The sequence below is a fragment of the Gopherus flavomarginatus genome, chromosome 13 (genome assembly GCF_025201925.1).
Source record: "Gopherus flavomarginatus isolate rGopFla2 chromosome 13, rGopFla2.mat.asm, whole genome shotgun sequence".
NCBI lineage: Eukaryota > Metazoa > Chordata > Testudines > Testudinidae > Gopherus > Gopherus flavomarginatus.
In genome coordinates this window covers 4,261,681-4,327,389 of record NC_066629.1, presented here as the reverse complement: position 1 = coordinate 4,327,389, position 65,709 = coordinate 4,261,681, and the positions used below count along the sequence as shown (strand labels likewise).

Genomic DNA, 65,709 nt, shown 5'->3' with positions numbered 1-65,709 from the left:
AGCAATAAGCAGCTTTCTGCACTTGCTGATATTTCTTCTGCCTAAGACTGTGTTTATTCACTTTCAATATTACCTGTTTTCTGGAACTGGATTTCACACAACCCAATACAATATTCCTAATCAAAATAACTAGCTGAGGGCTAGCCAGTTATACTCCACTCTTCAGGTTTTCAAAAAGGAGGGCCACAGAGGTCACGTAGACGCTACAGTGTATCAGGCAGTTTGATGAACTTTAACATTCAGATTTTCCAGATAAAGGTTGGATGGGTGTGGGTGTCATCCCTCATGGTCACACAAAGATTACAACTCATAATTCCAGACACTCGATATTTTATCTCCACTAGGTTTCCCCAAATATTTACCAAGAGCTATAACACCATACCTCATATGGACTCTTAGTCACTTCAGGAATGCCATTCCAAACATTCTCAGGATTCACTATCTCCTCATGGCCAGCAGAGAGATTCAAATCCTGCACAGATAAGACATTAACCTTAGTCTAGCAGGCATTACTCGTTATACAGAATACATAGAACACAACAGAACACATTAATGGAAAAAAATCCACAACTGGCATATCATATCATGTAAAACACTAAGTAGACAATCCCTGTAAAATGAAAGGGAGAAAAGAGTATATAGTGTTCGGTTTCTGGTTTAGACATTTATTCATCTAAAGTGTATAATCAGATATCTGCAGCTACTTTTCAAAACCATTCAAAAATCAAACTAGGAAACAAAGATTTAATAGAAAGTTCTTGAAAACCTTTACACTGGCACCTCCTGGCATCCACTTACCAAGTGAATTGCCATTAAATCAATCTCCCAATACAAGAGGCAACTGCAACTATGTTTTCTAGAAATCCAGAAGCAGCAAGCAATGCTAACTACAGTAAAACCTCAGTTACGCTGAGAATGGAGGTCGTTTGTGTTTGTAACTCTGAAAAAAGCATTATGGTTCTTTCAAACGTTTACAACTGAACATTGACTTAATACAGCTTTGAAGCTTTTCTATGCAGAGGAAAAATGTTGCTTTCCCTTTATTTTTTTAGTAGTTTGCGTTTAACCCGGTACTGCTCTGTATTTGCTATGGTTTTTTCATTTTGGTCTCTGCTGCAGCCTGATTGTGTATTTCCAGTGCCAAAAGAGGTGTGTGGCTGACTGATCAGTTCCTAACATTGGTGTTCGTAACTCTGAGGTTCTACTGTAGCTGTTTTAATCTCTGTAACTGGAACCCCTCTAGTAATCTGAGTCTGGAGAATATGGGATGTACGTGGAGCAACCAAAGCAATTCTAATATACATGGAATCTTTTCTACACATGGAGGGAGCTTTGAAGTCCTACTTACCTTGGTGTCTTCATCAGATATCTCCAAAATATGAGTCTTATACCACTTCAGACATGACCACACCACACAATTGGAGCCAACAGCAAATCCCTCTAGATTACAGGCATGCTCACTTTGCTCTACAAGATTTGAAATGTCACCAAAATTTGCTGTAATAGTTTTAGACTTGATTAAAAACTGTCAATGTATTTAGCTGCCTGTCTGCCTGCTGCCTTTTCTGTCTCTGTTTGCAGGTAAGAAACTACTCCTATTTGTCAGAGTTAGTAATGGACGAATTTTACAGGAGACATTTGCAGTGCTAACTCATTACTAAAACCCAGGAATTTAAGAGGTTTTAAGGGTGGAACAAATCTAAATCAAGAGTATCTCATGGACCACAAGACTATGTTCACAGTCCTCATTTCCCAATCCCCTCCCTCCACCTAATCTTAAAATATAGACTTAACATTACAATTAATTTCTTTTCCAAAACACACCCCAAGTCAAATAATTATATAGAAAATTAAGCTAAATTTTGCATGTGCAACTGATTTTTTTAAACAAACTGTTACTGTGCTGTACAGTTTGAGTCTATGGCTCTTTATAATAATTAAAGGTACATACCTGCACCATGACCAGCTAAAGTTGCATCCTGCTTTTCTCTTATTTCAATTTCTTCTTCATCTGATGGTTTATGCCTCAAGGACTCCCCAATGACAAGAGTAGTTTTATACTCTCCGAACAATTCATGCAAGTCTGGTTTCATCTGTTCCGCACAACTCTTCTCTTGCAAAGTTAGCCATTTCTTACATTTTTCACCTCTGCTATCAGCTTTTCCTACAGCACACAGCTCTACAGGGCAAGTAGACACCTGCTTTTTTAAGTCAGTTTTAGTGAATGAAAGCTGATCTGCACTATCTACAGAAAGCTCTAAATTAGATGGTTCCAATTCTAACGGGTCCTTCCTTGTTTCATCATCAAGAGAAGCCTGCACTTCTGATGGCACCAGTTCCAATTCCTCTTTTCTTTCCGAACCAAGCAAAGACTGGACATTGTGCATCTCTGGTTTGTGCATCTCTGGTTCCAGCTCCTTCCTGGCTCCATTACTAAGTAAAGTTTTTACTAGGGAAGACTCCACTTTCAATTCAGTTGGTGCAGCTTTCACTTGATGAACTTCAAGCAAGTCCAAGCCCCAATCCACTCTCTTCTTTGTTTCTTCTCCCAAGGAAATCTGTACCTCACATGGTATCAGTTCAAACAGTTCCCCTCTTTCATCACCGCATACAGGCTGTATTTCAAGTGATGACTCCATTTCCAACCAATTCTCTCTATTACTAAATGAAGGTGACACTTCAAGTGATTTCAGGTTCATTAGTTCCCTCATTTCATCATCCAAAAGCTGTACTTGGAGTGATTCCAGTTCTGACATTTTTTCCTTTGTTTCATCAGTCAAGGAAGTCTGCATTTCTAGTGACTCCAGTTCCAGTACCTCTTCTTTTGTTTTGTCACCCAAGGAAGGGTGCCCTTCAAGTGACTCTAGTTCCAGTAAGAGCTTTTTTTACTTCATCAAGTACAGAGTGCATTTGTAACTGCTTCATTTCCAACAGCTTCACATTCTCATCCAGGGAAGGCTGCACCTCAGCTGATGGAAGTTCCAACAGATCTTTTCTTTCTTCACCCAGGAAAGACTGTACTTCAAGTGATAATTCTAACATCTCTGCTTTGAGTTCAAGATCTAAGTCCTTTGTTTCACTACTGGCAAGGAGCTGTGGTTCAGATGTTTTTGGTTCTACATATATCTTTATTGAAAAAAGAGAGTGATAGCAAAACAAAGGAGTCTCTGCTTTATGAAGTATTTCAAAATTGGTCTGATTCTCACTAGCAGTTTTGAGAATCACTTTTTCTTCAATTTCTGCAGTATTTTGACATCCCTTGTCTGTCAGGTGGAATGGTTCCGCACAAAGTAAAGCATCCTGCAGAGCACTATTTTCCTGCTTGGCATCTCCAGTAGAAGCCACAGCTTTTTCAAGGCAAACAGCATCTGTATTATCTGTTCCTGGACCCTCATTCCTTTCACTGAAATCGTTCTGATTGTTTGCCAAAGTCATGTCAGTGCAGGGCCGCCCGGGGGGGGCAAGAGGGGCAATTTGCCCCAGGCCCCAGGCTCTGCAGGGGCGCCCATGAGAGTTTTTCGGGGTCCCTGGAGCGGGGTCCCTCACTTGCTCCAGGGGGCCCGGAAAACTCTTGCGGGGCCGGGCCCCAGAGCTTCTTCCGCTCCCGGTCTTTGCCAGCGGGGGGTCCTTCTGCTCCGAGGGGAAGGACCCCCCGCCAGCGAATTACCGCCGAAGTGGGACCTGCCGCTGAAGTGCAACCCGGTCTTTGGCGGTAATTCAGCAGTGGGGCGCCCTTCCATTCCAGGACCCGCCGCCGAAGTGCCCCGAAGACCTGCGGCAGGGGTCCCCCGCCACTGAATTACCACTGAAGAGCGCGTTGCACTTTGGTGGCCGGACCCGCTTCGGTGGTAATTCGCTGGTGGAGGGCCCCCGCCACGGGTCTTCGGGGCACTTTGGCGGTGGGTCCCGGAACGGATGGGCCCCCCGCCGCCAAACAGGGCCGGCTCTAGAATTTTGCCGCACAGGGGGCGCCCTGTCGCTTGCCGGTCCCACGGCTCCGGTGGACCTCCCGCAGGCATGCTCTGGGTGGCCCTGTGTCAGTGTTATATTTCCAAAAACATTTCATCTCCTCATTGATGTTTTTTTCATTACATTCCACTTTAACAACAGATAAGGGAATTTCAGAAGAGTTATCCTTTTGTATTTCCATTACTGTGACCGCTAGTAAATAGTCTGCAGTCATGTCATAGAACTTGTCTTCTGCTTCATTACTCCATGAACCCTCTGGGGAATTAAATCCAAATAGACAGCATGGAAAAGCTTGCATAGGTATTGTAAGCAACTGATCAGGAATTTGTCTAATCATCTCTCTGCCAACAAGTTCCTCAGATCTATAATCCACATGTCTGACAGTTAGGTTGTTATCTTTTATGCTGCTAACTTTTGCTCTGTAAAATTTTCCATCTTCACTATATTTTGCTATGCAAATATCACCACTTCTAATACTACATGTGAACTCATCCACACTGCTTATTTCAAGTTCTCCAGTTTCCTGGAGTTTTTTTTCTAAGTAGTTTATAATTTCAGGGTCAGCCATCTAACACCAAAAGTATTCTGGGCCCTTTACAACAGTAACATAGGTTTCTACAGTCTGAGCTACCTCCGGAGCCTTCCAGAAGAGTGATTTAGTGTCAGTTATACTAGAAGTTTTATTGTTCTCATCAAAAGGCAGAGGTTCACACTGATTTGACACATCAGCACCACTCTCTCTTCTGCCAAGTGCATCTGTTGACTGAGATTCTTCTCTCATTCCAAAGGTTTCATCAATCAAATCCACTGCTATCATACCTTTCTCGTCATAGAGAACAATTTCCCATCTGTCTTTGAGTTTCTCTACAAATTCACAGTTTAGTTGAACTTCACTTGTTCTTTCTGAAAAATAACTCACTGCTTCCTGTGTCCAATTTGTAAACTGTTTAGACTGAACTCCAGCCAATGAGGAATGAATACTCATCATTGGAACTGATGAATATTTTTCAAGAAGTCTACTTGTTTCACAAATATTAACTATGAAAGTGTTGCCATAATCTATATATTGTACACTTATCTGTTCATCAGATAGTTTCTCTTTTACCACAGCTCGATACCACAAGCCGTCGTCTGAAAAAACGGCACAAATTAAGTCTCCTACTTGTACCTGTTGTTGACCGAGACCCTCTGTTCCTGTTTCATTGTTTAATCCTTCTGAAATATTGTTAAGTTGAGGCTCATCACTTGCTAATTGAATATAAAAATCGGAAGGGTTATTTACATGAGAAATGTATACTGAAGTTTTCAGACCAGGCACTAAGTTCCTTGGAGGCAAGTCACATATGCTTTTAAGTGGAAAAAGTGTACTATTTTCTCCTTGATTTCTAGTTTTAACAGCATCAGGTTTAACAGTATCAGATTTTATCTCTTTCTTTATAAAGGGTAAAGATTTATTTTCACCTACTTCTCTACCTACTAAGGAAGTACTTGCTGATGGAAAAACGTTGTTACTGTTAAATCTTTCCACAGATCCTAGAAACTTGGTTGACAACTCTCTTTTTGCAGCAGGTTGGAAGTGTTTTACATCCTTACATACAAAACTGGTCTTGGTATTGCACTCTTCTCCTTGGATTTCAGATCTCCAAGTTTTAGTCTCGCACCCTCTCATGTATGTTGCTGATGACTTCATGTTTTCATTCCTCTCTTCTTTGGCATTAATGTTTTTAGAGTATAGAGTTTCATTTTCTACATATTTGTTAGACTCTCTATTTCTTGCTAAGCTTAAATCCTCTTTCATTTTTGCATTAATTTGAATATTGCCATCATATAGTTCAACTATCAGCTTTCCATCAGATTCTTTTGCTACCACTATCATCTTTAAAGGCTTATCCAAGACAGTGGTTTCAAACCATGTGGTAGCTTCTTTTGGTACATTAGAGATATCAGATAGTGAACATTTTATGGCTTGCATTGGCAAAAGCAAGATATCATATGCATCATTGGGTATAGGAATCAAGTCTTCTTTCTTTACCACCTGTGTATTCCCAAAATCTACAAAGAAGACTTCTTTATTAGGCTTGGTTTTCAAAACTGCTCCTCTGTACCAGTGATTGTCAGTATACCTTGCAAGATATAGGTTTCCACGGTTTTGTGACATTTTTAAACTGTGCAGTACTTTTCCTAGTCGACCAATGTTATCTGTGAGCTGTTCTAGGACATTTGCACTTCTGGCAAGTTGGCAGTAAAATTTCCATGGATTGTCAACATGTGTTACATAAATCTCTTCTTCGCTTCCAATTTTGATGTCATGTGGAGAATAATAGTAAGAGTGTAGCTGAACGGAGTATGCCAGAGGTTTCTGAGGTGGTACAGGTCTGGCCAACCCTTTCTCTATTAAAAAATGGCACACACTCTGAAAAGGCGTAATTAAATCCACAACATTAAACAGCTCTTTATTGTTTATGGCAGCCAGAGCAAATATTGTACACTTCAGTTCCAAATGATCTGCTCTGCGATCAACAAACTCCTGAAAAGCTAGGATTGCTTTTTCATCCCAAACAAAAGGATCCTGACCATTTGGTTGGATTAAATTGTAAAGGCTGCATCTGAAAGCCTGAGCCTTTAATTTCACAAAGTTTGCATTAATTGAGCGGAGATTCTCTACAGAAACCAGCTCCTTGTTCCCATAGTCAACATATATAACTTCTACCTGTTCTGTAGAACACTCTCCACTAATAATCAAAGCTCTGTACCATTTCTCATCCTCTGAATACTTGGCTAAACACACTCGACTTGCCCAATGATGTGGCTGTGCTGATGTCTTGCAATAATCCTGAATTTCAGCCATTAATGACTTAAGTTCTTGATTATTTCTACTCAACTGACACCAAAAGTAGCCAGGACTTTCAGCATACGATATTACCACCTGAACTGTACTACCAACTTCCAGCTGACCTTCATAAGGAGATCCTGGTTTTATTTCCAAGTTGTATTGTATAAGAGAGGAGGGCAGATTTAGGTTTCCCTTAATTTTTTTTTCATCAGGAACTGAGTCACTTGATAAATGGCAAGTTTCTGCAGTAGGCTGGTCTTTGACTGTCAAAGGCATAGAGGGATTCAGCGCTATATTGTCTCTTACTGTTTTGGTTTCCACTCCACTCTTCCTTGATGTTGAACTCACTAGCTCCCCCTCACCAGCATGTTCTTTGGGATCCTGCCTCAAAGACTGAGCAGATAACTTCTGAAGAGTCTCTGGAATATCAGCCCCTTGGAATTTTGCATAGCCTCTTTGGGACAAAATTTTGCTTATATTTTTCTCCCCTGTTTGAGACTGATCAAGAACTTCAATCACATGCTTGTCACCCTGCGTACCCAACACCCGGATCACCAGCTCTTTGCTCTGCACTGTCCTTTTAAAGTGAGCCACAGCCTCTTTACTCCATGTCTCTCCCAGGGGACAGACATCTGCTAAACAGCACTTCAGAGCAACAGCAGGGAGCTCCCTGAACTGAGGCAGCAACTCCTTCACCTCATCCCAGTTCAAGATCTCCCTGTTGCCTCTATCTACCAGGTGCACTTCCACTCCGAGCCCCAGCACACTGGTGGTAACAGCCGGATAGTAGGCATTCTCCTTCAGCCGCAGCCAGAACTCGGACGGGTCTCTGACGAAGGACACCCGCGCATGGAAGAACACTCCCACCTTCACCCGCACGCCCGGCAGGTGGGCAGCGGCCGGGTCCCTCGGAGCCGCAGTTGCAGGGAGTGTGTCCGGTGGCGGCCCTGGCTCCTTAGGAGGGGCGGCGTCCTCCTCTTCCAGCCGCTCCTGCGCTCCCTGGCTGCCCTGCAGCAGGCTGTGGGCCAGACAGCGGGTCTGCACCCCATAGAGGCAGTTCAGGTTGAGGCCGTTCTCCCCGTACAGGTTCACGTAGTAGAGGTGCTCGAAGGGATTGTAGGCTTCGATGCGGGCGCTCACCACCTTGCCCAGCAGCAGCGCCTTGAGCCTGCTGAGCTGGGAGCGGGACCAGCCGCAGCCCCCGTCCGAGATGCCCTGCAGGGCACAAGGGTAGGTCACTACCGGCATGCAGAAACACTCCACGGGCAGGAGGCAGAGGTTAGCCCCACTGACAAATTCCTTCCTGCCATAGTCCACACAGATCACATGGGCCACCAGGTGACTCTGCTCCTCGGGGAAGAACTCCAGCAACAGCGCGCGGTACCAGCGCCCGTCTATGCCGCGTGCGGCGCAAGGGGAGCCCGGTTTGGGGAGCGGATCCTGCTCCCGCCTGGTCGCCGTCTTGTAGATCTGGTGCAAGGAGTCCGAGAGGCGCTGGATCTCCTGGGAAAGGCTCTGCAGCTGGCAATAGATGCGGTGCGGGTCGGAGATCTGTGTCACCAGCACCGGCACAGTCACCCCCAGCTGCAGCTGTGGGTAGAAGAAATCCAGGGCAGCTGGGCCGGGCTGAGGAGTGGTAACAACAGGATATTGCTCAGCAGAAGTAGGGCCGGGGGACTCCAGCTTGGGCTGGTGGGACATTTCCAGGCAGCGCTTGGCCAGGGCTCAGAAGCATCTGGGAGTGATCTGCTTGGCCAGGCCCAGGTGGTGCATCTGGGCCAGCAGCCAAGGCAGCGAAGCAGCTCGAGCAGGACCAGGCGGTGTGGTATCAGCACTTCTCGGACCAGTCCCGACACCTCCTTGGCGTTTATCTTTCAATCGCTGCCGTGGAAGTCGATGTGTTCCATACCGGCTTACTTTCAGCTCTGCCCTCAAGAAAAAAGGTGTTGGGATTTAGAAACCATGGGAAAGAGCCCAAAACTCAAGAGGATTTTTAATTGACATTTGATAATGACACAGAAAGAGGGAAAAACTGAGATTTGAGATCAGTGTTCAGAAATGAAAGTGAAAGGGTGGAAATCTGAGGGATTTTGGATCCATCTGGCAAATTATAGAGAGGAAAGTGGAAAATCAGAGGGATTTTATATCAGTTGTTGATAAGAGGTAAAATCTGAGTGTTTTCCATGAATATTTGATAAATGAATAAAGAGAAAATGGGCAACATTTGCAAACATTTTATATACGTATTCAAGAATCTGAAAAAAGGTGTAAATCTGAGATTTTTTTCAGTACTTTATAATTAGAGAGATGGGAAAATCTCAGGGCATATTCAATTAGAAATAGACAACTAGAAACAAGTGGGACAAATGTTTAGGGTATTTTATATGAATATATCAAATATCACATATTTGATAATATGAGAGAAAAACAATAAGATCTGAGGGGAGAGAGTCACTTTCCTGCCAGGGCCCAGGGCTCCCTCCATCCCACCAGGGTCTCTCACTCACCAGGGGGCTCCAGCCCGGGGGGCTGGTGCGGGAAGAGACCAGGGCTGCCCAGGGGGCACGTCCCAGCTGGACAAAGCCTCCCCCCTGGATCTGGTGTAGGAATGTGCTACTGGGAGCAGCCTGGGGCTGGACCCTCTCTATGGGGGACACTTGCTCCTCCCTCCCCTTTCTGGCCCTTCCCACGCCCTGTTGCCAGCAGAGAGGGCCCCCCCAGCCCAGAGGTGTCCCTGTCTCAGGGCTCCCCCAGCCTCTGTCCATTAACTCTCTGCCCAGTTCAGAAATCACTTGGGGGAACCATTTCCCACCTACACAAGGACAAATCACTGCAGGTGAAAATGGGGGGAAACACCTCAAACCTGAGATTTGAACTGGCCATTGGCAAAGTGCAGAGAAAATGGGGCACAATCGGGGGGAGGGGAATAGGGAACTTCTCAGGGATTTGAGGGAAGGGGGGGTCACCCTGGGTATTGCTCGTTGCTCTGCAGGGAGAAAGGGGGCAGGATGGGAGAGAAGGGGGGGTCCCCATGGGAGGGGGCAATGGTAAATCCAAGGTGATCTCAGCCCCCCTTTTCTCTCTCTGCTCCTCGGGGGTCACCTGCTCTTCTTCCCCCACCCCCCCGGCCATGTCTGGGCTGCACAGACATTTCCCACCCGCCCCTTTCCCAGCCCCCCTAGCCCGGTCTCACACCCCCAGCAGCCCCCGCCAGGCCTATGCAGGGACCCCAATGGGCCCCTCCCCCCGCACTCCTCGTGGGGCCCCAGGGCAGAGCCTGGCCGAGCCTGGGTGGCGCTGGGCTCCTGCGGGTACAATAGCTCTGAGCCCCCCGTGGGTGCTGCCCTCCCGGCCCCCCAGGGAGCAGATCCCGGCACTGCGAGATGCCGCGTCCCCGGCACTGGGGTAGAGTCACTCCTCGGCCCCGGCCCCTGTGGCTCGCTCCAAGTCCTGGAAGCTGCAGCTCCGCAGCGGGAGCAGGGCCGGGCCAGGCACGGGTTTAATGAAGGGCTCTCCCGCCGCGACTTGCGCATGCCCAGAGCTCCAACGACACAAACCCTTCTCCGGTCCCGGGAGATGCTCCAACGGCCCCGGGCGAGCCAAACAGAGCCACACCAACCAATGCGCCTTCGCAGCCCGGCTCCGCCTCCCTCGCTGACGTCACTTCCGCTCCCGGGAGAGTCAGGAACTACATCTCCCAGCCTGCCCCGGGGCCTCCATGCGAGCCCCTCCGTGGGCGGGAGAACAAAACTGCTGCTGCCGCCTGCGTGTGAGCTGGGAACGGGCTGAGTCGTTGCTGCTCCCCGGGTGGGGGGGTTTCCTCCAGCTGGGCCCCGCTCCCTAGGCAGTCCCGGGATCTGACCCGCCACAGCCCCGGCCCGGAGCCCCCGGGGAGTGAGAGACCCCCGGGGGGAGGGCGGGAAAGTGACTATGCCCCGGGAAGCCTGGGTGAAGCCTCGGAGCAGGCTGTGCCCCAGAAGAGCTGCAGCAGGATCCTCCCTGGCCCGGTAGAATGGGGGGGGGGGTCCCTTTGGGAGGAAGGGGTGTTGGGCAGGGGGGAGAAGGAGGGAGGGAAATGTCAGTGGGATGCTGGGGGGAGTTGAACTGTCTCTGGGCCGCCAGGAAATTCCAAGGGGGGGAAGGGGGAGGGGAGTTAATTGGATCCTTCGGAGGGGTGTGAAAAACACCCCCGTGAGCTCTTCAAGATACAGCGCTGTAAAGCCTCAGTGTAATCAGTGCCGCAGCGCTGGGAGCACGGCTCCCAGTGCTGCAAGCTACACCTGTAGAGGATGTGGTTTACGTGCAGTGCTGGGAGAGCTCTCTCCCAGCGCTGGCTCTCCGACCACACTCACACTTCAAAGCGCTGCCGTGTAGCCATACCCTCAGTCACAAGCCCTGAAGCTAGCAAAGGCCTGTGATGATGCTGAACTGCAGCACGAATCCGACTGGGGGATGCCTCCCACTGGCACATGTTTCAGGCTCCAGTGCCATATGAAGGAGAAACCACAACCCCCCTCAGGGCTTGTCTACATTTACAGCGCTGCAGGATCGCTTCTCCTGTCAGGGCTTGGCTACACTTGCAGGTGTGCAGTGCTGGGAGTTACAGCTGTCTTTGTACAGCTGTGTAGGGAAAGCACTGCAGTGTGGCCACACTGACGGCTTCCAGCGCTGCAGCGTGACCACATTTGCAACGGTGTTGGGAGTGGTGCATTATGGGCAGCTATTCCACAGAGCACCTCATCCCATTTTGGCGCCGTGGGTTGTGGGAAGGGGACGGAAGGGTGCGGGTCATTCTGCTTCCTGTCCCAACGCCCCGTGATGCATCGCTTCACATCCCAGCAGTCCCTGTTTTTCTGTCCACGTTTGGCACCATTGTGACTCTCCTAACGGTTTCTATCAGGGATGGTCTAGACAGTATTTGGTCCTGCCGTGAGGGCAGGGGACTGGACTCGATGACCTCTCGAGGTCCCTTCGAGTCCTAGAGTCTATGAGTCTATGCAGCGTGATTTCTGTGGCAATCATAACCTTAGTCCCAGATTTGGACCTTAGCGTCCAAAATATGGGGGTTAGCATGAAAACCTCCAAACTTAGTTACCAGCTTGGACCTGGTACCTGCTGCCACCACCCAAAAAATTAGAGTGTTTTGGGGCACTCTGGTCCCTCTGAAAAACCTTCCCTGGGACCCCAAGACCCAAATCCCTTGAGTCTCACAACAAAGGGAAATAATCCTTTTTCCCTTCCCCCCTCCAGGTGCTCCTGAAGAGATACACAGACACAAGCTCTGTGAAACTACACAGAGGGACTCCCCCTCTCTGTTTCCAATCCTGGAAACAAATAGTACTTTCCTATTCCCCCAGAGGGAATGCAAAATCAGGCTAGCAATCCAACACACAGATCTCCCCTTGATTTCTTCCTCCCACCAATTCCCTGGTGAGTACAGACTCAATTTCCCTGAAGTAAAGAAAAACTTCAACAGGTCTTAAAAGAAAGCTTTATATAAAAAGAAAGAAAAATACATACAAATGTTCTCTCTGTATTTAGATGATATAATACAGGGTCAATTGCTTAAAAGAATATTGAATAAACAGCCTTATTCAAAAAGAATACAAATCAAAGCACTCCAGCACTTATATTCATGCAAATACCAAAGAAAAGAAACCATATAACTTACTATCTGATCTCTTTGTCCTTACACTTAGAAACAGAAGACTAGAAAGTAGAAACTGCTTCTCCAAAGCTCAGAGAAAACAGGCAGGCAGACAAAAGACTCAGACACTCAATTCCCTCCACCCAGAGTTGAAAAAGTCCGGTTTCCTGATTGGTCCTCTGGTCAGGTGCTTCAGGTGAAGAGACATTAACCCTTAGCTATCTGTTTATGACACGCCCCCCAAATTGCAGACAGTGGGGAAGCTCACTGGCGGCGATTTCCTTCTAGAACTTTAAAATAAACAGATTACTACAACACATGCACCTTTACATATACTACTAAGTATATAACTAACAGACTTCTACATTTTAAGAACACTTTTTAACTACTGAATTCTGGGAAACTCTCACGGGAGAGTGCATCAGCAACTTTATTAGAAGCTCCTGTGATGTGTTGAATTTCAAAATCAAAATCTTGGAGAGCTAAACTCCAACGAAGAAGTTTCTTGTTGTTCCCCTTGGCAGTATGAAGCCACTTTAGTGCAGCATGATCAGTTTGTAGTTGGAACCGCCGTCCCCAAACATATGGGCGTAGCTTTTCCAGGGCGTACACAATGGCATAGCATTCCTTTTCACTGACTGACCAGTAACTTTCCCTCTCAGACAGTTTCTTGCTGAGAAACACGACAGGATGGAAGTTGTGATCTGTTGCTTTCTGCATGAGCACTGCTCCTATACCACGCTCAGATGCATCTGTGGTTACTAGGAATGGCTTGTCAAAGTCCGGGGCCCTGAGCACAGGGTCAGACATGAGCATTGCCTTAAGTTGAGTAAAGGCCTTTTGACACTGATCAGTCCACTTAACGGCATTTGGCTGGGTCTTTTTGGTCAGGTCGGTCAATGGGGCAGCGATTTGGCTGTAGTGTGGTACAAATCGCCTGTAGTATCCGGCCAAGCCTAAGAAGGATTGGACCTGCTTCTTTGACTTTGGGACAGGCCACTTTTGGATAGCATCCACCTTGGCCTGTAGGGGGTTTATGGTTCCTCGACCCACCTGGTGCCCCAGGTAAGTCACTCTGTTTTGTCCTATTTGACACTTTTTGGCCTTAACAGTTAGTCTGGCCTGCCTGATGCGCTCAAAGACCTTTTCCAGGTGTAGTAGGTGTTCGGGCCAGGAGTCTGAAAAAATGGCCACATCATCGAGGTAGGCAACTGCAAATTCTCCCAGTCCAGCTAGTAGACCATCTACCAGCCTCTGGAAGGTGGCGGGTGCATTTCGAAGGCCGAAAGGAAGGACATTGAATTCATACACCCCCGCATGGGTGACGAATGCTGACCTCTCCTTGGCAGGTTCATCTAGCGGTACTTGCCAGTACCCCTTGGTTAAGTCTATTGTAGAGATGAACTGGGCACGTCCCAACTTTTCCAATAGCTCATCAGTACGTGGCATTGGATAGTTGTCCGGACGAGTTACAGCATTTAGCTTACGGTAGTCCACGCAAAAGCATATTTCCCCATCTGGTTTGGGTACCAGAACCACTGGAGATGCCCATGCACTGGTATCATAACCTTAGTCCCACATTTGGACCTTAGTGTCCAAAATATGGGGGTTAGCATGAAAACCTCCAAGCTTAGTTACCAGCTTGGACCTGGTACCTGCTGCCACCACCCAAAAAATTAGAGTGTTTTGGGGCACTCTGGTCCCCCTGAAAAACCTTCCCTGGGACCCCAAGACCCAAATCCCTTGAGTCTCACAACAAAGGGAAATAATCCTTTTTCCCTTCCCCCCTCCAGGTGCTCCTGGAGAGATACACAGACACAAGCTCTGTGAAACTACACAGAGAGACTCCCCCTCTCTGTTCCCAATCCTGGAAACAAAAAGTACTTTCCTATTCCCCCAGAGGGAATGCAAAATCAGGCTAGCAATCCAACACACAGATCTCCCCTTGATTTCTTCCTCCCACCAATTCCCTGGTGAGTACAGACTCAATTTCCCTGAAGTAAAGAAAAACTCCAACAGGTCTTAAAAGAAAGCTTTATATAAAAAGAAAGAAAAATACATACAAATGTTCTCTCTGTATTTAGATGATATAATACAGGGTCAATTGCTTAAAAGAATATTGAATAAACAGCCTTATTCAAAAAGAATACAAATCAAAGCACTCCAGCACTTATATTCATGCAAATACCAAAGAAAAGAAACCATATAACTTACTATCTGATCTCTTTGTCCTTACACTTAGAAACAGAAGACTAGAAAGTAGAAACTACTTCTCCAAAGCTCAGAGAAAGCAGGCAGACAGACAAAAGACTCAGACACTCAATTCCCTTCACCCAAAGTTGAAAAAATCCGGTTTCCTGATTGGTCCTCTGGTCAGGTGCTTCAGGTGAAAGAGACATTAACCCTTAGCTATCTGTTTATGACAGGACTGGACTCGATGACCTCTCGAGGTCCCTTCCAGTCCTAGAGTCTATGAGTCTATGCAGCGTGATTTCTGTGGCAAATGGAGCCCGAACAGCTGAGGAATATGCTGACGAGTCTCGCCAGCACATCATGTTTGGCAGTTGAACTATTCCTTGAACTCCAAAGTGATGAGGAGTCCGATGATGATAGCGAGTCGCCTGACGCATATGACATGACATTGCTTGTGGCATTCACGGAAATGCTCAGCACCATGGAACGCTGCTTTTGGGCTCGGAAAACAAGCACTGAGTGGTGGGATCACATCATCATGGAAGTCTGGGATGATGAGCAGTGGCTGCAGAACTTTCGGATGAGAAAAGCCACTTTCATGGAACTGTGTGAGGAGCTCGCCCCCACCCTGCGGCACAAGGACACGAGATTGAGAGCTGCCCTGCCAGTGGAGAAGCGGGTGGCTATTGCAATCTGGAAGCTGGCAACTCCAGACAGCTACCGATCGGGAAAGTCAACCATTGGGATCGTTTTGATGCAAGTTTGCAGGGCCATTAATCACATCCTGCTAAGAAGAACCGTGACTCTGGGGAACGTGCAGGACATTGTGGATGGCTTTGCACAAATGGGTTTCCCTAATTGTGGAGGGGCGATAGATGGGATGCATATTCCTATTCTGGCACCACCCCACTTAGCATCTGAGTACATTAATCGGAAGGGGTATTTCCCTATGATTCTCCAGGCGCTTGTGGATCACTGTGGGCATTTCATTGACATTAACACAGGCTTGCCTGGAAAGGTGCATCATGCACCCATCTTTCGGAACACTGGCCTGTTCTGGAAGATGCAGGCAGGGACTTTTTTCCCAGACCGGAAGATCACAGTAGGGGATGTTGAAATGCCCACTGTGATCCTTGGAGACCCCGCTTACCCGTTAATGCCTTGGCTCATGAAACTGTATACAGGGAAGCTTGACAGGAGCAAGGACTGGTTCAACTACAGGCTGAGCCGGTGCCGAATGACCGTGGAGTGTGCTTTTGGCTGTTTAAAAGGGTGCTGGTGTATGGGAAGCTAGACCTGGGGGAAAGCAGCATCCCTACGGTTATATCCGCGTGCTGTACCCTCCATAATATTTGTGAAGGGAAGGGTGAAACATTCAGTCAGGCATGGACCTCCGAGGTTCAACGCCTAGAGGCTGAATTTGCACAGCCAGAGAGCAGGGCTACTAGAGAGGCCCAACATAGGGCTTCAAGAATTAGGGATGCCTTGAGGGAGGAATTTGAGGCTGAAAACCAACAGTAATGTTTGGTGCCTTGCACGGGAGTGAAGTGCAGTGGTTACAATGTTAGTAGGAATCTGTTTTTCCTAAGCTGATTTGTAGTGCCTGTTTCTTTCCTGGGCTAAGGTATCTTTGACTTTCTGCAATAATAAAGACTGTTTTCAAAGCCAAGAATTCATTTATTGAAAAGAAAATAACTTTATTGTCAGACACACAACATTTTGGGAACCTGAAAGGACAGGGGGGTGTGGTGGGGAACTGTACAGTCACAGGTTTGAATATGTCCTGTCTGGAGTGCTGTGCAATGACTGATGCACTTCAGGATGCTTATACTGCATGGTGATGGGGGTTGAGTGCAGAGGGTAAGGGTCGTAGTTCTCAGGGCTGGTTGCTGAACGTACAGGTGTTGGAGGCATCTGGTGGAGGTAAGAACCTGGATGCTGGGGAGGGGGGTTTGGAGCTGACATTGGGGCACAAGAGAAAGAGCTTTGGGATGGGGGGATCGGCGCGGTAGTGCTCTGCCCGCATGGCTGCGAGTGCCTGGATAAAGTCCACTTGGTGCGCCAGGATGCTTATCAGCTGCTTTGTGCTTTTCTTCCTGGCCGCTGTATTTGTCTGGCGGATCCTGCTTTCCCTTTCCCTCTCCCTCTAGTCCTGCAGTTTTTTATTCTCTCTGGCAAAGTGATCCATAACTGCCTGCAGGAAGTCGTCTTTGCTTTTTAGCAGCTTCTTCCGCAGGTTTTGGAGTCTTTGAGCTGTTGATAACACGGGCAGCTGAGAAATCAAGGTCGCTTGTGGAAAGGCAAAAAAGGCAACAGTTAACAGAGGCAGCATTGTTTATATCTCAGACAGTTATTCCCACACAGTGAAGGAGTTTACAGTCTTCACTTTAGCATAATTTTCCCATACCAAAGAGAGCGCACATAACCCACAGGAGCCCTGAAATGGTGAGTAAGGGGGACTGATTGCTTCAGGGCTGTGCAGGCATTTCTGTGCATTGGGGAAAGCAAACAGCTGCAGGGGGCACCTATACTGAACACTCTCCCAACATTTTCCACAGGAGTTAATCCTGGAAGGTATCTCTCTGCTGTGGGTCACCTGGGAAGAGCGGGAAGGTCTTCTACAACAATACAGATTCTGCCCTGGCCCCTATGCAGCTTGCCTGTGTGAAGCAATGGTCCCTCTACCCCTCATGGCACAGTGGCACGGACGCGTTAGCCTTACTGGGACAAGGACCACAGTGGCTCTCCCTATAAACTTGCGCAAGCGCATTGCCCACGCTCTGGCTGAAACTTTTGAAGAGATTACCGAGGCCGATTACCGCAACGTGATAGACCACATCAATGGGCTATTCCACATCTAGGCATGCACGCATGCAGCCCTAACCCTCCCTCCTCTCCCGAAACACTTCCATCCTGAAAATAAAAGCCGCTTACCAGGAACCTGCTCCTCTGCTTGTCCTTCACCAAGTACTGGTTGCTGCGACTGGCTGCCTTCCTCCTGGCTTGAGAAGACCTGGCTGCATGCCTCCTGGGACTCCGGGGTGTCTCCCCCCACCCCAGTACCCTCACTCTTGGTTTCCTCCTCCACCCTCCTCCTCCGCCTCCCCCCCTCGCTCTGAAGTGTCCATCGTGGTCCTCGGATTGGTGGTGGGGTCACCTCCACGTATCGCGTCCAGCTCCTTGTAAAAATGGCAGGTCATGGGGGCAGCACCAGAGAGGCGGTTTTCCTCGCGGGCTTTGCAATAGGCACTCTGCAGCTCCTTCCCCTTAACCCTGCACTGCACCGCGTCCTGGTCATGGCCCCTTTCCAGCATGGCCCTTGATATCTGCCCATATGTATCGTAATTCCTACGGCTGGAGCGCAGTTGTGACTGCACAGCTTCCTCCCCCCAAACACTGATGAGGTCCAGCAACTCGCCATTGCTCCATGCTGGGGCTCGTTTGGCGCGTGGAGGCATGGTCACCTGGAAAGATTCACTGATTGCACTGCACACTTGGCTGAGCAAACAGGAAGGGGATTTTTAAAATTCCTGGGGAATTTAAAGAGCGGGTCACCTGAGGCCAGGGCAGTAGAGTTTGAACTGATGAGCAGATTGGCTGAGCAGGCATTCTGGGATACCTCTGAATACCTCTGGAGGCCAATACAGTGCTTTTGGTGGCCACACTGGTGGAGCAGCGCTGCATCACCAGTGCTGCAGTCGTTATTCCCCCGGCAGAAGTGGAGTACATGCAGCGCTGTAGCCAGGGAGATACAGCGCTGTATGTGTCTTGCAAGTGTGGACGGTGAACAAGTTGCAGCGCTGTAAAGCCACCACCATCGCTGCAACTCTCCAGTGTAACCCTTCTGCCCCTCTGAGTTGGCAGCAACAAGGGCAGGTTCATTTTCCAGGGGTTCCATTTCAATAACACAATACATAACCGGCTCAAGCACCCACCCAGTGACCTGGGACACTTACATACCACACCCCCCAGGGCGCCTCTAGGAGGCAATACTTCCCCTCTCACAAGCACGGAGTCTGAGTGTAGCAAAATCCTTTTAATAAAGGAAGGAAACAATGTAGCATCCCATTGGAGAAACACCACAAAAAGGATAATAACACAAACCATAAGCAAAAACCCACCTCCAAGTACTTTTGGCAATGTCCTTTCCCCCTTAGGGTCTTAAGCCCAATCACCCCAAAGTCCAACAACCCGAAAGTCTCTGGTCAGTGCCACCTCAGAATTCAAAAGTTTATCTGCAGAATTTTACCCCCACAGCCTGAGTGGAAATGGCGGGGGGGGGGGGGAAGTCCACACAAGGTGTTAAGGGGCACCTTACATGGGCCAGGGCCAACTGCTCTGCCTCTCCATGGAGTTCTGCTGCAGCCTTCACCACGACCAGCTCCACTACACCAGCTGTGCCGCTCCTCCAGCTGTCCCTGCAAACCACTTCACTCAGCTCACTGTTCCAAGGGCTGCTCCAACATGCTGCAAACTGCTCCGCTCTGCCAGCCGCTTAATTATAGGTCTTCAGGCTTCCCCACTAGTTAACACAGCACTCAGTGATTTCAGCTCTTAATAGAGAAGCCCTGGTGCTGGTGCACCATTGGCCCAACATGAATTCAACTCAACAGTCTCTAGATGGACTCCTAATGGAATCAAAATTAGCTCTACTCTTCTACAGTGGAGAGAGGAGGCTGTGCAATTAGTGTTCCAGGCCCTCAGAAGGGGTCCATACCATCTATCGCACACACCAATCCTCAACCTTTCTCAAGTCACTGGGTTTTGGAACCCATGTCCCTTGTCTAGCAAGTGTCACTTAATTTATATTGAGACTTCTCTGTCATAAAGCAGTCTCATAGTTCCTCATTCACATAATCAGGTGGCAACACTTTATTTATCCTTCTCCAATAGCAAAGAAATTGAGGATCCCAGAGCTGTCAAAATAACCATGCCAGGCTGCCTTGGGCTATGCTGGGTGTGCCCATGCAAATATCTGAGATTTCACACTTCCTGAAATTCTTTCCACACTTCCCATAATTCACCACCAGATGTCAGGGTAGAGCTCATCCTGACTTTGCTTACACCAGTGTAGCCAAGGCCTCAGTGCAGTTTAGCCACCTCCCGGAGAGGCCGTAGGTATGGGAGGAGCACTCCTGTCAACACAGGGCTGTCTGCACTGGGGGTTAGGTCAATGTAACAATGTTGCTCAGGGTGTGGAAAATCTACACCCCTGACTGGCGCAGTTACACTGACATAAGTTGGTAGCATAGACCAAGCCTTAGTATCTTCTTAATACTCTTTTACAGCGTTATTCATTATTGCTGTTGAGTATCTCAGTCCCCTTTGCTGCGATATTGGTTTATATGATCTCACAGTCCCAACGTGCACTCATGAAAACTAAGGCCCCATTTCAGCAAACTACTTAAGTGTACACCTAACTATAAAAAGCGACAAAGTGTCCTGTGGCACCTTATAGACTAACAGACGTATTGGAGCATAAGCTTCCATGAGTGAATCACATGCATCTGACGAAGTGAGTATTCACCCACAAAAGCTCATGCGCCAATACGTCTGTTAGTCTATAAGGTGCCACAGGACTCTTTGTCACTTTTTACAGATCCAGACTAAGGGCTTGTCTACATCACAAAGTTGCAGCGCTGGTGAGGGGGTTACAGCGCTGCAACTTAGGAGGTGTACACATCTGCAGGGCATCACCAGCGCTGCAACTCCCTGTTTGCAGCGCTGGCCGTACTCCCGTTTTGTCTCGGGTGTAGAGGATCCAGCGCTGGTGATCCAGCGCTGGTAATCAAGTGTAGACACTTACCAGCGCTTTTCTTGACCTCCGTGGAATAAGCAGGTATCAGAGCATACCTGAGGAAGCCTCTGGTAATCAAGCTGGTCTCCTTCCCCGGTTTGCTCTCACGTTCCCTGAACCCCGAGCAAGCAGGTCTCCTTCCCTGCGGTTTGCTGGGTGGTTCCGGGAACGCGATAGCAAACCGCGGCGAAGCTGGTCTCCTTTTCCGGTTTGCTCTCGCGTTCCCCGAACCCCCGAGCAAGCAGGTCTCCTTCCCTGCGGTTTGCAGGGGGGTTCGGGGAACGCGAGAGCAAACCGCGGCGAAGCTGGTCTCCTTCCCCGGTTTGCTCTCGCGTTCCCCGAACCCCGAGCAAGCAGGTCTCCTTCCCGGCGGTTTGCAGGGGGGTTCGGGGAACGCGAGAGCAAACCGCGGCGAAGCTGGTCTCCTTCCCCGGTTTGCTCTCGCGTTCCCCGAACCCCGAGCAAGCAGGTCTCCTTCCCTGCGGTTTGCAGGGGGGTTCGGGGAACGCGAGAGCAAACCGCGGTGCAGCTGGTCTCCTTCCCCGGTTTGCTCTCGCGTTCCCCGAACCCCCCTTGAAGTCGCCCAACAGCGCTGCAGTGTGGCCACATCTAACACCACTTGCAGCGCTGGTTGCTGTAAGTGTGGCCACTCTGCAGCGCTGGCCCTATACAGCTGTACTAATACAGCTGTAACAACCAGCGCTGCAAAATTGTAGATGTAGACATACCCTAACACAGCTACCCCTCTGATTCCTAACTATAGCTAAGCCCATTGACTTCAGTGTTGGGCAGATACAAAGTATTTTGCAGAATCAGGGCCTAAAAAGCATACAAAATGTATTAGGAACATAGGAATTGCCAGACTAGATCAGACCTAAAGTCTAGTCCAGTCCAGTACCCTATTTCCAATAGCGGCCTATGCTAGGTATTTCAGAGGAAGGTGTGAGAACCCAGAGTAGGCAGAGGTGGGAAAACCTGCCCCCATACATTAGGTCTCACCCTTGTGTCTTATGATTAGAGATTGGCACAAGCCCTGAAGCATGAGGTTTAATATCCATTCTAAAATTAGTTAGAATAATAATACCTGGCTCTTATAGACTCATAGACTCATAGACTCTAGGATTGGAAGGGACCTCGAGAGGTCATCGAGTCCAGTCCCCTGCCCTCATGGCAGGACCAAATACTGTCTAGACCATCCCTAATAGACATTTATCTAACCTACTCTTAAATATCTCCAGAAATTCCACAACTTCCCTAAGCAATCTATTCCAGAGTTTAACTACCCTGACAGTTAGGAACTTTTTCCTAATGTCCAACATAAATCTCCCTTGCTGCAGTTTAAGCCCATTGCTTCTTGTTCTATCATTGGAGGCTAAGGTGAACAAGTTTTCTCCCGCCTCCTGATGACACCCTTTTAGATACCTGAAAACTGCCATCATGTCCCCTCTCAGTCTTCTCTTTTCCAAACTAAACAAATCCAATTCCTTCAGCCTTCCTTCATAGGTCATGTTCTCAAGACCTTTAATCATTCTTGTTGCTCTTCTCTGGACCCTCTCCAATTTCTCCACATCTTTCTTGAAATGCAGTGCCCAGAACTGGACACAATACTCCAGTTGAGGCCTAACCAGTGCAGAGTAAAGCGGAAGAATGACTTCTCGTGTCTTGTTTACAACACACCTGTTAATGCATCCCCGAATCATGTTTGCTTTTTTTGCAACAGTATCACACTGTTGACTCATATTAAGCTTGTGGTCTACTATGACCCCTAGATCTCTTTCTGCCATACTCCTTCCTAGACAGTCTCTTCCCATTCTGTATGTGTGAAACTGATTGTTCCTTCCTAAGTGGAGCACTTTGCATTTATCTTTTTTATATAGATCAATCTGAAAGCACTTCATAATATTTAATTAATTAATCCTCACAACACCCCTGTGACATGGGGAAATATTATTATCCCCATTTTATAGATAGGGAACTGAGAAAGGCTAAGTGAGTTGCCAAGATAGCAACGTATGGACTTTAATCCAGGTCTCCCAAGTCCTAGATTAGTGCCCTAACCACTAATTATTTATAATCAAGCTCACTAAGATTTCAAACCTGCAACTCTTAATTAAACAGCGATCACGCTGGCTTCAAGGAATACTCACCTGCTTAGGGTTGCAACTTTGTGCCCAGAATTTAAAAAAAAAATACATATATTCTATAACTACAACGTTAAAGATAAACTTATCCGTCAAGTCACCTCCATTAGCTTTCCAAGTGCCTGTATGGTCATCTTGCCTTCAGTCCTCATTCTCGCTGTCTTTTCTGCATGTTATGATTATTATCTTTTATATTATTTATACACTCAATGCTCAAAGATGAGCTAACATCATGCGGACAGATTTCAGAAAATAAAAAGAGATGTGGACCCAGGGACTCAAAGGGTTTCTAGTCAAGGGATCAAATCCTGAGAATGCTGGCACATTTGCTTGATTTTATGCACATATGTAGTTCCACTGGATAAATTTAAGCATGTGTGTATATGTTTGCAGTTTCAGGACCTAAAATACAGACAAAGTCAACTAGTGATAGCAACAATTGGGTAGGAATAGAGGGAGAGTTGGACAAAGCTTAAAAATATATCATTCGGATACTTAAGGCTAGCTAGTACATCTCTACCTCAATATAATGCTGTCCTTCGGAGCCAAAAAATCTTACCCTGTTATAGGTGAAACCATGTTATACTGAACTTGCTTTGATCCATTGGAGTGCGCAGGCCACCCACCCCCACCCTCGAGCACTGCTTTACCGCATTATATCCAAATTTGTGTTATATCAGGTGGGGTTATATCAAGGTAGCGGTGTATGTTCACATGTTGATGGTTCGTCTCTATATCATGCATACTATGCCCCCAAACCCGCACTGTCCTGTGAATAATTTGAGAAATGTAAATAGTCCTGCAGGTATCAGGCTGTCTGGAGTGGCTCAGCTCAAGGAAGACTGCCAGAAAACAGGGCAGACACCCCGAACTGGGGGTATGTTCTATAATTAGATTTCACCAAGCCAGTGCTATTCTTACCATGGCATCGCAAACAGTTCTCTTAGATGCTCCAGTCTATCTTGCCACGCAGACAAACTGGACTTAGTTATAAATGATCACTTACACCAAAGATCACATCACATTTAGGTTGCTTCCAGTCCCAAGGGACCAGTGACTTACCCCAGACCAACTGGCACTCTAGCTCTTACACCAAAGACAATGCTGGTAGCCAATTCTATAGTAAACTAACTAAAGGTTTATTAGCTAAGAAAAGGAAGTGAGTGTTATTGAGAAGTTAAAGCAGGTAAAATATATGCACAGGTGAGTCAGTTTGTAATTCCAAATGGTAGCAGCAATGTTAAGGCTACCCAGAATAACTCTGGGGATGTCTCCTCATTCAGTCATTCTGCCCTATTAGAATCCAAACAATCCAGGATGCCAAGTATCAGAGGGGTAGCCGTGTTAATCTATAGCCACAAAAACCAACAAAGAGTACGGTGGCATTTTAAAGACTAACAGATTTATTTGGGCATAAGCTTTCGTGGGTAAAAACCCCATTTCTTCAGATTCATGGAGTAAAAATTACAGATATAGGTATAAATATACTGGCACATGAAGAGAAGGGAGTTACCTTACAAGGGAGAACCAGTGTTGACAAAGCCATTTCAGTCAGGGTGGATGTGATCCACTCCCAATAATTGATGAGGAGGTGTCAATACCAAGAGAGGGAAAACTGCTTTTGTAGTGAGCTAGCCACTCCCAGTCCCTACTGAAGCCCAAATTAATAGTGTCAATTCTGCAAATGAATTGTAGCTCGGCAGTTTCTCTTTGAAATCTGTTTTTGAAGTTTTTTTGTTGAAAGATGGCTACTTTTAAATCTGTTATTGAATGTCCAGGAAGATTGAAGTATACTCCTACTGGCTTTTGTATGTTACCATTCCTGATGTCTGATTTGTGTCCATTTATTCTTTTTACATAGAGACTGTCCGGTTTGGCCAATATACATGGCAGAGGGGCATTGCTGCACATTATGGCATATATCAGACTAGTAATATACGTGCAATATATTTATGCCTGTATCTGTAATTTTCACTCCATGCACCTGAAGTGGGTTTTTTTACTCACGAAAGCTTATGCCCAAATAAATCTGTTAGTATTTAAGGTGACCCTGGACTCCTAGTTGTAATGCAGAGATGAGGGATCTTTCCTTGAATCCATTCTTATAGCTTCTCTCACAGAAAACAAGCTGACAGTGTCACCACCCGTGTGGGCTTTTCCTTTGATGATGGAGAGTGAGGAATTTTGATTGATGATTTTGAGTCTTTGATTGCCGATCATCATTCACAGTGACCACTTGCTTTGAAATTAACATTTTTCTGTAAAAGTTCTTAATTTGCATTTCACAAGACTTTTTTCTCATTTGATGGCTTGTTTGATAGGTTATTTAGTACAGGGTTATACACATTGTAAATGTTTGCTATTACATTATAACAGGATACAGATAAGTGCAAACAATGCAAGTAACATCCCCTTAGTTTTCATGACATTTAAAAAACAAAAACATTCATATACATTTAACAATTAGTTTGATCTATACTAATACGCAAGGGAATTGACCTGGGCTTTGGCATGAGCTGACTCCTGGTCTGCCAGTGTCGTATTGGGTTTTCTGGAACCAGGGGTGGCTCTAGCTTTTTTGCCACCCCAAGCACGGCAGGCAGGTAGGCAGCCTTCGGCAGCTTGTCTGTGGGAGGTCTCTGGTCCTGTAGACTTGGCGGCTTGCCTGTGGGAGGTCCGCCGGTCCTGCAGCTTTGGCGTACCAGCCACTGAATTGTCACCGAATCTGTGGGACCGGCGGACCTTCCGCAGCAAGCCACGTAAGGCTGCCTGACTGCTGCCCTTGCAGGGACCAGCACGGTGCTCCCCGTGGCTTGCCGCCCCAGGCACATGCTTGGAGCGCTGATGCCTGGAGCTGCCACTATCTGGACTACTCCCATATGGAAAGTTAAGCCTGTATGTGTACAATATTGCCAACTTCAATCATTGAAAAACATAAGTCAGGGCTCAAAAAAATCACAGGATTGTATGATTTTTTAAAGAAAATCTCATGCTTTTTAAACCATTCAGAGGTCTTTTTATTTGCCTTCTGATTTCTGAGCCATTAGATTACCCTCACTTCACATTATCAAGATTTTCTCTGCAACCATATGGGCTAGAAACTTATTTGAAAAAAATGAAGAAATCTGAGATTTGCATGCAATTATTTTTATTCAAGCAATGGGGCTTTAGGAAAAGCACCAAATATCAAGCATTGATAACATTGTTCATATATAGGTATACACGCTTACAGAAATTTTGCATAAGGCTTTTCAAAAAAAAATAATTAGAAGTAGTATTTTGAAATACTAAGAGTAACTGGTCTGTGGCTATTGGCATATTTAACCTTTTTGTAGTCCTAGCCCATGTCAGGTGCTTGGGGTTAAAAAGCAAAGATCAGTCTCTTACCAGGGCTCCTCTGGGTTACATCATTATTTCCATTTTTCCCATTTTAACTTGTATTTCTGGGGCAAGTGATCGCTTTCTATAAAGTGTGAAATACTTACTGTGTTGTATAAAGCCCCAGTCTTGCAAGAAGCTTTGCATGAGTAGACCCTCATTTACTTAGATATGGTGCTACATGGGCACCCATGCAGAGGTCCTTGCAGGATCAGTGCCAAGTAATAAATAATAGAAGTAGCTTATCCTCACCCCAAAAGAGAATTACATTCACTCCCCACAATCAGTCCCTATGCCCTTATTGGTATCTAGGCCTGATTCACACATTGATGTCAATCAAGTGTAAATCAATTGAAGTTAATGGGTAAAATCCTGGCCCTATTGAAGTCAATGACAGTGTGCCACTGATTTCAAGGGGCCTGGAATTTCATCCAGTGAATTTACACTGGTGTAAGATCAGAGACAGGACCCTAAGTTCATAGATAGATTGATAAAATGGCCTTGGCATTCAGTCCTAAATGTGCCTGCACTGCATTTCAGTAGTAGGTAAAACGATTCTTATATGGTCCACAAAGCCTTTTGGAATGCAAGGAATTATACACATGGCACTTATTAATTATACGAAGACATAAATTGAAAAACCTGCCTTGGCTGGCTACCTAAGGGAAAATACCTATGTTTACCATAATAGAGTAACTGGCAAAAGAAGCAATTGCTTCTTCTCTGCTGGAAGAACAATCCATTTCTTTCATGTAACAGTAGGAAAACAAAAAGAACAGGTGTACTTGTAGCACCTTAGAGACTAGCAAATTTATTTCAGCATAAGCTTTTGTGGGCTACAGCTCACTTCTTCAGATGCATAGAATAGAACACACAGACAGGAGATATTTATACAAACAGAGAACATGAAAAGGTGGAAGTATGCATACCAAAAGGAAGAGTCTAATCAATAGAGATGAGCTATTGTCAGCAGGAGAAAAAAAACTTTTGAAGTGATAATTGAGATGACCCATAGAAGGTGTGAAGAGAACTTAACATAGGGAAATAATGACGGGTTTCAGAGTAGCAGCCATGTTAGTTTGTATCCGCACAAGTACTCCTGTTCTTTTTTCATAGGGAAATAGATTCAATTAGTGTAATGACCCAACAATTCCCAGTCTCTGTTAAAACCTAAGTTAATTGAATCTAATTAGAATATTAATTTGAGTTCAGCAGTCCCTCTTTGGAGTCTGTTTTTGAAGTTTTTTTGTTGCAAAATTGCCACAATTTTATAGGAAAACAGATGGTTCCTTCATTTTATTATATACCTATGAAGTCAGTGGTTCTCCTGAGGTTCTGTAAATCAAAGCTGAAATGAACGATTTTAGGAATCTTTGGAATTAAATATCAGAGGGGTAGCCGTGTTAGTCTGGATCTGTAAAAGCAGCAAAGAATCCTGTGGCACCTTATAGACTAACAGATGTTTTGGAGCATGAGCTTTCGTGGGTGAATACCCACTTCCTCAGATGCATGTAGTGGAAATTTCCAGGGGCAGGTAAATATATGCTAGCAAGCAAGCTAGAGATAATGAGGTCAGTTCAATCAGGGAGGATGAGGCCCTGTTCTAGCAGTTGAGGTGTGAAAACCAAGAGAGGAGAAACTGGTTCTGTAGTTGGCAAGCCATTCACAGTCTTTGTTCAATCCTGAGCTGATGGTGTCAAATTTGCAGATGAACTGAAGCTCAGCAGTTTCTCTTTGAAGTCTGGTCCTGAAGTATTTCTGCTGCAGGATGGCCACCTTAAGGTCTGCTATAGTGTGGCCAGGGAAGTTGAAGTGCTCTCCTACAGGTTTTTGTATATTGCCATTCCTAATGTCTGATTTGTGTCCATTTATCCTTTTCTGTAGAGACTGTCCAGTTTGGCCGATGTACATAGTAGAGGGCATTGCTGGCAAATGATGGCATATATTACATTGGTGGATGTGCAGGTGAATGAACCGGTGATGATGTGTCTGATCTGGTTAGGTCCTGTGATGGTGTCGCTGGTGTAGATATTTGGGCAGAGTTGGCATCGAGGTTTGTTGCATGGATTGGTTCCTGAGCTAGAGTTATTATGGTGCGATGTGCAGTTACTGGTGAGAATATGTTTCAGGTTGGCAGGTTGTCTATGGGCAAGGACTGGCCTGCCACCCAAGGCCTGTGAAAGTGTGGGATCATTGTCCAGGATGGGTTGTAGATCCTTGATGATGCGTTGGAGGAGTTTTAGCTGGGGGCTATATGTGATGGCCAGTGGAGTTCTGTTGGTTTCTTTCTTGGGTTTGTCTTGCAGTAGGAGGCTTCTGGATACACGTCTGGCTCTGTTGATCTGTTTCCTTATTTCCTCGTGTGGGTATTGTAGTTTTGAGAATGCTTGGTGGAGATTTTGTAGGTGTTGGTCTCTGTCTGAGGGGTTAGAGCACATGCGGTTGTACCTCAGTGCTTGGCTGTAGACAATGGATCGTGTGATGTGTCCGGGATGGAAGCTGGAGGCATGAAGGTAGGCATAGTGGTCGGTAGGTTTTCGATATAGGGTGGTCTTAATGTGACCATCACTTATTTGCACCGTGGTGTCTAGAAAGTGGACCTCCCGTGTAGATTGGTCCAGGCTGAGGTTGATGGTGGGGTGGAAGCTGTTGAAATCGTGGTGGAATTTTTCCAGAGTCTCCTTCCCATGGGTCCAGATGATGAAGATGTCATCAATGTAGCGTAGGTAGAGAAGGGGCATGAGTGGACGAGAGCTGAGGAAGCGTTGTTCCAGGTCGGCCATAAAGATATGGGCATATTGTGGGGCCATGCGGGTGCCCATAGCAGTGCCACTGATCTGGAGATATATATTGTCATCAAATTTGAAATAGTTGTGTGTAAGTATAAAGGCACAGAGCTCAGCAGCCAGTTGTGCTGTGGCATCATCAGGGATAGTGTTCCTGACAGCTTGTATTCCATCTGTGTGTGGGATGTTTGTGTAGAGAGCCTCTACACCCATGGTGGCTAGGATGGTGTTTTCTGGGAGGTGACCAATGCGTTGTAGTTTCCTCAGGAAATCAGTGGTGTCACGGAGATAGCTGGGAGTGCTGGTGGCATAGGGTCTGAGTAGAGAGTCCACATATCCAGACAGTCCTCCAGCTTCCAGCCCGGAAACATCACACGATCCATTGTCTACAGCCAAGCACTGAGGTACAATCGCATCTGCTCTAATCCCTCAGACAGAGACCAACACCTACAAATTCTCCACCAAGCATTCTCAAAACTACAGTACCCGCAGGAGGAAATAAGGAAAGAGATCAACAGAGCCAGACGTGTACCCAGAAGCCTCCTACTGCAAGACAAACCCAAGAAAGAAACCAACAGAACTCCACTAGCCATCACATACAGCCCCCAGCTAAAACCCCTCCAACGCATCATCAAGGATCTACAACCCATCCTGGACAATGATCCCACACTTTCACAGGCCTTGGGTGGCAGGCCAGTCCTTGCCCATAGACAACCTGCCAACCTGAAACATATTCTCACCAGTAACTGCACACCGCACCATAATAACTCTAGTTCAGGAACCAATCCATGCAACAAACCTCGATGCCAACTCTGCCCACATATCTACACCAGCGACACCATCACAGGACCTAACCAGATCAGACACACCATCACCGGTTCATTCACCTGCACATCCACCAATATAATATATGTCATCATAAGCCAGCAATGCCCCTCTGCTATGTACATCGGCCAAACTGGACAGTCTCTACGGAAAAGGATAAATGGACACAAATCAGACATTAGGAATGGCAATATACAAAAACCTGTAGGAGAGCACTTCAACCTCCCTGGCCACACTATAGCAGACCTTAAGGTGGCCATCCTGCAGCAGAAATACTTCAGGACCAGACTTCAAAGAGAAACTGCTGAGCTTCAGTTCATTTGCAAATTTGACACCATCAGCTCAGGATTGAACAAAGACTGTGAATGGCTTGCCAACTACAGAACCAGTTTCTCCTCTCTTGGTTTTCACACCTCAACTGCTAGAACAGGGCCTCATCCTCCCTGATTGAACTGACCTCGTTATCTCTAGCTTGCTTGCTAGCATATATTTACCTGCCCCTGGAAATTTCCACTACATGCATCTGAGGAAGTGGGTCTTCACCCACGAAAACTCATGCTCCAAAACGTCTGTTAGTCTATAAGGTGCCACAGGATTCTTTACTGCTTTTTTTGGAATTAAATGTACCATATACATTTTCTTTAAAAAAAATTAATTAAGGTAGACTTACTGTGGTAGAACTGTTTTTTTTTCCTCCCCATATTTTTCTGGAAAGTGGGATTTCAAAACGCTCAACTCAAATGTTAGAAAACCAGGAAATCCTCCATAAAGGTCTCCTTACCGATCCCTGAGAAGAACATTGGCTTTATAAAAAGAACAGGAGTACTTGTGTGCATCCGATGAAGTGGGCTGTAGCTCACGAAAGCTTATGCTCAAATAAATTTGTTAGGGTATGGCTACACTTGAAATTTCAAAGCGCTGCTGTGGCAGCACTGCGGGAGCACTGCCACGGCAGCGCTTTGAAGTGTGAGTGTGGTCGGAGCACCAGCGCTGAAAGAGACCTCTCCCAGCACTGCACGTAAACCACATCCTCTACGGGTTTAGCTTGCAGCGCTGGGAGCCGTGCTTCCAGCACTGCAGCACTGATTACACTGAAGCTTTACAGCGCTATATCTTGCAGCGCTCAGGGGGGTGTTTTTTCACACCCCTGAGAGCGAAAGTTGCAGCACTGTAAAGTGCCAGTGTAGCCAAGCCCTTAGTCTCTAAGGTGCCACAAGTACTCCTGTTCTTTCTGCAGATATAGACTAACACGGCTGCTACTCTGAAAATTGGCTTTGTCAGAACCTCTACTCACAAGCTTCTAGAAACCAGGAAATGCTCCATTATGTTCTGTTTCTCACTCTCACACCTCTCTCAACTCTGCCTTCATTGGCAGTGCCTTTAGTTTAGGAGAACATTTGCCTAAATTATTAAATTGCAGTAATCCCAAGATCCATTTGTAACATAAGTAAGGATATTTAGAACAAAATTATTTTAGGACCCTTTACTGATATAGCACAAAGTAAGGCACCTTGTAGGATTACTGGGCAGAAAGGATTCTCTTCCTACCCTAGCTGCTCCCTCTGGCTTCTACTCCATCTTTAGGGCTAGAATAACTCCCAAATCACCCATGAGAACCTTAGACTACGGGACAATAGGTTATTATTATTAAAAAAACATTTATATATCACTGCTTATGCTTGGTGCTGTACAAACAGTTATAGAGAGAATTTGCAGTGTAAAAGACTCGTGCTCTCTCCCTCTGCAATGGAACCACATCTGTTCTGCAGCACACAAGGGCCCTCTGCACTGCAGGAAGGAGGCGGATTTACCCCTTAATCATTTTTGGATGATGCTGGTTTTGGCTTAGAGATATTGTTTCATTATGAAAAGGAAACAAACAAACAAACAAACAAAAAAGGTTAAGCCAAAAAATATGTTTACACAATATTCCATTCTCTACCTAACAACTATTAATAATACGTTGCATTTCTACAGATCTTTCTATCAGAGGAACTCAAAGTACATTAAAAATAGGGATATATCTACATAGCAAAAACAAAAAAAAGTGTGTTCTTAAATCAGATTATGTCACCTGGCTTAACTAACTCAGGTTAAAATAGCTTTTAACTCATTGAAACCTACAGGGCTGCCTGTGGTTGAACTCAAGCTACTAACCCAAGTTGCAAAAAGTCCTGTAGCACCTTATAGACTAACAGACGTTTTGGAGCATGAGCCCCACTTCACCCACGAAAGCTCATGCTCCAAAATGTCTGTTAGTCTATAAGGTGCCACAGGACTCTTTGTTGCTTTCACAGATCCAGATTAATACAGCTACCCCTCTGATACTTAACCCAAGTTATAAGCTAAGTTAAGATAACACCTTTTATTTATAGTGTAGACATAGTCTACGTCTCAGAACCCTTCTTGAACTACAGTGAAGTATTATCGCTATTTTACTTATGAGTAAATTGATCGAGACATGGCATTGGATCAGTCCTCCCAGGCAGAAGTTTACCAGCAGAAGCTTTTTCTTCTCAGAGCTCCCACATAGCCACTGATGGATTTCCACCCACAACTACTTCTAGGTCCACAGCACCTCTGAATAGTGATGAGCTGCCAAAATCTTAATAACCAGTTCCCTACTGGGCCTTCAGCAGCACTTTGGCGGCAGGTCCTTCACTCGCTCCAGGTCTTTGGCGGCACTTTGGTGGGAGGTCCTATATATAACACACTATCTATATAGCCTGAGGATATCACATGGGCCGCAGCTCTGTGCTGCGAGCAGCCTGTGGGTTGAGAACCACTGACTTAGCGCAATGGGGTCTTGGTCCATGGCTGGGGTTTCTAGGCAGTAATGTAATACAAATAATAAATGGATGTAGTGAGAGGTGCAAACTACGTGTGTAGACAGGCCCGAAGAGACAGCAGGCCTTCACAGTTTCTTTCTGTTTCCTGCAGCTACTTTGATACTGTTTGGATCACACTTATTTTTTTCCAGTACTCTCACTGTACTCACTCCCCCAGAGAACCTCTGACCCACTCTTTTACAAACATCTCTTTTTATTGCAACAGCCAACTCTGTTTTCTTTTTAACATTACTCTTTATTACTGTCATTTCCTGCCTTTTCCAGCTTTAATATCTAATTTATGGAAAGTCCCCTAGTAACTAACAACACTTTAAAAACCCTCTTGCCCTGTCCTTATTCTCTTGGAATGCTCTGAAAGACCTTTGCATTAGTTCGCATACTAATAAAACTCCATGTCCCCAGCGGAGAACTTAATTTTCCTGTTAATTGTATCCTCTCAGATGTTTCCATTTTAGAGTCTGTAGTGTTAATTAGTGTAGTTTTAAAGGCTGTTCAGATTGACAGCTTTGTTTTTATTAATACAAATCTTGGAGATAGAAATGATTAATCTTCTGGATGTACTGATAAGATCCTGTACTTTTTAGGTCATAAATGAAGATTTTCAGGTTAGTATTTGTGTTTGTGAAGGCTTCTATGAAATAAAAATATTTTTAAAAGCCTCACTGATGTTAGCATTTCCCAAACACTTGGGGCACTAGGTTTGTCCTAGGGTAAGGGAACCCTGGAATGATCCTGTCATTTCCCCTCACTACAACTTTGGATAATATGCAATTTCCCTCCCTGTTCCTAGCCCCGCCCCTAAAGCAGTCAGCTATGGTTGCAGCTCATATATCCAGGGCGGCAATCCAGCCTTCCCTGAAGTTAGTGGGAGTCTTTCCATTGATTTCAGCCTGTGTTTGATCAACTCCCCAGGCAGAAGCTTACCAGCGCAAGCTTCTTCTTCTCTGAGTTCCCACAGAGCCACGAATGGATTAGGCCATCTACTCGTGATAGAGGTACTGAGAAGGAAGAATGTACTAGTAGAGTAGACATTGCACTAGGACTCGGAAGACCTGGATTCAATTTCTGGCTCAGCCACAGATTTCCTGTGAATTTAGGCAAATCATTTAATTCAACCTGTGCCTCAATCCCCTGTCTGTAAAAGGGGATTATACCTCCTTATCTCAGAGGGGTATTGTGAGGATAAAATCTATTAAGGACTGGAAGGTGCTCAGATACTATGGTGAAGAGTGCCATATAAGATAAAGAGTGTAAACACTAAAATAGAGTATGCTGAAGCGTTCTTAGCACTATGTGTAGACCTGGATTTCAGGACACTGTGCTGAAAATACCTGCAGCCTTTCTTCATTAACACCACTTTCATTGAGAAGCTGCAATGGGGCTGGAAAACGGGTACAACATTATCTTGTGTAGACACAGCCTAGAGAAAGGGAAACAAAAACTGAGCTGGAAAAAAAAATACTGCATAGTAAAAGGAAGGGGAAAAGAAGAAAGGAAAGGGGGGAAAGAGAGGAAATGAACTGAAAATAGAAGACAAAACAGGAAATTTTCTAGGGCACAGTGCAAAACCCATTTAAAATGTTTCAGAACAAAATGTGCTCCTAGGTCAAACGCTATGTCCTAGGTTTCATGCTGCAAACATATTTTTACAGCAGAGTTCTGAATTCATATAAAATGAGGTTGGCACCTAGTATGCTGACAGACACTTTTTATTTTATTGGTGCTATCAGACAAAACTCTAGTTATTGGAACATCTTTGCTTACAGCCTGCTGCTGAAATGTGACATTTAGCACCTGCTGCTGACAGAGTTGCCAGCTGTGGAGTGTAGCCAGTTAAATCCAATTTAAGAGAAACCCAAAGTTGCCCAAACATGTTTTGAGCGAGACGGCATCTTTTGCGGATTCAACTGAAATCTAATGCCTGAGGGGAAACGGGTACAAAAAGTTCTCTGTAGCCAACATCTAAGAAAAAGCAATCACTTTGATCTTCCATTGGCAATAAAATCAAGAGCACCTGTGTGATCCCAACTGCACTTTGTGTGGCACTTAAGAGGCTAATAGTGAAGCTAGTGAATGTCCTTAGCCTTCATAGAACTCAGCTAATGTTCTGGAGGGACAGAGTGAAAACAACTTCAATAATTTTGCTGAACAAATGGGTGAGGTCTCATGGAGCATGATCAGGGCGGGTGCAAACAGGGCCAGCTCTAGCCACTTCGCCGCCCCAAGCACGGCGGCATGCCGCAGGGGGAGCTCTGCCACTTGCCGGTCCCGCGGCTCCGGTGGGTCTCCTGCAGAGGTGGCTGCGGAGGGTCCGCTGGTCCCGTGGCTCCGGTGGACCTCCTGCAGGCGTACCTGCGGATGCTCCAACGGAGCCGCGGGACCAGTGGACCCTCCGCAGGGATGTCTGTGGGAGGTCCACCGGAGCCGCCTGCCACCCTCCCGGCAACTGGCAGAGCACCACCTGCGGCATGCCGCCCCCAGCACACACTTGGCGTGCTGGGGCCTGGAGCTGGCCCTGGGTGCAAGGATGTTTCGTGCCATTTGTCCCGATATTTTGTTTCCTGGTCTTCAGCAGCAATTTGGCGGCGAGTCCTTCAGTCGCGGACGGTCTTCGGTGGTATTTTAACAGCGGGTGCTTCTGTCTTTGGAGGCAAGATTTATTACCAGACCCACCAAAATATCATCAAAGACCGTCCACAACTGTAGGGCTCTCCCCCGAATTGCCACCGAACTCCTGGACGGGTGAGTGTAAAAAAAAAAAAAAAAAAAGCCCCCCCGAGGCAGTCCTGATATTTTCCCCTTAACATCTGGTCACCCTACTGGTGGCCGATGGCACAAGGTGTTTTCGGAAGGCTTTGCAATGCTTCAATGGGGGCAAAAGGGTTACACGGGGGTCACTGGTCAATACCCCATGATGCAGTTTTCTCAGTCCCATAATTTTATCTGCATCCTATAATGTTTTGCACCTCTTTTCAAAAGCCCTGCAAACCCCACAGGTCCGCCATCTGTGTGAGAAGCTGCATTATTGTGATGAGCACTGAGCAAGAGTGCCTAATTCTGCAGTATCTGCAGAGCCACCAGAGAGGCCGCAGGGAACATGACGATTCTGTGGAGGCCATCTTGATGTGTGGCATAGAAAGAAACAATTCATGGTTGTTGTTATCATTCACAAAGCAGCTGGAGATGGTGGAGTGCCAGCTTTGGGCCCAAGAAACAAGCACTGACTGGTGGGATCGCATCATTATGCAGATATGGAATGATGAGTAGTGGCTGCAGAAGTTTTGGATGCACAAGGCAATATTCCTGGATGTGTGTGTGGAGTTCACCCCTACCCTTCAGCTCAGTGACACCAAAGTGAGAGCTGCACTGACCAGGACGATGCAGAGGATTCAGGGGGCCTGGGACAAAGCCGGGGAGCTGCAGTGCTTCTACTCACCTGGCGGCAGTCCGTGTCTTCGGCGGCATTTCGGCAGCGGGGGGGCCCTTCAGGGACTCTGTGTCTTCGGCAGCACTGAAGGCTCCCACTCCGCTGAAGACACAGACTGCCTCCGGGCCAAGGCTCACGGGGCATTTTGGTGGCAGGAGGCCCTTCAGTTGTTGGGTTTGGCTCCCTCTTGACAGAAAGACAAAAATACATGGTGGTAACTTCCAGGCATGCCCCTACACACCCCACCCTGGCTTGTGGCACCACAATGAGAGTTAATTCACAGTAAATGATGCACATCTGTGATTCACTCATTTCTTTCTTACATGAGAAATGAAACAGTTAACAATGTGGAAAACCTTAGGAACAGCCAGGCTTGTAGGGAAAATTTAGGTCAATATTTATGTTCTGCTGCTATAATTACGGTTTAAATATGACCTTATACAGTATGTACAGATTTTATTTGGAGCACAGTAGGAATGCTACCTGTGTAAGCCTCACTAAAAAGTAAGTTTTATGGACCTGATTTTCAGCCCAATTCTCCCTTTTGTGCCCTCACTTTTGCAGATGCTTGTAATGGTGGATGGCATTGTGATTCCACAATCAATTGTATGTGCATGATTGTTATTTTGATGCCTAACTGCTAGGGTGAAAATGCACCAGGAAGTTAGGCATCCTAATGATATTAATTGTGCCATATAAAATGAAGACACATTTTTGTCTTCTTAGACGGTAAACTTTATGGAGCAGGGACCATGCATTGGTATGCGGTTGTACAGCATGTAGCACAATAGGGCTCTGATCTTGACTGGGGCCTCTGGACTGTTCTGCGAAACAAATAATATATTAAAAAAATAAGATAAAGTGCTGTTTGACCAAATTGCCCAGCGCTTGTTTCAAGGACAGTATATCACTATTTGAGATGTGATAAATTAGAAGGTGCAATTAATTAATTTGCATACAGGACTTTGAAGTTGCAGAGTGCAAATTGCAAACTGATTTATCATGGGGCAAGTAAGCAGGTAAATTGGTCCACTGGCCTATTGAGATCTTGGCTGACTCTTGCAAGGCACTGAGATGTTGTGTTGATGGGTGCTGTTGTAAGGACAGTTATGTGATTGCAGAGCGAATGTGGTAGTGTGAGAAAAAGATTCAGCAAAATGCAGTGAGTTTATACAGCAGTCTAGTGTACTGTGCAGTATTCAGCATAGGATAGGATGCAGACTAAACATGCAAGTGCAGTCTTGGGTATCATTCAGGGTGCAAAGTGCAGAAATGGTTGCATTACAAAGGGCACCAAAAGTGCAAAAACTAGTACTTTTGCACTGCAGCCAGGACAATGACTGGAGGGTGCCATCATCAGTGTTATTAACTGCATCTGAACCCATTATAAATCAAACCTATGATCAGCTGTAAAATAATCAGTTAGCTCTGATACCAGAGCCAGGCCTCGTGCGAACCCAGTCACCAAACCCACTGCACCCACCAAGTAGGAAAAGCCACTAGGCTCAGTCTGTGCATGCCTAGAGGTAAATTAAGATTCATTAGGACACTAGGCACAAAGAACATTTGGGCCCCCTGCTTCTCCTATCCCCTGAGGCCCTGGCCAGGCCAGAAGCCAGAGCTGCTGCCCAGGGACCCAAGCCACTGTGGGCAGAGCCATGAGCTGTTCTCTGTGGACAATCTGATTTCAGTTTGAGCAGCCTATTTTGGTTGAATTTCAACTTGTTCCCAGGCAATTTAAACTAAACAGAAAAAGCCGCTCTCAGATGTTTTCACTGCAAACAAGTTCTGGCTTTACACAGATGTAGTGAATTCGAGATTGCTATCTCAATATAAAATCCTAGTGGAAACAAAGCTCTGTAGTTTATATCTCAGTGTAGTTAGTTGAGGTCCCCCCTATATCTAACTAGGTTTTAGCCCTACCAGCTACATTAAGGTCAGAACTACCTGTGCCTTCCCCCAACTCAATTTTATATCACAACACTGATCCTGGACTCCAAACACACCATTTTTGCAGTGTACACATAGCCTTTAACTGAAGTCAGAGCAGCCAAACTGGGATTTGCACTGGTTTAACTAAATCAGTTTAAATTCACCCCTTCAGTTAAACCAGGGCCACTTCTACATGCAGACAGCCTCCATGCTCATTAGATCACCTGACATTTGATGCCATCAAAGAACAGCAATTTATTGACAAGGCAACCCATGCTGAGTTAGGGCTACTGTGGGGCCAAGGGTGACAGTGAGGGAAATATTTAAAGAAAACATGAGCTAGAGTAATTGAGTCCAGAGGTTCTGCCACAGGCTGTCTTATGATGATCTAATCTCGCCATCAAAGGCATCTCCTGTTGCCTTCTCCCCTTGCATCACTTTTAACCCAGTGTAACTCCCTGGACTAGCAGCGGAGCTCAGCTGGGGGCTGGACCCCGAAGCCCCGCGGCCGGATCCTGGGGGCTGGGAGACGGAGCACGCGGCGGAAGCCTGGGAGAAGGCACCGGGGGGAGCCCGAGGCCGGAGCCCGGCGCTCCGCGGCAGCCTCCGGTGGGAAGGGTCGGGGCTGGGCCTGGCTGGAGGCGAGGCTGGCACGTGGGCGGGGCCCGGTTGGGGAGCGGCACGTGGTGGGCTGGGCGCAGGCTGGAAGGAGGAGACGCTGCCCCCGGCCTGGCGAACTGTCGTGGCGTTGCGGGGGGTCTGCTCTGTCTGCTGGCCCGGCGCGAGGAGAGACGCTGTGAGCAGAGGGCTGGGGCAGCCCGGTCGTCCGGGCTTCGGGCGCACTGTAGGGCCGGGAGGAGGGTGTGGGAGTGGGAGCCCTTCCCAGGGCTGTAGGGTTGCGGCTGGGGCCCTTGGCTCGGTGCTCCGTGGCTCAGTTTCCCCACAGGCTGCTGGGCAGTGGGGCCCTGGGGGAGGCACAGGGGCATCAACCCCCCCCCAGCTGTAGCACCCTGTGAATCAGGGGCATGGTTCTTCCCATTGTACAGTCCGGGAACTGAGGCCTGTGGGCGAGGCTGGCACTTCCCAGGGGTCTAAGGGAGTTAGGGATGCTTCTCCCATTGAGAATCATTAGGAGGCTTGTACTTCTCGTAGGGCTTATTTGGAAGTTATTTGGGTGCAAGGAGGGGTGCAGATTTAAAGCTTTTTGGCTAATACAGAGTAACCATCTGTGTGGATACCAGAACACAAGTGCCTTTTGTCAATTTCTGGATTAAGGTAAATTGGGAAAAGGCGCTCTTATTCCAGAATAAGAGCCTCCATATGGGGCACTATGGCAGAATGCTTTATTCTGTGGTAGCTGGGGTGACCAGATGTCCCAATTTTATAGGGACAGTCCTGATTTTTGAGTCTTCTTCTTATATAGCAGGGGTTGGCAACCTTTCAGAAGTGGTGTGCCGAATCTTCATTTATTCACTCTAATTTAAGTTTTCACATGCCAGTAACACATCTTAACATTTTTAGAAGGTCTCTTTCTATAAGTCTATAATATATATCTATAACTGAACAATTGTTGTATGTAAAGTAAATAAGGTTTTTTTAAATGTTTAAGAAGCTTCATTTAAAATTAAATTAAAATGCAGTGCCCCCCAGACTGATGGCCATTACCCGGGTAGCATGAGTGCCACTGAAAATAAACTTGCATGCCACCAGTTGCCTACCCCTGCTATATAGACTCCTATTACCCCCCCACCCCCGTCCTGATTTTTCACACTTGCTGTCTGGTCACCGTAATGATAGCTGTCTTGGTCAGTTTTCCCCAGAGATAAACTCTTAGGCCCTTCTGAAAATCCCAGTTTAGGTGATTTGCCTAAAGAGTTACAGAGAGCTGGTTGTAAAGGTGGTAATAGAACACAGAGCTGTCTCCCATTTGTATGCATTGCCCCAGAAACCAGCCTCTTCCCCTCAGTGCTGTTGCCAAATATCAAGAACACTGTTTTAGATTTTAAACTAGTATTGTATCTATTTCCTGCTGATGGAAATGTTGTTTCTGGCTTTGCCACTAACTTCTTGTGTAAACTTGGTCAAGTTGATTTTCCTGTAATTCCATTCCCATCTATAAAATGATGATTTACTTTTATCTCTTGGTACTTCATTCTTTAGCATTTCAGGGCTTCCTGAGCTTCTGATGAAAGATGCTCTAGAACAGAGGTGATCAATTATCTTTTTGTCAAGGTCTAAATTTCTTGGTCAAGGTTTAGACTCTAGATAAAATAAGATTTTGCAGTCCATCCAAAAACATCTGGTGGTCTCGATTTGGCCTGTGGTCCACCTATTGATTACCCCTGCTTTAGAAGTGGAAAGTTTTATAGTTAGTCAACTGAATGATGTCCTTGGGTATGCTCTATTTAGGTTAAATTGAGGTGTTATAATCTATTCAGTGAATATTAAGCCAGGCAGTTTTATTTAGAGTGCTGGATGTTAATGCTTAGCAGGAGGTGTGTTTTGCTTATATCATTCTTGTTGGAGGCGCGTGAAGCGGTAGAAACCATTGGGCTAAGTAGGAGAAACAGCTTTTCAGGAATTGTCAGTAATATAGCTACATCAAATATTTGAATTGTGTATAATATGTTAGCTTCAGTGAACCAGACAACTTGTTCAGTGCTGCTATATTTGTTATTTATAACATCTCACTTTGCTGTGTTAATTTAGTGATATGCTATGTAGTGTATAGAAGCAGGGGTCTGTAATTATCTAATACTTAATTTATTTTTATATTCCAAGTTTCTTAATCCAAGATGCAGTACTTAATCCTCATTAAATCATTGGCAAGGTAGAAGTCTTAAAAATACATGTTTGATTTAAAATCAAACAAGTGTCTGAATAACTTTCAAAGTGAAAAACACACTAACATAACTGGCCATTTATTGCTCCTCAGAACTTTCCAGAACAGTTCACTTTTGATCTGAGTCCAAATACAGAAAACTTTCTCTCCAAGGATTTCTAACAAGTACTTTACTAGCTAGAGTGCTAGCTCTAGCCATAACTGTAACTTCTCTGTCATAACATAATTTATTTAAAAAATAAGGTCCTTGAAATTTGTAAATTTTCTGCTTCTGTGGAAACTTTGTCACTATCTGTGATCCTTTTTGATAATAAAATTCAACTGCCACACTAAGGCAGGTCGGCTTTAGACCTATTCCACCAATTCCCCCGAATCGGGCCCCACGCCTAAAAGGACCCTGCGCCCAGTGAGAATCCCTTCCCTGGCTAGAGGTGCCTTTTTAATTTTTACTCACCTGACGGCACTCCGGGTCTTTGGTGGCACTTCGACAGCAAGTACTTCACTTGCTCTGGGTCTTCAGCGGCACTTTGGTGGCGGGTCCTTCAGTGCCGCTGAAGACCTGGGGTGAGTGAAGGACCCACTGCCAAAGTGCTGCCGAAGACTCGAAATACCTCCCGGTGAGTACAAGCCCCATATGTTTTGTTTGCTTGTTTTTTTTAGTCATCCCTGCTGGGGCCCTGTCAAAACTGTTCGAATTGGGCCCCACACTTCCTAAAGCCGGCCCTGCACTAAGGGGCTAGGTTTGTGAGGTGATAAGGAGAGAATTTTTATTCCTACATTTCATCATGAGTTAATTGGCTATTTCTCAGACTAGTTCAACTCAGCTTTGCATAACTGCAACCCTTTTTGAAACTTAAGCAGGGCTGCCCGAGGGGGGGTAAGTGGGGTGATTTGCCCTGGGCTCCACAGGGCCCCCCACGAACATGGCTGAGGCTCCCTCCCCAGCCCTGTCTCCTCCCCTCCCCACTCCCGGAGCTTCAGCCCATCCAGCAGCATCCTGAACAGCTGCAGCGTGGCTCCAGCAGGGCCCCTGAGCCCCCCCTGCTCAGAGCTGCATGGTGAGGGGGCACGGCTGTGAGCTCCAGGCTGAGCGAAGGAAGCTGAGCTCAGTGTGGATCAACCAGCCCCGCCCCCTGACCACGCAGCTCTGAGCAGGGCAGAGCTCAGGCCCCACCTGAGTCACGCTGCCGCTGTCAAGCGAAACTCCTGGTGTACTGAGGGTCTGAGTGAGAGGGGAACCAGGGGTAAGGGACCAGGGCCAGGGGAGCTGGCTAAGGGGCAGGGAGTCCCGGGAACAGGGAGGAGACAGAGGTTGTGGGGGGCGGTCAGGGAACAGGAGGGTTGGATCGTGGGCATTCCAGGGGTCTGTCAGGACATAGCGAGGGGGTGATAGGGGTTGAGGCAGTCAGGGGACAGGGAGCAGGGGTGGGGTCCTGGGGTGGTAGTGAGGGTCTCTGGGGGACGGTGAAGGGGCAAGGAGCAGGATGGGTCTGGGATTCTGAGGGAGGCAGGCAGACGAGGGGCAGGAAGTGAGTGGGGGTCGGATGGGGGCAGGGCTAGGCTGTTTGGGAGGCACAGCCTTCCCTACCCTAAAGGTCATTCAGCAGTTTGAGGCTTGCAGAAGAGTCAAGCTGTTAGAGCTACCATCCCTTTCACTTCTCAAATGCCAAATCATAGTCTATGTTTAATTTCAGTGCCATAGGGAGATTCATGTCAGGGGAGGCTGGCTTCATTTAAAATTAGCCACTAGGGGAGGGATCACATGGGAAGAGCAGTATCCTACACCATCTACCTCCTTCCCAACCCTACCAAGAGAGACCCCACCCCCCATCCCCTACATTTCCTGAAGTTCCAGAGGGGTTAATTCAGTGGTTCTCAAACTTTTGTACTGGTGACCCCTTTCACATAGCAAACCTGTGAATGTGACCCCCCCCTTATAAATTAAAAACACTTTCTTAAATATTTAACACTATTATAAATACTGGAGGCAAAGCAGGGTTTGAAGTGGAGCCTGACAGCTCGCGGCCCCCAGTAATAACCTCGTGACCCCCTGAGGGGTCCCGACCCCCAGTTTGAGAACCTCTGGGGTAATTTAATTTTAACACCCTATGTCCATTCACATGCCTGTGCTATTTTGAGCATTTCAGTTTTCACAGCATAGGCTCATCCCAGATTTGGAACAAGCTCAAATGCTCAGTTCGTGGAGTATGTACATAAGCTATACTAAAGACAAACCCACAGTAACCATCTCTAGTTTGTGAGGGACCCCGTGGAGCCAGTCTCTAGGAAACAGATAAATGCATGGAGGTTAAGTCCATTAATGGCTATTAGCCAGGATGGGTAAAGAATGATGTCCCTAGCCTCTGTTTGTCAGAGGGTGGAGGTGGATGGCAGGAGAGAGATCACTTGATCATTGCCTGTTAGGTTTACTCCCTCTGAGCACTTGGCATTGGCCATTGTCGGTAGACAGGATACTGGGCTGGATGGACCTTTGGTTTGACCCAATATGGCAGTTCTTATATTCTAACCTAAATGAACCCAAAGTTATGGAGTCAAGTATCAGAGGTGTAGTGTAAGGGACCCTGGAAGATATTGTCACGGTATGAGCTAGGGCTTGCGCTTTCTCAAGGAGAGGTTATGAGCGGACAGAAGTTGCTTGCAGCTGCTGCTTTTAACCAGTTAAAACCGCCCTGTGTGGGAAGCCCGGTGTTTTGAGGAACTGCAGAAAAGTTTGCAGAAAGTCCCTGGCCCAAGGCCAGGGGAGGTGGCCATTGCTGCTGGAAAGTCCCTTATTGCATATCTATAAGGCTAGTTTGCATGCTATTAGCGTGATATAATTGCTAAGGGCTAGCGCTTGCGCATTGAACTTCGCACCTGACCGAGCTGTTCGGACGTTGGACTCCCCAAGCCAGTGGCAACAACGCGTGGAGTTCCCGTTGCGGGTGTGTCACTTAACCTTCATTAAAGCCAATTAATTCACCTGTGTGTGTGGGCCTCGTCCTTGCAGAGCATCCAGGCACGTAACAGGTAGCCTTGTTAGTCTGGATCTGTAAAAGCAACAGAGAGTCCTGTGGCACCTTATAGACTAACAGACTTTTTGGAGCATGAGCTTTCGTGGGTGAATACCCACTTCGTCAGATGCATGTAGTGGAAATTTCCAGGGGCAGGTATATATATATACAGGCAAGCTAGAGATAATGAGGTAGTTCAATCAGGGAGGATGAGGCCCTGTTCTAGCAGTTGAGGTGTGAAAACCAAGGGAGAAGAAACTGGTTCTGTAATTGGCAAGCCATTCACAGTCTTTGTTTAATCCTGAGCTGATGGTGTCAAACTTGCAGATGAACTGAAGCTCAGCAGTTTCTCTTTGAAGTCTGGTCCTGAAGTTTTTTTGCTGCAGGATGACCACCTTAAGGTCTGCTATAGTGTGGCCAGGGAGGTTGAAGTGTTCTCCTACAGGTTTTTGTATATTGCCATTCCTAATATCTGATTTGTGTCTGTTTATCCTTTTCTGTAGCGACTGTCCAGTTTGGCCAATGAACATAGCAGAGGGGCATTGCTGGCATATGATGGCGTATATTACATTGATGGACGAGCAGGTGAATGAACCGGTGATGGTGTGTCTGATCTGGTTAGGTCCTGTGATGGTGTCGCTGGTGTAGATATGTGGGCAGAGTTGGCATCGAGGTTTGTTGCATGGATTGGTTCCTGAGCTAGAGTTCCTATGGTGCGGTGTGCAGTTACTGGTGAGAATATGTTTCAGGTTGGCAGGTTGCCTGCGGGCGAAGACTGGCCTGCCACCCGAGACCTGTGAAAGTGTGGGATCATTGTCCAGGATGGGTTGTAGGTCCCTGATGATGCGTTGGAGAGGTTTTAGCTGGGGACTGTATGTGATGGCCAGTGGAGTCCTGTTGGTTTCTTTTTTGGGTTTGTCTTGCAGTAGGAGGCTTCTGGGTACACGTCTGGCTCTGTTGATCTGTTTCCTTATTTCCTCATGCCGGTATTGTAGTTTTGAGAATGCTTGGTGGAGATTTTGTAGGTGTTGTTCTCTGTCTGAGGGGTTAGAGCAGATGCGGTTGTACCTCAGTGCTTGGCTGTAGACAATGTATCGTGTGATTTGCCCGGGATGGAGGCTGGAGGCATGAAGGTAGGCATAGCGGTCGGTAGGATTTCGGTATAGGGTGGTGGTAATGTGACCATCACTTATTTGCACCGTGGTGTCTAGGAAGTGGACCTCCCGTGTAGATTGGTCCAGGCTGAGGTTGATGGTGGGGTGGAAGCTGTTTAAATCATGGTGGAATTTTTCCAGAAACTCCCTCCCATGGGTCCAGATGATGAAGATGTCATCAATGTAGCGTAGGTAGAGAAGGGGCATGAGAGGACGAGAGCTGAGGAAGTGTTGTTCCAGGTCGGCCATAAAAATATTGGCATATTGTGGGGCCATGCGAGTGCCCATAGCGGTGCCACTGATCTGGAGATATATATTGTCATCAAATTTGAAATAGTTGTGTGTGAGGATAAAGGCACAGAGCTCAGCAGCCAGTTGTGCTGTAGCATCATCAGGGATAGTGTTCCTGACAGCTTGTATTCCATCTGTGTGTGGGCTGTTTGTGTAGAGAGTCTCTACATCCATGGTGGCTAGGATGGCGTTTTCTGGAAGGTCACCAATGCGTTGTAGTTTCCTCAGGAAATCAGTGGTGTCACGGAGATAACTGGAAGTGCTGGTGGCATAGGGTCTGAGTAGAGAGTCCACATATCCAGACAGTCCTTCAGTGAGAGTGCCAATGCCCGAGATGATGGGGTGTCCAGGATTTCCGCGTTTGTGGATCTTGGGTAGTAGATAGAATAACCCTGGTTGAGGCTCTAAGGGTATGTTGATTTGTTCCGGTGTTAGTGTAGGGAGTGTCCTGAGTTGATGTTGCAGTTTCTTAGTGTATTCCTCAGTGGGATCTGAGGGAAGTGGCCTGTAGGATTTGGTGTTGGAGAGTTGTCTGGCAACCTCCTTTTGGTAGTCAGACCTGTTCATGATGACAATAGCACCTCCTTTATCAGCCTCTTTGATGATAATATCTGGGTGGTTTCTGAGGCTGTGGATGGCATTGCCTTCTGCACGACTTAGGTTATGAGGCAAGCGATGTTGTTTTTCCACAGTTTCTGCCTGTGCATGTCGGCGGAAGCATTCAATGTAGAGGTCCAGACTGTCATTTCGACTCTCAGGAGGAGTCCATGTGGAGTTCTTCTTCTTGTGCTGTTATGGAGACAGATATGAGTCAAGGAAGCCAACAGAGTATCAGAAACCTGGAAAAATCTCTGACTGGATGGGCTCAGGCATTTGGTCACAAGCTGATGTGGTTCAAAAGTTCTGGATTTTTTTTAAAGCAGAATTTTTTTATTGTTTCTTTAAACAATCAAACACAGCAAGCAGCAGATATTTGGCCACACACTTCTGAAACCCCAAACCATATTCAGGTTATGGCAGACTAATTTCAGCTTTTCAATTAAAAAATGCACAATAAAATTTGAAGGAAAGCAGACATTGTCCATGATTTTTTTTCTGCTTTTTAAAAACCCCTAGTTTTCGATCCAGAAACAGTTTTAACGGCACATATTTGTCCAACCCTTGTAATGAGCTTTAGTGCCTTTTAGCACTAGCTGATGCTGAGAACCAGTGATACCTTGTAAAGAAGTTTTCTCAAAACTGGATTAGTGCCAAGATGCAGAAGGTTTATTTTTCCTAGGGCCGCCCACGAGTGGGGAGCAAGTGGGGCAATTTGCACTGGGCTCCAGAGGGGCCCCCACGAGAATACGGTATTGTAATTTATTTTTATGGAAGGGGCCCCCAAAATTGCTTTGTCCCAGGCCCCCTGAATCCTCTGGCCAGCCCTGGTATTAAAAGGGACAAGAATGAATAATTCTGCATGTATTTATCAATGTTCTATAGCTTCCGTCAAGGCTTTTGACAAGTTCTTAGTCTCATTACACTGTGTACTTGAGGAATAAAATTATGTTGGTTTGTTAGGATTCCATTGAGCTCAGTTTGCTGCTCACTTTGGGTAATAGGTTTAGGTTTACTTCTGTACAAGAAGAGTGAGCTAAATTAGTATGGGCAGCTTTTTTCTTACAGAGACAAGGGGCTTTCAGTAGCTTCTGCTCAGAAACTACTTACTTGAAGACCTAATTACAGTATGGACTGTATGTAGCATGTGTTGGTAGTTCATTGTATATATCCTGAGATACAGTACTTGGCTTTCTTGCAAATTTATTTCCAACTATCAAATTCTTTAACGTATACAATAATGCAGTACTGCATTGTACTTTAACTTCTGGAACCCAAGGCCAGGTGTGTATTATAAAGTTTTTGGTCATTATAAGTTCTGTTGGAGAACTTATACATCTGTTAGCACATCACATGTGTATGTTCATATCTGACTCTTTGCGTAAGCACTGTGTACTCATTAGGTGTGCTGGTGTCAATGCTCAGTGTACTATGGTTAGGTATTGCACTGTGCCACTTGCCTCCATCCACTGTCTTTTGGAAAATTTTGACAATGCATGGTGAGATAGAAACGAGTCATGCAGGGATGACTGGGAGCAAGGGATCAAGTTCCCATTATGCAGTTTTCTCCATCCCATATTACTATCCACATCCCATAGGTTTTGTATCTTTAAAAAAAAATTCTGTAAATCCACGTGGCACTTCTTGCTGTCTGCCGTCTCTGATAAAAGCATGGAGCCCTCACAGTTATGCACTATTGCGTTTGCAACACACATGACAGGATCCTCCAGTAATTTCAGAACCACAGGAAGAACTGCAGCAATGGGGAGACATAATCGTTTCAAGGAGAGCAATTTGCTGTGGGACATAGCAAATACTAATTCAAGGCTGTTGGTGGCATTCATGGACCAGCTGCAGATTGTTGAATATCACTTCTGGGCACAAGAAACGAGCACTGACCAGTGGGAGTGGATCATAATGCAGATTTGGGATTACAAGCAGTGGCTGATCCTCTGTCTGTGTGCTGATCTCGCTCCAACTCGTGGAGAGCAGAAAAAGAGCTGCAAGCAATTGAGAAACAGTTGGCGATTGGACTGTGAAGGCTTGTAATGCAAGATTCTTACCAGTCAGTGGACAATCATTTTGGAGTTTGAAAATCCACAGTGGGGGCTGTTAATAGACTTACGTTGCTCAGGAATGTGGCTCTTGGTAATGTGCATGATAAAATGAATAGATTTTCTGCAATGAGGCTCCCAAACTGCAGTGGGGTGATAGAAGGCACACACGTTCCTATTTTGTCTCCAGCCCACCTTGCCACAGAGGACATCAATAGAAAGAGCTCCTTTTTTATAGTTATGCAACTGTTAGTGGATCACCACCAACTGACATCAATGTTGGCTGGTCAAGGAAGGTGCGTGACACAAACATCTTTAGAACATAGAACTGTTCAGAAAACTACAAATAGGAACATTCTTTCCCTACTGACAGATTACCACTGGCCATGTTGAAATGCCAATACTGATCCTGGGAGACCCAGTTTATCCCTTGCTTCACTGGTTCATGAATCCATACACCAGCCATCTCGACAGCACCACGGAAAGAGTCAACTGCCATCTCAGCAGGAGCGGAATGACAGTTGAATGTGCTTTTGGTAGAGAGAAGTGATTCTGGTGTTTACTTCCAAGACTGGATCTCAGCAAAAATAATATCCCAATGATTATAGCTGCCTGTTGTGTCCTGTATAATATCTGTGAGGCAAAAGGGTAGAAGTTTCAGCTTGGGTGGAGGGCAGAGGTGGAGCAGCTTTCTGATAAGTTTGAACAGGCAGGCACAAGTGCTATTAGAAGAGCACAAAATAGAGCTATGAGAGTGAGGGAGGCCTTGAAAGAGCACTTTAACTGTCAGCCACCATAATGGAGTGTGGTGAATTGTGCTCTACCTGGACATGAAGTTTTGGGGCCTGTTAGGAATTATGTGATACTTGGTGTGTATTTATATGACTAATACAGTCAGTGCATCTGTTAATTATACAGGGCTTGCTGCACATTTATAATTACACCTCTACCCCGATATAACATGAATTCAGATATAATGCAATAAAGCAGCACTCCGGTGGGGGGGGCCCACTCCGGCGGATCAAAGCAAGTTCGATATAATGCAGTTTCACCTATAATGCAGTACGATTCTTTTGGCTGTGGAGGACAGTGTTATATCGGGGTAGAGGTGTATTACACTGTCACTGATCCTATGAGAGCCTTTGCTCTGTACAGTCACAAGTAGTGGGGTGCTTTGAGTAGCCTTGGGCAGATATTTAAAAAAAAATGTTTTGTATATCAAAACCACTTGCAACAAAAACTGGTTAAAAAACAAATGCAATGAAAACTTATAAAATAAATTCTGCTCTATTGATTTAACAAAGGAAAAGAAAATTCATCTCCATTTCAGTCTATTTTTGCTACACATCCAGCAACTGTGGCCCGTGTACGTGAAGCTGTGGCTGTTTGTACTGTCCCCTGGCATGGAGTGGTGGGGGTAGGAACGCAGCCTCTGATGTCACATGGAACATTGAGGGTGTAGGGAGGTGCTGAAATGGAGTTCTGCATTGACTACAGAGGGAGGAGAGCCCATGCTTGTTGAACTTTTAGGTCAGCAAGTGTCTGCAGTATTAGTGCTTGCTGCTGGAGAAGTCCCATTATGTCTGGGTGCATTTCCCTCTACTTTTCCTGCCATGTCTCCTGGGCCTTTCTGCTATCCATTCTTTCTCCATACTGTCAGCAGTATTCGCCCTCCAGGCCTTCTGTTCACAATCCGATGCAGCACTGACTTGCAGGATCTTGTTGAGCATATCCTTCCATGTTCTTTACTTTCTCTTCCTCATCAGAGCCAGGTGTTTCACAGATAAGGAGGGGACGTCCCTCAAGGCTGCAACGGCAATAGCCACAGATAAAACACAAAGACTCGTCACTGTATTTAGTTACAACAGAAGGTGAAAGTTAATGCTCAGAACTCATCCCATAAAAGTTTTAAACAAGACATTCTTATTGACACCAGCTTTGGAGCACTTTGGCACAGCACCACCCTCTGGTCCCAGGCACAGTGAGTATGCCCTATGAGGGAAATGCGGGGGAGGAGGAGGGAATTGTTTGATTGCCTGAAACAATAAAACTTTGGTCCTTGTTTCCATGTATGAGTGCAGGGCAATGGCACTGAGTAGTGCCACCATTTTCCACCGGTGGTGGTGATTTTCAGCTGATATTTCGCTCCTGAGAGTAACACAGGCACAGAGAGCACAGCTTCTGCTGGCATTCCAAAACCTCCTGGGCCTGCATGCTGTTAGCCTGTTTAAAGCAATGGTGCCTGCCAAAGTCATTGTGACTGGCACAGGAAAGTGTCCTATTGCAGAGGAAGAAATTAGACTACCATCTCCAGAAATCTTCAGGAGAGGATTGCAGAGTACGTCCACGAAGTTTCATTGAAATCTCTCAGGAGGATTCAGGGGATATCCCTGTGTACATAAACATTTCCACATCTCTTTCTCTCCAACCCTGCCTTGCCAATGTTGGATTGCTACCTCTTCTAGTACAAGTAAAACAAGGAAAAGTACATACCTTTGTCCTGTGAAGTTGGTGTCTGGCACCATCTGTACTTTTAAACATTGTAATGGAAAAGGTATTCACATATTTACCCAAGGGTCCTTCCCGTGCATCAGGCTCCGCTGACGAGATAGATTGCCTAGCCCTGGTCTAGCCAATGGCACGCATGCAGAAGGCGGCATATGAGCTGATTTTCAGTGGCACTCACACTGCCCGGGTCCTGGCCACTGGTCCGGGAGGCTCTGCATTTAAATTTAATTTTAAATGAAGCTTCTTAAACATTTTAAAAACCTTATTTACTTGTCATAAACAATAGTTTAGTTATATATTGTAGACTTGTAAAAAGAGACCTTCTAAAAACTTTAAAATGTATTACTTGCACGCGAAACCTTAAATTAGAGGGAGTAAATGAAGACTCGGCACACCACTTCTGAAAGGTTGCCGACCCTTGGGCTAGACTGTAGTGTAGTCTCAAACATGTCCTAGCTTGGGACATAGCTGGATGCCTCCAATGCCACATTGCACATCCCTCTCCATACTCCTCCTGCTTGCTGTTAGTGCCAGGTGTCTCCATTGGGCTCCTCCGAGGTATTAGCAGTGCTGTGCAAGGTGCTGGTGGGATCTCCACTAAGTATGTCATGCAGTTAGTTGTAAAAGCAAGTTTGCGGCTAGGCACTAGATTAACTGGTGGCCTTCCTGGCCTTGTGGGATGCCTGCCACAGTTCCTTCATTTTCATGTGGTACTGTTGCTGATCCCTGTTGTTTCCCTTTGCCTGCCTCTCCTATTCAGTTTTTCATAGATGACCACATTTCTACAACTCCTCTGTGGCTGTGGCTGCACAGCCTCTTTTCCTCAGGCCATAGTGCCTCCAGACACGAGTGTCTAGAATGTGTAAGTGGCGTGACCAGTTGGGCAGTTGCGCACAACAAGGGAGAGCTGCTAGCTGGACAGTTGGGAAAAGGCATTTCAAAAATAAACATTTGAGGAGTGGGTTCTGGTCTCCATGACCCGTGGGCAGTGGAGTTCACAGTTGTGACCAGAGCAGTCACTGTTGGGCATTGTGAGACAGCTGCTGGAGGCCTGTAACGGTCAACATAGGTCATGCAGTGTCTACACTTGTTCTGTGTCAATCTCAGTATGTTGGCCATGGCTCAATGCCATTCAGGGAGGTGGTGTTACTGCGTCGCTGTAACAGTGTGTTTATGGCGTCTGGAGATAAATTTGAGTGCAGACACATGCACTTCTAGGATCATATAAGGTGACTTATGTCAGCCTAACTTTCTAGTGGAGACCAGCCCCAAATGCCAAAAAAATCATTGAAAAGCAGAGCCTGGTACAGTATACTCCCAAGATAATCCTTGCCAATTAAATTTGGATTTTCTTCCTAATATTTCGACTTGTAATACTTCAGAACCCTTGCCTTCAGTTGCTTATCTCTAGTCCTTTAAGAACAGAGGAGTATGAAAATTAAGTGTTACGTCTCCATTTTTTTTTCAGAATTATGCTGTTAGTATTAGCTTAACATAGACATGAGTTTACTAAAAATATGGATAGCTCAATGAGAGAGAGATTTATTTCCGTCCACCATCACTACCCCTTTGAGGGTTCTTTACTAACAAATTCTTGGTCAGGAATGACAAAAATGGTTGAAATTTTAAGGAAGAAACTTAATACACCTTTCTTTTAGGATAATCATTTATACTTTATTTTCTTAGTTTAATAAGCATTGTTAAAATTTTCCTTAAAATTAAGCTATATTTAAGTATTTTAGAAGTCAGAATTGAATGCTATATCCAGTTTAACACGTTTCAACTACTTTTTTTCCCCTCTAGGTTTTTGTAATTACAGAATAGTAACTTTGTAGGATGTCAGGGAATGATTTGGATGTGAATGTTTACAAGATAAACCGACAATGTCATATAAAGAGCAAGGGGATCAAAGCCCCAAACGAATCCTTAAGAAGCCCTCTCGTCTACCCCAACTTCTGGGTGAAAAGCTCTGCCCTCGGAGGTAGAACTTCTGGATTATCCAACAAAAACTTCTTATTTTGTGAGCAAACTAAACAGTTCTTGAATAGTCGTGAGAATGGTTTAGGAGATGCTAGCTCTCATTGCAAGAGTGGAGTGGCAAATGACTTTAACAAGGAAGAGTTTGGATCAAAGATGAGCAAGGGAACACTAACAGGTGAGAGAAAACATCTTTTAAATAGGGTAAGCTATGTGAAGGGTTACCTTTTTGTAGCACTATACAACATGCCCATATATGTAGTGTGCAGGTGAGAGGGAAAAGACTAATTTCGTAAACTTCCTCACTAATCTAAAATTCCAGTTTGATAAAGGTCATCAATCTGAATACAGATAGAGTACCTGGTAATGGGATAACATTAATTTGCCATGCGCATGTATATATGTAAAAATTATGCACAACAATTGTAAATGTATCTGACTAAGGAATAAAATCCATTAAAGGGAAACTATCAAATTGTTATCTAGTCACTTTAAAAAGTTGTTAATTTCAGGGACCGCTTATGTCTTGATAACTAGAGGTTTCCCCTTGCTTGTGTAAGTCTTTCAAACAGCAACAAGCGTGCAAGACTCCTGGGAGAATTCTGTATCACTGCGTAATTGAGAATTTGCACGGAATGTTTTGTGCAGAATTTTATTTTTCTCCTGCAAAATTGGCCCTGCAGAGCTGCTGGGGGCTTCTAGACCTGGCAGAGCAGTGAGGATGCAGGCAAAATCATTTGAGTGCTGATAATCTTCCAGTGCTTTTCCTTCAATCTTCTTCTCTCACCCCCCGGGCTGCAAGGATAAACAGCTTCCCCCATTATTGAAAGCCCTAGGAAATAATTCTTGAGTGTCTCAACACAAAGAACCATGGGATATGCCCCTCCTACGCATATGGGTGAGTGCAGAAATAGTGTGAAACAGTAATGCAGGTATAGCTTTGCTGTGGGGACATTCACATGCAGACTAGACTAACCTGAATGTTCAGACCTTCGTGCCAATCACCTAGGCTAACTGTGCAGTAAAACTAGAAACAGTTATTTTAGCTATTATTTCTATTCCCGTAATGGGTCATCTAATGGCATTTCAGAATGTTTAGTTGGTCTCTCTTTAAATCTTGTGTTTGGGGTCATACTCTTTTAAAGTCACACCCATGGACTTAAGTAGTATAATTTATATTGATAAGGGTGCATGATTTTGTTAATTACTCATCCAAAGTCTTGTTTCAAGTGATAGACTGATCTCGTTTTTATTATATGAGGAGTTTCAGTGATATCTTTGGTAAGAATGATTTGTGTCAAAAATTGTTAGTCAACTGTAAAACAAAAAGCTGTGGCACTTGCGTTTTCATATTTGTTTGCTCTTAATTTGTAGAAATGGAAGATCTTCAGTTTTCTTAGACAAAATGTTGTTTGAAACTTTCTCATACTTTTTGTAAACAATCTGTTAATACTACACCTGTCTTTGGTTTTATGAAATCAGACCATTTTGTAAACAATTCTTTGTTTTTAGGAAAGTCAGTGGAAAGCATAAGCGATAGAAGTAGTTTGCTGTTAACACCTTCAACTAAGGAGGAAAATGCTGTGAGTTGGGGTTTTGTGCCAAATTGGTAGCTTGTATAATGCTGACAAATGATCACCATATATTTTATGCCTTTCTAGAATATTTGCATTTGTGTTTATTTTTGCTTCATTTTTTCCTGTTGACATCACGTTTCAGTTTACAATTAACCATTTGTTTGTTGTTTGCAGAGGCAATATTCTTGCTTACAAGTGACCTTATTTGTGTACTTTATAAAATATAAACTTAAAATTCACATTAAAAATAAATTAAAACATAAATGCCCAGTAGTTCAGCAAAATTTTCACTGTTATTTACGGGTAGTCGATAAACTGCCAAGTAAATATCAGAAAAAATATTAAGCGTTTTAATGAGAAGGTACCTCTGGCTCAAATTTTAAAAATGGCATTGGAATAGTGATTCTCTAACAGTATCAGATACAGTGTGCTGGTCAAAATTAAAGCCATAATTTGAGAGCTTCACTTAAACTCCCTCCCTATCAATATTTATCTTATAATGTAGCTTCTTGAATATGCCTCTGAAAATCACTGACTTGACAAAGATGGAAATTTAAAAGACCCTTGTTTTGTTAAAGGCCATCTGTTTTCCACTAAGACAATAAATTGATTTCTTCACTGGCTAGTGGTCTAGAAAGATCCTGGACTAAATATAATCTTTGAATTTGTAAGAATGTAAGACTGATGTGAGTCCTAAAATGTTCATACTCTCGAAGAGGTCATAAATGTTAAGTTTTTGAGGTGCATTGAAATGTAGGAAAACTGAATTACCCAGTTTCTCTATCCTGTTTTCTCTCTAGGTTGCTGGTCCAAACTTAACGTGGGTAAGTAACAATTAACATTTGGCCATTCAGTCAAATGACTATTGTATTCACATGAAATAAAGTGTAGAAATTTTGAAAAAAGAAAAACTGACAAATGTTAGAAGTTTTGATATGCCTACTTTTAAATGTACATGTCTGTTGTAAATTCCTTCTTTCTGGGCTAGTTATGTTGTTTCTCACTTCTATTAATTTTTCAAAATTTGTGCTCTGTAGATCTTTTTCTTTTCTAGCTGTTGTCTTGCTCTGTTTTTTATTGGTTGTCTTCTCCCTATAATATATATCTTTTTTTTCTCTCCATAGTCACTGGCACACTGAACAAACAGTGTTCCCTAACTTATTGACAAATATCAATTTGCTAAAAGCATTTTCTCAATAAGATTTTTAAAATGTCTTTATTCGATTTAGCTTAATTTGGTTCTTCACTGATCTGAGTGTTCACACTAGGGTTTGCACTGATTTAAGTTAAACTGCCACCAACCTATTTTAGTTACATTGTTGAAAAAACTGTATGTAGGCCAGCCTTCATGCTACAGTGAGGTAAAGTCTTTGATTTTAAATGTCTAAAATCTGTATGAGGCCTGCACATGTGAGACCTGAAACTGACATTTTTTCAGAACTAATGCTGTGTACGTACCTTTTTTCATAAAGAGTTACTAAATAGCATATGAAGGCTGTGTCTACAATAGCACTTTTCTTGCTAAAATTTTTGTTGGTCAGGGTGTGAAAAAAACATTTCACTGACAGAAGTACCAGCGAGGACAGCACTATGTCAGCAGGAGACACTCTCCTGCCAACATAGCTACCACTGCTTGTTGGGGATGGTTTTATTATGCCGACGGAGAGAGCTCTTCTGTCGGCATAGAGCGGCTACATGGGAGAACTTAACGGTGGTGCAGCTGTAAGGTCTGTAGTGTAGACATAGCTGAAATCCCCTACTCTTTACTCTGTCACAATACTGATAGTAGCTGGCAAAGTTGCAGTTTGAGATCTTGTTTGCTTTTGCATGACCCTTATTGTTATTCTCTATTTTGTTTGAATTGTTATCTAATTAGATGTAAGAATGAAATGTAAAATTATTTACTGATACATTATTTATTAAATGGTCTAATTACAGAATCGTAAATAAAACTAGTAGATGAAAGCCATGCTGTTGCATAGGCATAATTTTTGTTTTTGGGCGGGGGGAACCAAAAATGGTTGAGAACTTAAAAATTGGACAGTAACAGATTGTGAATCCCAGTGATATTCCAAATTAAAAAAAGTTTTCAAACGTGCTTGTAGCTGTTTCTATCACTGCATAATGACTCAACAGGCATTCTTGGCTTCAGAGTGATGTTTGGAGTTGTTTTGTATCTGGGGCAGGGTTGTGGTAGGAATTTTGCGTGCATGGAGAATGAGTGTTTGCTGCAGTGGGGGCCTGTGTGTATTTGGGGTTATTGTGTATATTATTTGTGTAGACTTGTGTCTGAGGGTTGTGTTTTGTGCAAGTGGTAGTTAGGACAAGTAATATACCATCTGTGTAGTCTCTCTCATGCAACAATATTATTGGTTGTATGAGAGCATGAAAATTAATTATAGAGTAAGGGTGATGATTAGTTGTTCTCTCTGATATCACAATAGTGTAGGACTCTTGGCATGGCACAGATACAGTAACTCCTTATTTAATGTCCTCCCGCTTAACATTGTTTCAGAGTTACATCGCTGCTCAATTAAGGAACATACTTGCTTAAAGCTGTGCAATGCTCCCTTATAACATTGTTTGGCTGCCTGCTTTGTCCACTGCTTGTAAGATTCTGTGGAAAAGCAGTGACTTTACAAGAGAGTATTGCACAAGTTCCTCTTCTCTGCCTCTTCCCCCACCAGCATCAAGTGTTTGGCAGCGCTTAGGACTTTCTGGGAGGAGGGGAGGAGTGGGGAAGCGCTGCATCTCCACTCCACTCCCTCCCTCCCTCCCAGAAAGTTCTAACTGCCACCAAACAGCTGTTTGGTGGCAGTTAGAACTTTGGGGCAGGTGGGGAGGGGCGGGGATGCGGCGTGCTTGGGAGAGGAGATGGAGCGGGGACCGGAAGAAGTGGGCCTGGAGCATCCCCTGGCAAAGTCAGCACCTGTTCTTCTCTGGGGAAGCTGCTGCTGCAAAGGTGTTTTGTAGCATCCTTCCCTGCAGTGGGCTGTTCCTGTGTCGGGTATGCCAGGGGCACTTCCCAACCATAGTACAGTACTGTACAGTATATAATGCCTTTTGTTTGCCCCCTCCCCCCAAAAAAAATTTCCTTGGAACCTAAGCCCCTGCTTTCCCATTAAATCTTATGGGAAAATTGGATTTGTTTAACATCGTTTCACTTAAAGTTGCATTTTTCAGGAACATAACTACAATGTTAAGTGAAAAGGACAGAAGTACTTGTGGCACCTTAGTAACTAGCAAATTTATTTGAGCATAAGCTTTCATGGGATACAGCCCATTTCATCGGATGCATGTAGTGGAAAATAAACGTTAAGTGAGGAGTTACTGTATGCCGCTTATTGTAAGTGTATATCCCCCTTAGGGTCAAAATGGGTGAATCTTATTATATAGGTAATCCAAAATATTGCTGTAACCCAATTGCAGCATAACAGATGTGCTGGCATAATTATTTAAGTTTATAAACAGATAAATTGTTTTACTGAAGGAATAAAACTGTTTACATTTTAAAGGGTTGAGATTTCTTACTGGATTAAAGCATTTAGGAGCTAGACAAATTTGTACTATGAAAAGAATTATTAAATTTCTCTGTTGATCCTGGCATCTTCTCTTGTTAATCAAATGGTACCCCTAAATGATCATGATCCACAGTTTGCTTAAGTGAAACAGCTCTGTGTTAGTTTAAAAAAAATTAAGAATCTGCTTTAAATGTCTCAATTTTCATAGCAATTTTAAAGTGTGATCAGGACCTTAATTGAATAAAACTTACTTAATTTGGTAGCTTTGTCTGCAGTTATTTGTAAAGAAAATAATATGTGCTTTGGGATTTTGAGAACTTTTCTATACTAGGGTAAGCAGTTCTAGAATTGTAGGTGTTCTGTATTGGACTATTACTGCTTTAGGGCTTTGAGTTCCTGTTAAAAAATATTATTTGAGATTTGTGTTCTCTTACAGAGCTCCAATTCTGACTTGCTTCACACAAAGCAGAAAAAGATACAGAATTCCCCTGAGAATATTTTATCTATAGGCTACGATTCAAAACTATTTAATTCGTTAATGCCGACCCCTCGGATAACTACTTGTCATCATTGTGGTCTGTATGGTAAGCCTTTATTACTATCCTTTAGGCCTGCACACACAGTACTCAAGTTGGACTAGGCTTTCAAGTATATATGTGCAAAACGCTCTTATAAAAATGTAGATATTAAGCCATCTTCCCCAGACTTTCACTTTGAAAGAAAGTGATATTTTAAATTGGCATAGTAATTCTGTAAAACATATAAATAGCAAGGATTTCAAAAGCATCAGACAAAACTATTAATCAGGCAAATCAATCAATGAGTCCATACTTTGAAAAATCCGCAGTGATACCACACAGATGAAAAAGCAAATGCTTAAGTGAAAAATTAACAAAGTACAGGCTGGCCTTCTAAAACAAAAAGATAATGGTGTATTAAGTTAATAATAAATGCGTATTCTATAACTTGACAGTTCTTTTTGAGAGAGAGAGAAGGTGGATGAGATAATATCTTTTATTGGACCAACTTGTGTGGATGAAAGGAACAGGCTTTCGAGCCTTGAAAGCTTGTCTTTTTCACCAACACAAGTTGGTTCAATAAAAGATATTACCTCATATATCTTATCCCTCTCATATTCTGGGTCCAACACAGATATAGCACTACAAATGACTTTTTTTTGTTGACATTGTGCCTCTTCCCTTCATTAGGTTAGGCACAATACTGACCTTTTTTTGTTGTTGTTGTTAATTTTAGGAGACCTGAGATGTTCTCAATGTAAACAGACATATTATTGCTCTACAGACTGCCAGAAGAAAGATTGGTCTGTACATGGTATTGTATGCAAACCAATTAAACAAAAGTAAGTTTACGATGTTAAAGCAATATCTTGTAACTCAGAGAATCTTAAAAATAGGCCAATGAGAATTACTCTTGATTTAATTCTAATTTTTTTAACTATAATTCAAATACTTTTAGATGATCTATGTTGCCTGGTCTTATACTGAAAGATATTCCACATCATTGTAAAAAAGAACATCATAAGAAAATGAGGCAGGAGAGGGCTGGAATTTTTTTTTAAAATAAGAGCTCAGAAAGGTGACTGAAAATGACCTCTTACAGCTTTATACTGTCCCTGAATGGCTAAATATAAAATTTGCTGAGTTTACAAGTGAAAACTTCTCTCTTGTAGGTTACAGCACTGCAAATTAATTTGGGGTGGGAACAGTCAAGCTGAATTTTTTTTCTGCCTCTTGTTACCTGATTAATATAAATTTTTGCAGCCAGAGCGTACATGTCACTATGGTGCTGCCTCTATTTTCAGCTGCTACATAGTGTTAGAAGAAGTTCAAATCTATTACATGCTTGCTTTATTCTACTCTTCCATATGTGCAATAACTGTGGTTACATGGAATTAAATCCTGCCCTATTTAAATCATGGGAGTTTTGCCATTGACTTCAGTAGGGATAGAATTTCATCCAAGAATGATGTTTGCTGTCTTGTGAGAGGAGAGGGGTTCCGTCAGTGATGAACTGCGAAAATCTTAACAACCGGTTCCCTCACCCTGCAAGGGGGTCATGGCCCACCCCCCGGGACTCCTGCCCCATCCATCCTCCTTCCCTGTCCGCTGACTGCCCCTCACTGCCCCATCCAACCCCTCCTCTCATTCCTGATGGCCCCCTGGAACCCCTGCCCTGCTGCCGCACAGCGCCTGGAGCACTGGGTCAGGCTGAGCTCACAGGCCCCCCCCTGCTTCCTGCGAATTAGCTGTTTGCGTGGGAAGCCTGGGAGGGCTGAGAAGCAAGTGGCGGCTTCGCGCTCAGGCCCAAGGAGGCGGCGGCAGAGCAGAAGTGAGCTGGGCAGGGAGCTCCCCTGCTAGCTATGCTCCTGGATCACTTCAGCTTACCAGTTGTTAAATTTAGAAGCCCTTTTAGAACCGGTTGTCCTGCGCAGGACAACCGGTTCTAAAAGGGCTTCTAAATTTAACAACTGGTTACTGCGAACCGGTGTGAACCGACTCCAGCTCACCACTGAGTTCCATGGATGCAAACATTTGCCCTTTACTTTGGGATTCAGTCAAGGTAAAGAACAAACATTTGTACCCTGGAACAGACCCTTGGGGAGCATCCACACTAACATTTACAAACCTGTTAATTGCCAATTAACTTGAGGTCAAGTCTAAACTCTCATTTAGTGTTTTGAGGTTTTTTACAACCATAACTAGAGACTTAAAGAAGAAAGAGAGCTGAGATTCTGGAGAAGACAAGTTTCATAGAGGAGCTGGTACACCACACTGCTGCTTTTCAGTGTAATCGGAACTTTTTGGCCCAGATTATTTGTTTTAAGTTCATATCCTTTCTTTAATAATTAGCAGTGATGTTGCATTAATTTTCATGTCAAGAAAGTAAAATAATCAGATTTTTTTAAAAAGTATCACTACAAAGAGTGAGACACACCTCAGCATGCGTGTATATTAAATATACGTTTAAAAACCTCCCCCAGTTGATTTCAGATGCAAGAACTGTTACTGCTAGGTACCAGTTGTGCAGTATGCTTTAAAAAAATAAAGTAAGATGGCCTTTACCTTACTTTATTAAGCAGTCTTTATTGAAGATCTAGGATGCAGATTGATACTCATATGTTTACAACACTTAACTCACTTTGCTGTAAGTACCTATTACTAAAATGGCTTGATTCTTTATTTTCTTGTTCTTGAATACTGTTGTGACATTCTTTAATAGTATAATCAACTGCTTTATTTCAGTTTAAAGAAAAGTGAAGATAATGCCAAGTTGCCTGGTGAAATTAAGAATAACATTGATTTTAAGGTACAGAATGTTAACGTTTATTTTAATTGGCTCTGGTTTTCGGAGAAGCCCACTGCAGGTTGGATATAGTAAAGATGTATTTAAATTTAATGTGTTACTGTAACATGTTTTAAACACTAATGCTCAACTCACTATAGTGAAGAGAAATAGGAAGTTAAGAAATTTTGATTGCTTCAAAATACACCGTTGCTTCAAATCAAACAAGCTGGTCTAAACAGCATTCCAAAATGTTTGTTAAAACTGAAGTTTTTTACAAAAGTAGAGTTCAGTTATTGCTGGATCTTACCTGTGTCAGGAGAGGGCATGATAGATGGCATAGGTAGTGGAGGTTCTGATTGGAGGGGAGACAAATTTAAAATGTCTAAATCTGAAACATTACGTACATGCTGACGTTTCCTAACACAGTGTATATTGTTACCCTTTTTAGCCTAGGCGGTTAGCCATTATTTGGGAACGTGTGCGTTGTTTCCACTAGGAAGAGAAATTGATGAGTCCAGTATTTCTTTGGTGCAATACTGTTGCTTTAGAATGTACACATAGTCCTGCTACCCAAAGTAAGAAAATAGAAGGTATTTTCTTTCCTTGTAGTTTCAGGATTCTTTCCAGCTAGCACTCTTGTCAAAAAGCCCTCTCTTAGCTTTCTCTTCTGCTGCTTCTGTCAGCAGACAATACCCAGTCCTTGTGTTTGTATTCCATCTCCAGTATTTCAGATTTCAGCTGGCCTTGCATATTGTCTGTGTTTTGGGCAGTTGCTCCTATTATTTCAGTTATCTTACTGTAAAAATAAGTTTATCATTAATGAAGGGCACTGTCATGGCCATCAGCTTCATCAAGGTTTCACCCAATTTCCATCATAACTTTTTTCCTGTTTGGAAGGTAAATGGAGGGAAACTAGTCTGTGCAAACTATTTGGTATAAATATATCTGCCCTTCCCAGTAAGATTAGCTTTCCGTTTACTTTTTCTACTTCAAATCCTACATGCACTACCAGCTAATACAGCAAAGGAAATTTAATACATTTTATTCTTGCATTGAAAAATGCATCTTACAATATAGGATGTCAAAGAAAAGCTTTAGTAGATATGGATCCCAGTATACGAGTAGGCTGATAAGCTATTATTGGATTCCCTTTTCTCGTGTACAGAAGAGAGAGTATTTTATGATATTATAGTAAGGTACAAATTAAATATGGTGCCATTTTGTTATGGTCATAGCAAATTAGATATCTATATTGAAATCAGTGGGAGTTAAGTGCCTAAATACCTTTTTGACGATGTGGGCTTTTGAAACTACTTGGAAAGAAGGCATATGTGGTCATACTGTATTGGAGCTTTAGCAGCTTCCGAGTCCTATTTTTATGTTATTTCTGTAACCCTTCTGCCCCTCTGAATTGGCAGCAGTAAGGGCTGGGTTCAGTATCCAGGGGTTCCGTTTCAAAAACACAATGCATAAGCAGTTCGAGCCCCCACTCAGTGACCTGGGACACTTACATACCACACCCCCCTGGGCGCCTCTAGGAGGCAATACTTCCCCTCTTGCAAGCACGGAGTCTGAGTGTAGCAAAATCTTCTTAATAAAGGAAGGAAACAGTGCAGCATCCCACTGGAGAAACATCACAAACAGGATTATAACACAAACCATAAACAAAAAAACCCCACCCCCAGGTACGTTTCGCAATGTCCTTTCCCCCTTAGGGTCCTAAGCCCAATCACCCCAAAGTCCAACAACCCGAAAGTCTCTGGTCAGTGCCACCCCAGAATTCAAGAGTTTATCTACAGAGTTTTACTCCCCCCCAGCCTGGATGGAAAGGGGGGGGAAGTCCACACAGGGTGTTAAGAGGCACCTTACATGGGCCAGGGCCAACTGCTCTGCCTCTCCATGGAGTTCTGCTGCAGCCTTCACCATGACCAGCTCCACCACACCAGCTGTGCCGCTCCTCCAGCTGTCCCTGCAAACCGCTTCACTCCACTCACTGTTCCATGGGCTGCTCCAACACGCTGCAAACTGCTCTGTTCTGCCAGCTGCTTAACGATAGGTCTTCAGGCTCCCCCACTCATTAACACAGCACTCCGTGATCTCAATTCAGCTCTTTCAGTGATTTCAGCTCTTAGTAGGGGAGCCCTGGTGCTAGTGCACCATTGGCCCAACATGAATTCAGCTCAGCAGTCTCTAGATGGACTCCTAATAGAATCAAAATTTAGCTCTACTCGTAGCATGACATGCATCTGACAAAGTGGGTATTCACCCACGAAAGCTCATGATCCAAAACGTCTGTTAGTCTATAAGGTGCCACAGGATTCTTTGCTGCTTTTACAGATCCAGACTAACACGGCTACCCCTCTGATCTTTAATATTGGAGAGAGGAGGATGTGCAATTGGTGTTCCAGGCCCTCAAAAGGGGCCCATACCATTAGGTACACACACCAGTCCCCAATCTCTCTCAATTCATGGGGTTTTGGAACCCATGTCCCATATTTAGCAAGTACCACCCAACTGAGGTTGAGTCATTTCTGTCACAAAGCAGTCCCACAGCTCCACATTCACACAATCAGGGTGACAAACTTTTTTTTCCTCCTGCCCCAATAACAAAGAAATTGGGGATCCCAGAGCTGTTAAAATAACCATCCCAGGCTGCTGTGGGGTTATGCTAAATGGGGGGTGGATGCCAATGCAAATTCTTGAAATTCTTTCCACACTCTCTACAGTTCACCACCAGATATCAGGGTAGCGCTCATCTTGACTCTGCTTACATTTCTAATGCTGCAGGAAGACCAAGTCACATTTAATTTCATTTAGATTTGCAGGTCATGTTCAATTCTTAAGCAAAGCAGCCCTACTTTTTTTTAAATTGGTAAGTTATCCAATACCAAAGGCAATTGCTGCTCTTGTAGGGTATGTCTACACTACGAAATTAAGTTGAATTTATAGAAGTCAATTTTTAGGAAGCAATTTTTATACAGTCGATTGTGTGTGTCCCCGCTAAGTTGGCGGAGTGCTCCACAGTACCATGGCTAGTGTCGACTTTCAGAGCTTTGCGTTGTGGGTATCTATCCCACAGTTCCCACAGTCTCCGCTGCCCATAGGAATTCTGGGTTGAGCTCCCAATACCTGATGGGGCAAAAAACATTGTCGTGGATGGTTTTGGGTACATGTCGTCAGCCGCCCCTCGCTCCATGAAAGCAAAGGAAGACAATCGTTTCGCGCCTTTTTTCCGTGCAGATGCCATGCTGCTTTCAGCAGATGGTGCAGTAAGACTGCTAATCGTTGTCATCCAACCACTGCTTCTGCTGCTCTCTTGGTGCCATGAATCCACCTTGCAGGTCCTCTTGTCATTTGGTATAAATATCTATTCTTGTGGCATCCGTTGTTATCCACTGCTTCCGCTGCAACTCTGCTCTCCTGCAGATGCCATACCATGGCAAGCATGGAGCCCACTCAGCTCACCGCTGCTGTTGTGAGCATTGTAAACACCTTGCGCGTTATGTGCAGAACCAGAACCTGCAAAAGCAGGTGAGATGACGACAATGCGATCACGATAATCATGAGGACATGGACACAGACTTCTCTCAAAGCGCGGGCTCTGGCAATTTGAACATCATGGTGGTAATAGGGTAGGTTCGTGCTGTGGAATGCTGGTTCTGGGCCCAGGAAACAAGCACAGACTGGTGCGACCGCATAGTGTTGCAGGTCTGGTGTGATTCCCAGTGGCTGCGAAATTTTCGCATGCGTAAGGGCACTTTCATGGAACTTTGACTTGCTTTCCCCTGCCCTGAAGTGCAAGAATACCAAGATGAGAGCAGCCCTCACAGTTCACAAGTGAGTGGCGATAGCCCTCTGGAAGCTTGCAGCTACCGGTCAGTCGGGAATCAGTTTGGAGTGGGTAAATCTACTGTGGGGGCTGCTGTGATCCAAGTAACCAAGGCAATCACTGAGCTGCTGCTATCCAGGGTAGTGACTCTGGGAAATGTGCAGGTCATAGTGGGTGGCTTTGCTGCAATGGGATTCCCTAAGTGTGATGGGGCGATAGACGGAACTCATATCCCTATCTTGGGACTGGACCACCTTGGCAGCCAGTGCATAAACTGCAAGGGGTACTTCTCAATGGTGCTGCAAGCACTGGCGGATCATAAGGGACATTTCACTGACATATCTATACCTATCTCCTAGGACTGGAAGGGACCTTGAAAGGTCATCAAGTCCAGCCCCCTGCCTTCACTAGCAGGACCAAGTACTGATTTTTGCCCCAGATCCCTCAGTGGCCCCCCTCAAGGATTGAACTCACAACCCTGGGTTTAGCAGGCCAATGCTCAAACCACTGAGCTATCCCTCCCCCCATCATCAACGTGGGTTGGCCGGGAAAGGTCCATGATGCTCCCATCTTCAGGAACTCTGGTCTGTTTGAACAGCTGCATGAAGGGACTTTCTTCCCAGACCAGAAAATAACTGTTGGAGATGTTGAAATGCCTATAGTTATCCTCTGGGACCCAGCTTACCCCTTAATGCCATGGCTCATGGCATTAAGGGGTACAGCCTGGACAGTAGTAAGGAGCTATTCAACTGAATGGTGGTAGAATGTGCATTTGGATGCTTAAAAGCGCGCTGGTGCAGTTTACTGATTCGTTTAGACCTCAGCGAAACCAATATTCCAATTGTTGTTGCCACTGCTGTGTGCTCCACAATATGTGTGAGAGTAAGGTGGAGACAGTTATGGCGGGGTGGGAGGTTGAGGCAAATGGCCTGGCCGCTGATTATGCAAAGCCAGACACCAGGGCGATCAGAAGAGCACAGTAGGGCATGTTGCACATCAGAGACGCTTTGAAAACCAGTTTCATGACTGGCCAGGCTACGGTGTGAAAGTTCTGTTTGTTTCTCCTTGATGAAAACCTGCCCACTTGGTTCACTCTACTTCCCTGTAAGCCAGCCGCCCTCCCCTCCCCCCCTTTATCACTGCTTGCAGAGGCAATAAAGTCATTATTGTTTCAAATGTATGCATTCTTTATTAATTTGTCACACAAATGGGGGGGAACAGCCAAGGTAGCCTGGGAGGGGTTTGGGAGGAGGGCAGCACCGGGT

The 65,709-nt window shown here is 45.1% G+C and overlaps 1 protein-coding gene and 1 pseudogene across 1 annotated transcript in view; both read right to left on the bottom strand.

Moving 5' to 3' along the window:
* Positions 1–3,581, bottom strand: part of LOC127033839 (tudor domain-containing protein 6-like) — a 6,861-nt gene extending 3,280 nt beyond the window's left edge. Inside the window, 4 exon segments of the mRNA XM_050922109.1 lie at positions 383–472; positions 1,349–1,467; positions 1,952–2,885; positions 2,887–3,581. Coding sequence (XP_050778066.1) covers positions 383–472; positions 1,349–1,467; positions 1,952–2,885; positions 2,887–3,435 — 1,692 coding nt within the window. The 5' untranslated portion in view covers positions 3,436–3,581.
* A 1,489-nt stretch (positions 3,582–5,070) lies between these two features.
* LOC127033533 (tudor domain-containing protein 6-like) lies at positions 5,071–24,800 on the bottom strand (annotated as a pseudogene).
* Positions 24,801–65,709: the final 40,909 nt, after the last annotated feature.